This window comes from Rattus norvegicus, chromosome 4, assembly GCF_021556685.1.
Source record: "Rattus norvegicus strain SHRSP/BbbUtx chromosome 4, alternate assembly SHRSP_T2T, whole genome shotgun sequence".
Taxonomy (NCBI): domain Eukaryota; kingdom Metazoa; phylum Chordata; class Mammalia; order Rodentia; family Muridae; genus Rattus; species Rattus norvegicus.
In genome coordinates this window covers 72,809,142-72,881,230 of record NC_141537.1, presented here as the reverse complement: position 1 = coordinate 72,881,230, position 72,089 = coordinate 72,809,142, and the positions used below count along the sequence as shown (strand labels likewise).

The window sequence follows — 72,089 nt, the reverse complement described above, 5'->3', positions numbered from 1 at the left end:
CCCAGGTTAGTTGATTCTAGGTTTTATTGTGCTGTCCAATCCTTCCAGTGAAAGGATTACCTGGTTAGAGGGGATGGCTGGCTCAGGTTTCATGTCTTCCACTACTAGGAATCTTAGCTAGCATCACCCTCATAGACTTCCCATTGTCCTAGGTTTCTAGCTCAGCTCAGAGATGCCCCATGCCCACACCGACACCCCCTCACCCCCCCCAATACAACAGTTCCTAGAATTTTCTCCCTCAGTTCTTCCTGGACTTTATTACTCCTGTTCCACCCTTTCTCCTCCCCAGTTCTGTCCTTTCCCTCTCCTTCCTTGTTTTAATAAAACAGCTTCAGGAAGAGGAAGTGGCCAAATAAGGGAATAAACTCTATAATCTATAGCAAGGCATGAGGGAGAAGGGAAAGGCCTGTCAGAGATGTGCTTGCCATGCCTGCCTGCCTGAGCTGGCGCTGGGGGGCAGGGACCCAGATTTTTTTTTTTTTAAGATTTCTTTATTTTATGTCAGAAGAAGGCATCAGACCCCATTACAGATGGTTGTGAGCCACCATGCGGCTTTTGGGAATTAAACTCAGGACCTCTGGAAGAGCAGTCAGTGTTGAGCCATCTCTCCAGAAAGCCCTCAGCAAACAACTGATAGGTCAGCTGATACTCAGGTCTCCAGCTACAAATCTCTGATGCTTGTTCCCTGGGCAGCCCCTGTAGCTTCTTGGTAGCCAGGGGAGCCCTAATGGAGAACATGGCGGATACTCTGAGCATAGCTTGATTATCTCAGAGTGTTATCTTCTCTCCTACCTCCAGGGGAGCTTCCTTTCCTAGCCACCTACCCCTGGTAAGAAATAACAGTTCTTTCCTTTTGCCTGGTGGTTTAGTCATCTCTCCCAGCACCACAGCCACATGTAGCATCTGCTATGAATAAAACTCCCGTTTGGAGAGTCTGCTAGAAGATATGGGAATTACAAGTTCCATTCTCTGTTTTGATGAGTTATAGGAAGACTTTTGATGAATACCTTTCAGTTAGCAAATTAACAGTTTAAACTCCAATACCAGTATCTCTAATGCTTCCTGTCATTCAGGAAAGTCTTACACACAACTTTTGTTTCTATCTCATCCTTATTTCTGCCTACTAATTGAAAATCAGGCTGGGTTCTTTAGCAATTCTGTGTTTCTTTCTTTCTAGAGTCCAGGAGACATCTTTGCTTAGAGGTTAAAAAAAATACCCTTCCATCTCCTCTCCCTTTTCTTCTGACACATTATTCCCTCCCCCACCGTCTCATTTTCATGATCAAAATTAACATGGTTTGTAACATTATATTATTAATATAATATTGAATTGTAATTCAACATTTCCTTATTTATTTATAGATGGAGTGTATATACATATACATATACACATACATATACATATATATACCAAATAAAAATAATAATTATTATGGTATTAAAATACTCTTGATGGCCCAAATCAAAGTTTCTTTCTGCTAAATTTTTTTTGAAGAACTCTAGTACTGCTTTGGGGGCTCTTGGGCTAGGAGGATGACCCCAAAGTGGAAAGTACTTACAGCTCTAGCAGAGGACCCCAGTTCAGAACCTAGCACCCACATTAGCATGTGCACAAACACAGACACACAATTAAGGATAAAGTAAAATAACTTTAATAAAAAGAAGTTTAAGGGAGCACACACCTTTGATCCCAGCACTTGGGAGGCAGAGACAGGGAGATCTCTGAGTTTAAGGCCAGCCTGGTTTACAGAGGGCATTTCAGGACAGCCAGGGCTACATAAAGAAAGGCTATCTTGAAAAACATCCCAGGTCCAATTGTGCACTGGTTACATAGTTTCTTTTCTTGTTTTAGCACCTAAATTTGATCTTTGACTAGGTCAATTAGCTAGATGTGTTATCGACATTGTCTCCTCTCTGTTTGCCTATTCCCTTATACAGAAGTGACTAACGTTAGTCCCTAAGTTGGAAGGTTGTTATGAGGATTTGAAGAGCTAATATTGCCAAATACTTATAACAGTGGCTCACCAAACGCTCAGTAGAGGAGTGTGTGTGTGTGTGTGTGTGTGTGTGTGTGTGTGTGTGTGTGTGTGTGTGTTGTATATCTGAGCAGTGTACTTGAAAATAGATGTGTCTTAGTTCTGTGTCTTGTCATGATGCTCCATTTTAAGTAATCTCTACTGCCAGTGAAAACATCATTGATTTCTATGTTTTGAATGTTCTCTGCTTCTCCAAATCTCTGACTACCTTGTCAGCCCAAACTCAAGGACAAGTATAGGGAAGGAGCCTTCATCATAATCTCTGAGTCTTGGGCTCATCATGACTTATATTAAACTGAGAAGAAATCGATATTTCCATACGTTTTCTACAGCCAGTTAGGATAGACTTATTCTTAATTTGGTCACCCTGATAATAATGTACTACATTATCCTATTAAATAAAGAACACTTAAAATTAGATTAAATATGAGGGCAATGCTTACCATATTTCTAATTTTGCTTTCATAAAGGGAGATAGTAATAAGAAGTGAATTTGTTAGGATGATAAATGAAATTATCATAAATGACTTAGCAACCTATTGTATTTAATAATAATTCTATCAGTATTTTTCTTAAGACACTTTATTCATCTATTACCTCTGCTTGGGTCATCATCTTTATCAGATGTTACCAGACTTCTTTGGAGAAGTAAAAGCTGATTATAATATATATTATATATGTGTATATATATGTATATGTGTAAATGTGTATATATATAAATAAATAATAAGAAAGAATTTATTAGATTGACTGAGACAGTCAATTGTATCCCAATTACTCTTTGTGAGCTGGAGAGAGAATGTGATGAGTTGGTACCTACTCAGGTTGAGAAGCTAAAAGCCTCAAAACAAGACATGGATAAGGTAGACCTGGCCAAGCCAGTTGAAGGCCAAAGGCATAAATATTCTCTAGAGAGTGGCTGTTGACCCACTTCCTGCTTTCAAAGGCTGAAAATACCTGGATCCCAGGCCAATTGGTTGAGTGAAACATTTCCACTCAGGAATAGATGATTATCAACCAAAGAGGTAGTAGAAGAAAACATCCCTTGTATCAGTCATGTGAGTCTCATTTATATCTTGTCAGTTTTGGTTCTCTGTACCTTTCCTATTTAATTCTTTTCCAGCAAATGATATGGTCTTTTATCTCCCCATCACTTGTTTGATATTTTCCTTTTTTTTTTTTCCGGAGCTGGGGACCGAACCCAGGGCCTTGCGCTTGCTAGGCAAGCGCTCTACCACTGAGCTAAATCCCCAACCCGATATTTTCCAAAAGTGATCACTGAAACTAATTGGCTAACAAAGATGAATGTGCATTCAAACAGATGAGCAAACGTAATTCTGCTAGAGATCGATTGTCAGCGGGCTTGTAGAAGTCGCCAGTGAGCATGGGAACGTTAATGCAGTTGCTGTTCTGCAGACAGATATGCATGAGAGGATAGCGATGGAAACTATCCAGTCTCCATGAGGAAAGCGGCTGTGGTGAAATGGATGGGTGAATGGCAGAAAATGTGATGGTAAAACCAAGCAAATGAACCCTCTAAAGAATATTCACTGTAAGAAAAGAAATATTTCACAACATTGACATGGTCAAAAGTACGTCATTACATAGATATCAGTTGCGTTGGGCCATGCATGGACTGAGTCTGGAATCACTCTGTTGCTTACACCTTGCCTGCTACAATTGCACCAAATCTGAGTCATTCTTCTCAAATGACAAGGAACAGACTTTCTGAAGTTCCAAAGAAGTAATGATAGAGAACTCCAAGGAAGCATTTAACCATTGAACATTTGAAAGACAATTGCTTTTCACCCCTTTTTATTTCATTTTACACGATGCCCAAACTATCTTACCTGACTGCAAATGAACCAAGTTTGCCAAGGAATGGACAGAAATGAAAAAGAGAAAAGAGAAACTAAAAAATAAATGCAAAAGTAGTTCCAGAATGCAGCATGCAGACCTTCTTTTATACTTGAAATCCTATACATTATGTATATATGCTCAAGTCTAATGTTTAAGACCCTGGGCACCTGATGAGTGATAGGTGAGGCAGGGCCTCCACGGTTCCTAACAAATTAGCTGAGACTGGAACACATTTTTTTATGCTTGAACAAACTTATCAGTACAAGACTAAGCCTGTTTTAAGAAGCAAAACTTGAGTGTGATGGGCTGATAAGCTCAGATTTAACATTTGGGGAGTGAGTCATTCACTGTTACTAGAGTAACATCTATTTTTAAATCTTTTGTCTTGCTGACGTATGGAATGGTTCACTTCCACAGAGTAACAAATGTTTGTTACAACTAGTACAGTAGGTCAAGGCCCCTCTGTCTCTCCAATGTCTGTTTCCTGTCCCTGATTCACTTGCCCCCCCTCCCCCATATCTCTGTCTTTATCTAGAGCAGTGGTTCTCAACCTTCTTAATGCTGTCACCCTTTAATACACGTTTCTTGTGTGATGATCCCCAACAATAAAATTATTTTTGTTGGTGCTTCATAACTGTAATTTTGCTACTGTCATGAATCATAATGTAAGTAGTTTTGGAGATAAAGGTTTGCCTTCAACCCATACGTTGAGAACCACTGATCTAGATGTAACTTGTTTTTCTTTGAATTTCTCCCTCTCCTTCTCTCTCTCCCTTTCCCTCTCCTTGTCCTCATCCACTGTGTGTCTGTCTGTCTGACCTTCCCAATTCCCATTTTCTCATGTCTTTCTCTTACAATATCTCATTCTCAAACAGTCTTTCTTTCCTTCCCCAGAATGCATCTACACAGTATATCTAAAAACTTTCAATTCTACATTATTTATGTGGTGGTCACATAGAGGACTTCCATTACTTAGGAAGAATACATACAGATTAACTGTCTTAAACAATCTAAAAAACACTATCTTATAATTTGTAAAGCCAATACTCCTACTTGTCTGGAATATTGATGTCTTTCTCAATTGATTATAATAATGTAAGAACTATATGTACCTCAAAATTAATTTCTTCAGAATTTGTACTTAAAAGATGTCTTTAAGGGCTCTGGATAATTTCGTTGTTAAGAGAGCTTGCTGCTTGTTGTGCAGGAGATCTGGATTTGTTCCCTAGCACCCACATGGCAGCTCAAAAACAGACCTAACTCCTGTTTCAAAGGATCCACTGCCCTCTTCTGGCTACCTGGGGCACTACATACATACATGCCCTTTAAGCACAGGCAAAACATATATATTATACATATTTACAACACATTAATCACATTGTCATGATATCTAGTGATTATTTTAAATATATGGGAGAATATGCAGAGGTTAAGTACAACCATTTTTTTTAAAGCTGAGGACCGAACCCAGGGCCTTGCGCTTGCTAGGCAAGGGCTCTACCACTGAGCTAAATCCCCAACCCCAAGTACAACCATTTTATATAGAGTACTAGAGCATTCATGGATTTGGTAATTTCAGAGTGTTCTGGAATCAAACAATATGCATTTCAAGATATGAAGTGTGCATTGCTGGGTAGCAGTGGCACTCACTTTAATACCAGCACTTGGGAGGCAGAGGCAGGTGGATCTCTGAGCTCTATGTCATCCTGGACTACCAAGCTAGTCCCGGGACAGTCAGGGCAATATAGAAAAATCCTCTCAAATAAAACAAAACAGAACAAAAACAACCCAAAAATTTAAAAAAAGAAAGAAAACGTGAAGCAAACACTTAGATTGCTGAGAACTGTATGTTTAAACAAGTCAACATTAACTTTCCCCATATATTACAGCATATGTGATGTAAGTACATTAACAAAGACTAAAAGCTACAAGTTGACTGGGAGGGATTCATGGTAAACTAAAACTAAAACTTGTTGCTTTACATATTAGGATAGAAACACCTCATTGGGAAGAACCCTGGATGCTGACACAGGTCTTGTCTCCTTTTAGTTGCTGTGGTTTTGCAGAATTGTGGTATTTGCTCCCGAGTGACATGCATCATCATCCTCAAAAAAGGAGGCTGTATTTTCTAAGAGCTCAGCACAGTTGGCAGCTACTGAGGGCTTAATGGAAGGGCTGTATTATGGGATACTATGCATGCCTACTTTTGTAGGGAAGAGAAAAATAATGATTATTTATTTCCATTTCTGTTCTCACCCCCACTAGGAGACACATCTAGTAAGCACAGACAGCATGTTATATTTCAAGGTATAGCAAAACTATAGGTGTTTGGCTTAGGCTGCGTAGGAAGGATTTGGGAAGCACAAGGAGGGGCCAGAACATTCCAGAGGTTTTTGGAGAAATATCTTGTCTAGGAACGTATCTTCTAGGGCCAAAACCACCCATGTAGGTCATCTGTTAGAAACGCTCTCTAGTTTTCACTCTGGAAGGTGATGGCTGCTGAACACAGAGATCATTCTTTTCTAGGAGGATGGGAGCATCTGCAAGGTGGCTCCCATTACAGTTACTTTCCCTTTAAGGAAGGAGGAGACATCTGCTGTTAAACATATTCTCATTTTTCAATTGTACTTGTTTTTTATATTAAGCATGAGAGAGTTAGAAAATCTACATTCTAGACACAGTAAGATTTATAAACTATTGTCTTTCTTACACAGTAATTCTAATCTTCTGGGATCATCAGGAAAATTGGAGAGAAACTCTGAAATTCACACCAGGTTTGAAGAACATATTCATCTCTGTATTCATAACAAGAAACATATTATTTTAGAGAAGCCAAAATAGTCTTAATCATATCAAAGCATAGTGTATAGAAGTTAGATAACAAACACTTCATCTCTTTTCGAGATCAGATGCTTTGCTACCAGTGGAAGTAAAAATCTTGTGAAATTATATGGAAGTTGAAATATGGGGGCAGCAAGTTTTTCACCACATATCTATCTGTCTCTCTGTGTGTACGTGTATGTGTGTGTGTGTGGGGGTGTATGTATGTAATGTTTTTATGGTAAACAGAGACTTTTGGATCAAATCAAGATATGAGTCTAAAATATCACAATAAATAAATTAAAATGTAGGAAATGTATCATCTAAATTTTAAGTTTCTATTTCATAAGCAAGATGAAACAATATCAGTTTATAAAAGTTATCAGAGGGAAACATTAGATGCTGAGAAAGCATTTGACAAAATTCAACACCCCTTCATGTTAAATGTCCTGGAAAGATCAGGAATTCAAGGCCCATATATAAACATAGTAAAAGTAATATACAGCAAACCAGTAGCTAACATCAAACCAAATGGAGAGAAACTTGAAGCAATCCCAATAAAATCAGGGACTAGACAAGGCTGCCCACTCTCTCCCTACTTATTCAATATAGTACTTGAATTGCTAGCCAGAGCAATCAGAGAACAAAAGATACAAATTGTATCAAAGGGATACAAATTGGAAGGGAAGAAGTCAAAATATCACTATTTGCAGATGATATGATAGTATATTTAAGTGACCCCAGTAGTTCCACCAGAGAACTACTTAACCTGATAAACAACTTCAGCAAAGTGGCTGGGTATAAAATTAACTGGAACAAATCAGTAGCCTTCCTCTATTCAAAGGATAAACAGACTGAGAAAGAAATTAGGGAAATGACACCCTTCACAATAGTCACAAATAACATAAAACATCCTGGTGTGACTTTAACCAAGTATGTGAAAGAATCTGTATGATAAGAACTTGAAGTCTCTGAAGAAAGAAATTGAGGAAGATCTCAGAAGATGGAAAGATCTCCCATGCTCATGGATTGGCAGGATTAATATAGTAAAAATGGCCATTTTGCCAAAAACAATCTACAGATTCAATGCAATCCTCATCAAAATTCCTACTCAATTCTTTAAAGAGATAGAAAGAGCAATTTGTAAATTCATTTGGATAACAAAAACCCAGGATAGTGAAAACTATACTCAACAATAAAAGAACTTCTGGGGGAATCACCATCCCTGACTTCAAGCACTATTACAGAACAATAGTCATAAAAACTGTATGGTATTGGTACAGAGACAGGCAAATAGATCAGTGGAACAGACTTGAAGATCCAGAAATGAACCCATACATGTATGGTCACTTGATCTTTGACAAAGGAGCTAAAACCATGCAATGGAAGAAAGATAGCATTTTCAACAAATAGTGCTGGTTCAACTGGAGATCAGCATGCAGAAGAATGCAAATGGATCCATTCTTATCACCCTGTACAAAGCTTAAGTCCAAGTGGATCAAGGACCTCCACATCAAACCAGATACACTCAAACTAATAGAAGAAAAAGTGGGGAAGAGTCTCAAACACATGGGCACTGGAGAAAATTTCCTGAACAGAACACCAATGGCTTATGTTCTAAGATCAAGAATCGACAAATGGGATCTCGTAAAGCTGCAAAACTTCTGTAAGGCAAAGGACACTGTCATTAGGACAAAACGGCAACCAACAGATTGGGAAAAGATGTTTACCAATTCTACATCTGACAGAGAGCTAATATCCAAAATGTACAATGAATTCAAGAAGTTAGACTCCAGAGAGCCAAATAACTCTATTAAAAATGGGGGTACAGAGCTAAACAAAACATTCTCAGCTGAGGAATATTGAATGGCCAAAAAGCACCTAAAAAATGTCCAACATCCTTAGTCATCAGGGAAATGCAAATCAAAACAACCCTGAGATTCCACCTCACACCAGTCAGAATGGTTAAGATAAAAAATTCAGGTGACAGCAGATGCTGGCAAGGATGTGGAGAAAGAGGAACACTCCTCCATTGTTGGTGGGATTCCAAACTGGTATTTTCTCAGAAAATTGGGTATTCCACTACCTGAGGACCCAGCTATACCTCTCCTGGGCATATACCGAAAAGATGTTCCAACATACAACAAAGACACGTGCTCCACTATGTTCATAGCAGCCTTATTTATAATAGTCAGAAACTGGAAAGAACCCAGATGTCCTTCAACAGAGGAATGGATACAGAAAATGTGGTACATCTACACAATGGAGTACTACTCAGTTACCAAAAACAATGACTTTATGAAATTCATAGGCAAATGGAATGAACTAGAAAATATCATCCTGAGTGAGGTAACCGAATCACAGAAAAACACACTTGGTGTGCACTCATTCATAAGTGGATATTAGCCCAAAAGCCAGAATTACCCAAGATGCAATCCACAGACCACAGGAAGCTCAAGAAGAAGGATGACCAAAATGCAGATGTTACCTACCACCCCTTAAAAGAGGAAAAAATATTCATAGGAGGGGATATGGAGGCAAAGTTTAGAGCAGCAACTGAAGGAATGGCCATTCAGAGCCTGCTCCTCCACATGTGAGATATATATATATATATATATATATATATATATATATATATATATATATATATATATATATATCTACACACACACACAGCCACCAAAACTAGATAAGATTGATGAAGCTAAAAGTGCATGCTGAAAGGGAGTGGATATAGATGTCTCCTGAGAGACACATCCAGAGCATGTCCAATACAGCGCTAGCAGCAAACCACCGAACTGAGAACAGGATCCCCTTGAGGGGAATTAGAGGAAGGATAAAAAGAGCTGAAGTGGCTTGCAACTCCATAAGAACAACAATGCCAACCAACCAGAACTTCCAGAATCTAAACCACTACTGAAAGACTATACTGACCCAGGGCTCCCACTGCATATGTAACAGAGAATAGCCTTGTTGGGGCACCAGCGGAAGAGGAAGCCCTTGGTCCTGCCAAGGTTGGACCTGCAGTGTAGGGCATTGCAGGCGGCAGTAAGGGGAGTGGATTGGTGAGGAACACCCATATGGGGGAGGTGATGGGGATAGGGGATTTTGGGCAGGAAACCGGGAAAGGGAATAACATTTGAAATGTAAATAAAGAAATATATCTATTTAAAAAAGAAAAGAAAAGAAAGCACAAATGTATAAAAAGGAATAAAATAGAAAACAAACACATCTTAACTCAAATTAGCATATTTCCAAATGATTACAAGTCAACATGTGTTCGTGTACATCTGTCTGTATTTGGGGATGTGCACCTGAGTTGCAGGTACACACTGAAGCCAACATGAAGCTATTTTCTGTCCTATATTATTTAACAGATGTCACATTTTCACCAGGGAGGTATGAAGTGAAAAAAGATGAGCGGCACAGGAGAATAAATTACACATGGATAATAGATTAGAATCTTGAATTATAGCTACTATCTGAGATGCCCAGGTCACAACAGATGCTTGTCATAATATACTGAAGTTGGACTATCCTGTGAACTGATCCTTGAACACATGAGGTCAGATTCTATCTCCCAGTGGAAGGTGTTAGAATTGACCAAATGACATCTATCTGATGTCCACTGAAGATCAAATTGCTTGGTTTATGGGAGAAATCATCACAGAATCAGCAGCCATGATTAAGTGCCGAGTATAAGAATATAAGATTATTAAATTCACCTTGGTTTTCTCCAGTCCACAATGGCATAATCTGCAATAGCAAACAGAGCATGCATATAGAAACAACAGGAAGAACCAAATAAATGAATGGCTGAATGAATGAATGAATGAATGAACGAATGAAATGGTCACCAACAAGCTACAGTGAATCATAAAGCGAATTGTGCCATTGGTACAAGAATTTATTAAGAAGGCAAAGCAAACGAGCCTTTCCCATGGTCTGATATGACAAAATGTCTTCCAGGTCCTGTGATAACCCATGTTAACTCTCACTTGTCTTCTATTTTCCCCGTGAACTACAGTGTTTGCTATCCTACATTTAACAGTGTTTCCTATAGCATGGTCCATGGGCTATCCAGTCAACAAGTGATGAGAAATAATGAAAAATTTAAGTGCCTGTCCATCCCTTTCAGATCTGCCAAATCAGAACATATACTTTTGCAGGTTCGCCAGGTGATCTGAAGGCACAAAACGTCATTCAGTTGGAAACACTGGACTCTACAGTTCCTAGCAAAGAGTAAACAAGCATCCTACACATCAGTAATGAAGTCTCCATTCCACATGCCAGAGATACTTTGGGGCCACTGTCAGATGGCTCAAGAACGACTTCACCCACAGAATGCCATGCCTGTCATTTTTAGTAATTATAGCCTCTGATATCACACCCTATTGCAAGAGATGGGAGAATCCACACTACCACATGGCCACCTTGTGAGCAGGAACACCATTACAGCATCTTGCAGCTGTACTTCTATCAAAGACTAAGTATTCTTTTCCCAATATGTGTGAAGTTGCTCTGCAGTTAATCTAAGTGAGATGCAATTAAACACAATATTCATGTCAGAAGAAACTTTTACAAGAACTAAGTAAATTTAGATGTAGAAGTGAGTAACATTCAATACAGTGTTTAGGTGCTGCCATGTTTAAATTGAATGGAAGCCACTAATCTTTCATGTTTTATTATGCAATTATCAGCTGGCTGGTTAAAACAATGTTGAATATGCAATAAAATGTGAATGTCCTTGGCTTGGTAGTGGACTGCATTTCCAATGATTTTATAAGATACCCATTTTCATTCCACTCAGAGGTGACTCACCACTGAGCTTTCTCCTCAGTCTCCGTTTCTGCTGTCTGCCCACTGTTTCTGTGCTCTGCCACTGCTTCCTGTATTATTCCTGGGGTATAATTATTAGCACATTATTTTTCACATTTTTGGTAGAGACAAAATACTTTTACTAGCTAATGAAGATCTATTCAGTTTAGGAGGAGGAGATTAGTCAGGAGTGTGTTAATTATTAGATATTGGTTACACATAAGTAGCCATGTTCAATGAGAATCATCTTTATTTTTTACTTTGTGATGTTCATATTCCTATAAAATTCCTGAGCTTTTTCTTTTAAATGTTTTTTTGTTTTTTTTCCTTATTTTTTATTAACTTGAGTATTTCTTATATACATTTCGAGTGTTATTCCCTTTCCCGGCTTCCGGGCAAACATCCCCCTCCCCTCTCCCTTCCTTTATGGGTATTCCCCTCCCCATCCTCCCCCCCTTGTCGCCCTCCCCACAGCAATCTAGTTCACTGGGGGTTCAGTCTTAGCAGGACCCAGGGCTTCCCCTTCCACTGGTGCTCTTACTAGGATATTCATTGCTACCTATGAGGTCAGAGTCCAGGGTCAGTCCATGTATAGTCTTTAGGTAGTGGCTTAGTCCCTGGGAGCTCTGGTTGCTTGGCATTGTTGTACATATGGGATCTCGAGCCCCTTCAAGCTCTTCCAGTTCTTTCTCTGATTCCTTCAACGGGAGTCCTATTCTCAATTCAGTGGTTTGCTGCTGGCATACGCCTCTGTGTTTGCTGTATTCTGGCTGTGTCTCTCGGGAGTGATCTGTCGGCCTGTCGGCCTGCACTTCTTTGCTTCATCCATCTTGTCTAATTGGGTGGCTGTATATGTATGGGCCACATGTGGGGCAGGCTCTGAATGGGTGTTCCCTCTGTCTCTGTTTTAATCTTTGCCTCTCTATTCCCTGCCAAGGGTATTCTTGTTCCCCTTTTAAAGAAGGAGTGAAGCATTCATATTTTGATCATCCGTCTTGAGTTTCATTTGTTCTAGGCATCTAGGGTAATTCAAGCATTTGGGCTAATAGCCACTTATCAATGAGTGCATACCATGTATGTCTTTCTGTGATTCGGTTAGCTCACTCAGGATGATATTTTCCAGTTCCGACCATTTGCCTATGAATTTCATAAAGTCATTGTTTTTGATAGCTGAGTAATATTCCATTGTGTAGATGTACCACATTTTCTGTATCCATTCCTCTGTTGAAGGGCATTTGGGTTCTTTCCAGCTTCTAGCTATTATAAATAAGGCTGCGATGAACATAGTGGAGCACGTGACTTTTTTATATGTTGGGGCATCTTTTGTGTATATGCCCAAGAGAGGTATAGCTGGATCCTCAGGCAGTTCAATGTCCAATTTTCTGAGGAACCTCCAGACTGATTTCCAGAATGGTTTTACCAGTCTGAAATCCCACCAACAATGGAGGAGTGTTCCTCTTTCTCCGCATCCTCACCAGCATCTACTGTCATCTGAGTTTTTGATCCTAGCCATTCTCACTGGTGTGAGGTGAAATCTCAGGGTTGTTTTGATTTGCATTTCCCTTATGACTAAAGATGTTGAACATTTCTTTAGGTGTTTCTCAGCCATTCGGCATTCCTCAGCTGTGAATTCTTTGTGTAGCTCTGAACCCCATTTTTTAATAGGGTTATTTGTCTCCCTGCGGTCTAACTTCTTGAGTTCTTTGTATATTTTGGATATAAGGCCTCTATCTGTTGTAGGATTGGTAAAGATCTTTTCCCAATCTGTTGGTTGCTGTTTTGTCCTAACCACAGTGTCCTTTGCCTTACAGAAGCTTTGCAGTTTTATGAGATCCCATTTGTCGATTCTTGATCTTAGAGCATAAGCCATTGGTGTTTTGTTCAGGAAATTTTTTCCAGTGCCCATGTGTTCCAGATGCTTCCTTAGCTTTTCTTCTACTAGTTTGAGTGTATCTGGTTTGATGTGGAGGTCCTTGATCCACTTGGCCTTAAGCTTTGTACAGGGTGAGAAGCATGGATCAATCTGCATTCTTCTACATGTTGACCTCCAGTTGAATCAGCACCATTTGCTGAAAATGCTATCTTTTTTCCATTGGATGGTTTTGGCTCCTTTGTCAAAAATCAAGTGCCCATAGGTATGTGGGTTCATTTCTGGGTCTTCAATTCTATTCCATTGGTCTATCTGTCTGTCTCTGTACCAATACCATGCAGTTTTTATCACTATTGCTCTGTAATATTGCTTGAGTTCAGGGATAGTGACTCCCCCTGAAGTCCTTTTATTGTTGAGGATAGTTTTAGCTATCCTGGGTTTTTCGTTATTCCAGATGAATTTGCAAATTGTTCTGTCTAACTCTTTGAAGAATTGGATTGGTATTTTGATGGGGATTGCATTGAATCTGTAGATCGCTTTTGGTAAAATGGCCATTTTTACTATATTAATCCTGCCAATCCATGAGCATGGGAGATCTTTCCATCTTCTGAGGTCTTCTTCAATTTCTTTCCTCAGTGTCTTGAAGTTCTTATTGTACAGATCTTTTTCTTGCTTGGTTAAAGTCACACCGAGGTACTTTATATTATTTGGGTCTATTATGAAGGGTGTCGTTTCCCTAATTTCTTTCTCTGCTTGTTTCTCTTTTGTGTAGAGGAAGGCTACTGATTTATTTGAGTTAATTTTATACCCAGCCACTTTGCTGAAGTTGTTTATCAGCTTTAGTAGTTCTCTGGTGGAACTTTTGGGATCACTTAAATAAACTATCATATCATCTGCAAATACTGATATTTTGACTTCTTCTTTTCTGATCGGTATCCCCTTGACCTCCTTTGGTTGTCTGATTGCTCTGGCTAGAACTTCAAGAACTATATTGAATAAATAGGGAGAGAGTGGGCAGCCTTGTCTAGTCCCTGATTTTAGTGGGATTGCTTCAAGTTTCTCTCCATTTAGTTTAATGTTAGCAACTGGTTTGTTGTATATGGCTTTTACTATGTTTAGGTATGGATCTTGAATTCCTATTCTTTCCAGGACTTTTATCATGAAGGGGTGTTGAATTTTGTCAAATGCTTTCTCAGCATCTAATGAAATGATCATGTGGTTTTGTTCTTTCAGTTTGTTTATATAATGGATCACGTTGATGGTTTTCCGTATATTAAACCATCCCTGCATGCCTGGGATGAAGCCTACTTGATCATGGTGGATGATTGTTTTGATGTGCTCTTGGATTCGGTTTGCCAGAATTTTATTGAGTATTTTTGCGTCGATATTCATAAGGGAAATTGGTCTGAAGTTCTCTTTCTTTGTTGGGTCTTTGTGTGGTTTAGGTATAAGAGTAATTGTGGCTTCATAGAAGGAATTCGGGAGTGATCCATCTGTTTCAATTTTGTTGAATAGTTTGGATAATATTGGTATAAGGTCTTCTATGAAGGTTTGATAGAATTCTGCACTATACCCGTCTGGACCTGGGCTCTTTTTGGTTGGGAGACCTTTAATGACTGCTTCTATTTCCTTAGGAGTTATGGGGTTGTTTAACTGGTTTATCTGTTCCTGATTTAACTTCAGTACCTGGTATTTGTCTAGGAAATTGTCCATTTCCTGCAGATTTTCAAGTTTTGTTGAATATAGGCTTTTATAGTAAGATCTGATGATTTTTTGAATTTCCTCTGAATCTGTAGTTATGTCTCCCTTTTCATTTCTGATTTTGTTAATTTGGATGCACTCTCTGTGTCCTCTCGTTAGTCTGGCTAAGGGTTTATCTATCTTGTTGATTTTCTCAAAGCACCAACTTTTGGTTCTGTTGATTCTTTCTATGGTCCTTTTTGTTTCTACTTGGTTGATTTCAGCTCTGAGTTTGATTATTTCCTGCCTTCTACTCCTCCTGGGTGTATTTGCTTCTTTTTGTTCTAGAGCTTTTAGGTGTGCTGTCAAGCTGCTGACATATGCTCTTTCCTGTTTCTTTCTGCAGGCACACAGCGCTATGAGTTTTCCTCTTAGCACAGCTTTCATTGTGTCCCATAAGTTTGGGTATGTTGTACCTTCATTTTCATTAAATTCCAAAAAGTTTTTAATTTCTTTCTTTATTTCTTCCTTGACCAGGTTATCACTGAATAGAGCATTGTTCAATTTCCAGGTATATGTGGGCATTCTTCCCTTATTGTTATTGAAGACCAGTTTTAGGCCATGGTGGTCTGATAGCACGCATGGGATTATTTCTATCTTTCCGTACCTGTTGAGGCCCGTTTTTTGACCAATTATATGGTCAATTTTGGAGAAAGTACCATGAGGAGCTGAGAAGAAGGTATATCCTTTTGCTTTAGGATAGAATGTTCTATAAATATCCGTTAAGTCCATTTGGCTCATGACTTCTCTTAGTCTGTCTACATCTCTGTTTAATTTCAGTTTCCATGATCTGTCCATTGATGAGAGTGGGGTGTTGAAATCTCCTACTATTATTGTGTGAGGTGCAATGTGTGTTTTGAGCTTTAGTAAGGTTTCTTTTACGTATGTAGGTGCCCCTGTATTGGGGCATAGATATTTAGGATTGAGAGTTCATCTTGGTGGATTTTTCCTTTGATGAATATGAAGTGTCCTTCCTTATCTTTTTTGATGACTTTTAGTTGGAAATTGATTTTATTTGATATTAGAATGGCTACTCCAGCTTGCTTTTTCCGACCATTTGCTTGGAAAGTGGTTTTCCAGCCTTTCACTCTGAGGTAGTGTCTGTCTTTGTCTCTGAGGTGTGTTTCCTGTAGGCAGCAGAATGCAGGGTCCTCGTTGCGTATCCAGTTTGTTAATCTATGTCTTTTTATTGGGGAGTTGAGGCCATTGATGTTGAGAGATATTAAGGAATAGTGATTATTGCTTCCTGTTATATTCATATTTGGATGTGAGGTTATGTTTGTGTGCTTTTCTTCTCTTTGTTTTGTTGCCAAGACGATTAGTTTCTTGCTTCTTCTAGGGTATAGCTTGCCTCCTTATGTTGGGCTTTACCATTTATTATCCTTTGTAGTGCTGTATTTGTAGAAAGATATTGTGTAAATTTGGTTTTGTCATGGAATATCTTGGTTTCTCCATCTATGTTAATTGAGAGTTTTGCAGGATACAGTAACCCAGGCTGGCATTTGTGTTCTCTTAGGGTCTGTATGACATCTGTCCAGGATCTTCTGGCCTTCATAGTTTCTGGCGAAAAGTCTGGTGTGATTCTGATAGGTCTGCCTTTATATGTTACTTGAGCTTTTTCCCTTACTGCTTTTAATATTCTTTCTTCATTTTGTGCGTTTGGTGTTTTGACTATTATGTGATGGGAGGTGTTTCTTTTCTGGTCCAATCTATTTGGATTTCTGTAGGCTTCTTGTATGCTTATGGGTATCTCTTTTTTTAGGTTAGGAAAGTTTTCTTCTATGATTTTGTTGAAGATATTTACTGGTCCTTTGAGCTGGGAGTCTTCACTCTCTTCTATACCTATTATACTTAGGTTTGATCTTCTCACTGAGTCCTGGATTTTCTGTATGTTTTGGACCAGTAGCTTTTTCCGCTTTACATTATCTTTGACAGTTGAGTCAATGATTTCTATGGAATCTTCTGCTCCTGAGATTCTCTCTTCCATCTCTTGTATTCTGTTGGTGAAGCTTGTATCTACCGCTCCCTGTCTCTTCTTTTGGTTTTCTATATCCAGGGTTGTTTCCATGTGTTCTTTCTTGATTGCTTCTATTTCCATTTTTAATTCCTTCAACTGTTTGATTGTGTTTTCCTGGAATTCTTTCAAGGATTTTTGTGATTCCTCTCTGTAGGCTTCTACTTGTTTATTAATGTTTTCCTGTGTTTCTCTAAGGGAGTTCTTCACGTCTTTCTTGAAGTCCTCCAGCATCATGATCAAATATGATTTTGAAACTAGATCTTGCTTTTCTGGTGTGTTTGGATATTCCGTGTTTGCTTTGGTGGGAGAATTGGGCTCCGATGATGCCATGTAGTCTTGGTTTCTGTTGCTTGGGTTCCTGCGCTTGCCTTCGCCATCAGATTATCTCTAGTGTTACTTTGTTCTGCTATTTCTGACAGTGGCTAGACTGTCCTATAAGCCTGTGTGTCGGGAGTGCTGTAGACCTGTTTTACTGTTTTCCTTCAGCCAGTTATGGGGACAGAGTGTTCTGCTTTCGGGCGTGTAGTTTTTCCTATCTACAGGTCTTCAGCTGTTCTTGTGGGCCTGTGTCTGGTGTTCACCAGGCAGGTCACTTGCAGCAGAAAAGTTGGTCTTACCTGTGGTCTCGAGGCTCAAGTTCGCTCGCGGGGTGCTGCCCATGAGCTCTCTGTCGCGGCAGCAACCAGGAAGATCTGAGCTGCTGTTTCTGGGAGCTTCTGTGCACCAGGGTTCCAGATGGAGTGTGGTGTTTTCCTCTGGCGTCAGAGATGTGTGCAAAGTGCAGTCTCTTCTGGTTTCCCAGGCGTGTCTGCCTCTCTGTAGGTTTTGCTCTCCCTCCCACGGGATTTGGGTGAAGAGAACTGTTTATCCGGTCTGTCCCTTCAGGTTCAGGCGGTGTCTCAGGCACAGGGGTCCTGCCGCTCCTGGGTCCTCCCCCACGGGAACCCAGAGGCCGTATACAATTTCCTCTTGGGCCAGGGATGTGGGCAGGGCTGGGCAGTGTTGGTGGTCTCTTCTGCTCTGTAGCTTCAGGAGTGCCCACCTGACCAGGCGGTGACATCTCTCTCCCACGGGGTCTGGGAGCAGAGAGCTGCTGAGGGCCGGGATCCGAGGGTTTGGGACTCCTGGTAAACACCTCAAAATGTTTGAAGCAAAGCCAGTTTCTGAGTTAACGATCAGTTTCCTAAGCCTTTCTATACAGATCCAGATTGTTCTCTGGCCATTTTGGAAACTGAAGCTGTAGCAAGATTCACCAGCACATAAATGGGTCTTCAGTGACCCATTTATCTCAGTACACAGGACTCCAAGACACTGTTGATATTGTTGATGTAGTCCTCCAGCTTAACTACAGGAGCAGTTCGGTCATGAACGATGTAATAGTGGTTCTGCAGACGCCTAACTTCCCACTCCTACAGCACGCCATGAATCAGCAGCAGCTGGAGGAAGTGCTCGTGCACCTCCCTCCAAATTCCTGAGCTTTTAAAAATACTTTGTGCATAGGAGTCATCATTAAGGGAAAACATCCCCTGAAGTGAGACCTCCTTTTCCATCAGGCCTTGTACAACCAGTTCACTCATCATCCTACACACTAAATCACAAAGGCACTGTCCTTCACTTAGCATGCTCTTGCTTTGGATATCTAGTCAGTTTATTTGATATCAATGATACTGATATAGCACTATGACATTATACGACTATGGTTATACTATTATGGTTAAGATAAGAGGGCTTTGTAGACAAATTGTCTGAGGAAGTCAAGAATGTACTGCTTTCTAGAGTGTACATTTCCAACAAAGACCAATAGGATGGCCCTCGTGTTTTTGTTTTTGTTTTTTTTTATAATGACCAAGCCACATGATCCATATGCAGTTCTACCAATATGTAGCAAAGGCCACTTACTAAGCAATTAAATAAAATTGTCACTTATTTTGTGTCTATGTCTCCATTTATACACAGTAATTGTTATCTGTTAATGTCAAAAGGGAGAACATCCATTGTTCTGAATGAGTCTGATGTTCACCAACACGGTGGCATTGAGCAATCACCTAAGCATGAGAATCTACTTTACCAGTTGACAGAATAAAAAATACATATAGCTCATCATTCTAGATCTTTCTAAAGGATTTTCAAACAGCCCATGTTATTTTATCTGATGCTCATTTTCAGCTTATTTAAGGGACCAGAGCTGTATTATACTCTAGCTACAAAATAATCAGGTGAAACCCTTAATTTGGAAATGATGCTATAACATTTTCTGTGTCTGTGTATTTGTTTGTTTGGTTGGTTGATTTCTTTTGAGACAGGGTCTCTCTGTGAAACTCTGGCTGTCCTGGAACTCTATAAAAACCAGGTTGACCTTGAACTCATAGAGATTCTCTTGTCTCTGCCTTCCAAGTTCTGGGAGCAAAGGCATGTCCCAGTTTTCTTAGGGGTTTTAACATCCTCCTTGCTTCTTATTCTTAAACCTCTTATTTTAAATCTGCTTCACTCAGTCCAACAAATTAATTCCATAACATGTCAGTAATTTTCATTTGAAAATAATCATGGCTAGAAACCTCCAAATAATTCTTGGACTGTTCAAGTGTAATTGTGGGAAGGGGTGGGATTCGGGGCAGGCCACAGTATTTGGATATGGCTTGTTCTTCTGGATATTATGCTGTCAGGTCATTTAATTCAATCAAAGAAATTTAACATATTCAACTAAAAAGAGATAGAGAATGATTAAAGTATTATTTAATTTCATAGCAAATTACTTCAACTGGAAAGAAAAATTATGTCAGACAAAACTTCATCTCCTAGGAAGCTAAGGAATACAAAGTTATTAGTCCTGCAGATGAGGAGGAGATTATGATCTTATAACATTAGACATAATAACAAAAAACAGTCAGTGACCATTCCTGGATTTCAGAAATAACTGGAGAGCAAGATTGGAGGAAACTATCAAGCCTTGTGGTGTGAACACCACACCAAACAAGAATGACTTTCTTTGCACAGTACCCTCCAGAGGGCACCTTTGACCTCAGCATTCCTCAGGCTGTAGATCAGGGGGTTCAGCATGGGGTTGAAAAAACTGTAAAACAAGAAAAGGATCTTCTGCTGTTCCTCAGGGTGCTCTGACTTGGGGGCCATGTACATGACAATGGCACTGCCAAAGAAGAGCCCTACCACACAGAGGTGGGAGGAACAGGTGGAGAAGGCCTTTCTGCGGCCCTCCCCTGACTGGATCCTAAGGATGGCCACCAGGATGCGCATATAGGAGACTAGAACAAAGCACAGGGGCCCCACTAAGGTGAACACACAGGCTGTAAAGATGACAACTTGATTGAGTGTTGTGTCAGCACAGGCCAGCTTGAGGACAGACAGGATTTCACAGAAGAAGTGATTGATTTCATGAGGTCCACAGAAGGGCAGCCTTAGGATAAGAAGTAAGTGGACCAAAGAAAGGAGAAAGCTAACTATCCAGGAAACAGCAGCCAGGATACTACACGCTCTCCAGTTCATGATGACAGAGTAGTGTAGCGGGTGGCAGATAGCAACATACCGATCATAGGACATCACCACAAGGAGAAGACATTCGGTGATAGCAAATGTCAAAAATAGATAAGTCTGTGTCATGCATCCAGTGAAGGAGATGGGCTTGGTCTCATCCAAGAGGTTTACCAGTGTTTGTGGCACTGTGTTGCAGGCATAGGCCATATCGACAATGGCCAGGTGGGACAGGAAGAAGTACATGGGAGTGTGGAGTCTGGAGTCCAGGCAGATCATTGCAAGGATAGTCCCATTGCCCAGTATGGTGAACATATAGAAGAGAGAGAAAAGTAGAAAAAGAACTAGGTGAATCCTTGGGCCAAGACAGAATCCCAGCAGGATGAACTCTGTGACCACAGTCTGATTTTCTTCCATTTCACTATGAAAGAGAATGCAGAGAACTGAAACTCAATTCTTATAAAATGTAGTTTTATCATTTATCTCAGGTTTTAACAACAGGAAATAACTATTAATAAATATCAATGAATATATTCAATCACTAATAAGTTAATGATGTATTATTAAACAGCTGTGCACAAACTATAGTTTTAAATGACATCCAACTTTTGGAAGAGTTTCACATTGCCAGTGCTTGCATACTTAGAATAACTGGCACTGGAGCAATTACGAAGTAGCAAACCCTATACACAAAACAATTGTGAAACATAGTTTGTCTCAGAGTTTTACACATACAGGGATATAAAGGGATCACTGAGGTCTCTGAATCAAACATCACAGCAACTTGGATGAACATACATCAAATAATGAAGAAACTTTTAAAATGAGAATAATACCAGAAAAGAAAAATAATTAATTTGATAGGATTTACATTTACTACCTTAAGTGTCTAACTCATAGCTAAAATCTAGAGTATGCTTACATAACTTCACTCAAAGAAAGTCATAAAAGAACTTTTCTTTTTTGCGATTACATTGTATGCTCAACAACTTGATGGGTAAGAAAATTTAGGGCTTTTGTGATTTACAAGATGATGTACAGATGCATGCATAGAATTTGAAACATTGTTGGTGATGAGGAAGGAGGTGATGGAAATTGTATATACTGACAATAATACATGATGTTGTCTGTTCATGTGTATCCATCCAAAATATGTATCATTGCCTTGGCATTTAGATAATAACTAATGTTTGGTTATTCTGTGGCTAATAAAGTGGGGCATTCACAGAATTATCAATACATTCCAGGAAAATGGGGCAACTTTTTGTTTCACCAAATGTATTACTACCCAGACTCAGTGTATGGGAATCCCTATGAACATTTAAGGATTTGGAAGGGTGCTTGATAAGTGGCTATATAAATACTCTTGCAGGCAAATGTCCCATATAGTATTCATCCAAGACCTCTCTTTCCGTGTTTTCTTGGAAGAAAATAAGCATAGAATAAAAATAAGAAAGAAGTGCTCTGGTTTTGTTGTTAATCTATTTCCTTATATTTGTAATACACACTGTATTTGAAATCCAAAGCATGAGGATTTGCAATTTCAGGTGGAAAAATGTTGGCTGATCTTGGCATCAATAACTATAAATGTTTCAACTTTCCATAAACAGTTAGAGGAATGACATTGCTTTGGGCCAATCTCTAGTTTAATTAACATCAGTACTAAAGGAGATTTTAAAGAGTGTTTCTCAAGAAAATTGGCATGACAGAATTTTATGAAAGACACTCATAAAATAGAATTGCAACTGATGAGAATAACAAGGTGGAGGTAGAAATAAGACTACATCAGTCAAAACAGGACTGGAGTTCAGACGGCCATCTGAAAGCTTGACGTTAAATGTTTACTCCTAGATGTGTGGAGGGTGGATTTAAACAAGAACTCATCTATAGTCAGTTTCATGAGATATTGTGTGGAGACACAGTATAAAATGAAGGTAGGAGATGTGGTTAGAGTGTAGAATTCGAGTGCAAGAAATGTGGTATTTGGCAGTCATGAGAAATAACATCTGGGGAAGGGACAAGAGAACCAGTTGGAAGAAAGATCCTATTACCTGATGGATGTCTGTAGTCCACACTGATGGTTTTGAGTGATTGCTTATCAATAACATTACTGAAAATGATCTTTGACTAGCTCTTCTTACTCTCATTTCAGGGTTCTCTACAACTGTCCGGTTATATTTTCTTCTCCTGAGCAGATATCTCTGTAAAGATGTAATGTACAATTATCAAAATTCTCTGCAAACAACTTCAGTTACACTTGAAACTTCAAATAAATAAGATTTCAACATTGTGGCTTATGGCTTATTCTCTTGTGACATGGCATAGATGATGCTGTTGTTGAAGGAAATTTCCTCAGTTTGGTCTAATATCTGGGGATCAGACACTAGATCATAAGAGTCCTTTTAGTAAGAACTTGGAAAAGACATGCTGCTGTTGAGGGCAACAGATAAAACATCTGTTTTTTTAAATAAGAAAATGGCCAAATAAATTTGATAGAAAAGTTATCTAAATATATATCTAGAACTGCATATAATGATTTAATATTAGGGTAATAATACATTTATCTGTGGTTGACAAACTATGTGGATTAAATTTTAACACATAAACTAAAACACACTAGGTTGTAAAGTTTTCACATAAAAGTTAGAGATAAAATGTTTGGTCCATTAGGACCCATTTGGTGTGGTTGTCTATTGTTTATGGTAAAGCTGGGGAGCAGGTTTGCTTGCTTCTATATCTGGCAATTGATATATATGTGATAAATACCAAGGAAATGAATAAATGCCCAGGAGTGGTGTAGCTGGGTCCTCAAGTAGAACTATGTCCAATTTTCTGAGGAACCGCCAGACTGATTACCAGACCGATTTTTTGAGGATGTTTGCAGCTAACCACCAGACTGAGCACAGGGACCCCAATGGAGGAGTTAGAGAAAGGACTGAATGAGCCAAAGGGGTTTGCAACCCCATAGGAAAAAAAAAAACGATATCGACCAATCAGACTCTCCAGAGCTCCTACTAAACCGCCAACCAAAGAGCACACATGGAGGGACCAATGGCTCCAGCTGCATATGTAGCAGAGCATGGCATTGTCTGGCATCAATAGGAGAAGATGCCCTTGGTCCTGTGAAGGCTCATTTCCTCAGTGTAGGGGAAGGCCAGGGTGGTGAGGTAGGAGTGGGAGAATCCTCATAGAAGCAGGGGGAGGGGCGATGGGCAAGGAGGGAAAGGGGATAACATTTGAAATATAAATACAGAAAATATCTAATAAAAATAAATAAATAAATGAATAAATGCAAACAAATGAATAGGCTACTATCTATTGTTAGCGTAAGAAGTCAGTTCCTTTTACAATAAAGTCTCCCCTAATTATCCTAAGTTCAGTCCTAAGTCATTGCTGTGTTTCATATTAATATAAGCTCTTTAAAACAGGTCAAGATTCCTTGAAGGGTTCACAAAATGTTAAGTTCTTGAATTTAGAATATGTTAATCTTTATAATCCTTTCCATTTTAATTCAGTGCTATGTATCTAAAGTTAATTAAAACAATCAATTAGAACCAAAAACATTACCTTTCCAGGGGCTGCAGGGACTTCACTTTGAAGTATGTCGTAGCTTCAAGTATAAACTTAAAGAATTAGTGTGATGATATACATTAATCTATGTATTTATGGCTTCAGAAATTAAAAGTTGTCCAACTGGTATGGTTAATAAATAATCTGGCTGCTCTAAACACTAAAGGAAGTATCTCAGAAGAAAGGCATTTCTTTATGTATAAGCAAAATATAATCACTTAGAATGTTTCATATTTTAGAAAGTAAATCTCAAGTTTGAAGAACTATTCATTTCTTTCCTATGGAAGCAGGCATGGGCAAAGCAACATTCATGCAGCCATCCTATTCTTTCTCAGTCGCTCATCTCAACTGCTTACTTTTAACTATGAAGAAGACACAGTTACTTTTCTTTTTCACATATTGATGAGATACTTTGCCAAGTTATTGTGTGAAGTGAGGACTGATAAAATTCCTGATTTTATTATAGGCCAGGAAGAACTGAAGGTCAATCTTACAGGGTCATCTCTTCACTAATTTTGATTGCGAGTTAATCATCTGATTCATGCTCTGTGTGTACTCAGCACTGTACTATATAGGGTATAAGAGACTGAGAATTGTAATGTTATAAGGATCTTGCTGTAAACATGTGTTTCAGAGCCAAGAGAAGACACAATAATGGAAAATTAAATATAAAGGTTTACTAAACAGACTTCAATAATTATTGAGAACATCATTCTTTTTCCATTTTCCTACACCCACTGACACCTCAGTTTCATCCTCTTGCCAAAATTCATCCTCTAGATTCCAGAAAATATAACATACATGCTTACTTATTGACTATATTCTAGGTACCAGGATGTCTTGAAAGTTATATGACAGATAAATATAAGAAATAAACTTAACATGCTTTTGGCTTTTACAGTTTAATGCAATAAACAAATGCATTTTTACATTCCTACAGGAATGAAATGGAACCTTCATAAGACAATATGTGTTAATCTCAAAAAAAGGAAACATCATCCCATAACATATTCTACTATAGTTTTTGTTAAGTAGTAAAGTTATTTTACATATTTCATCTAAAGCTAAGATATGGAAATTACTATTTGTATAGAATATGAATAAGCATGTATATTAGCATTCATAGAGAGAATTTCTCATCATGATATAGAAAGAAAGAGTGGCAGTAACAGAGGAAGTTAAGCAAAGACAAGATGCTTCAAGCTGTCTGGGAGGAATTTATGGTGAACTAAATTTATACAACCTTGTTGACTCACACATTAACACCTCAGAATATCAGAAGAGGAAACAGCTAGAGGCTGGCACAGCATCCTAATCCTGCAGAGTTACTGGGGAACATAGAACCCTCAGGTCTGCTCCCACTTGAAATGCAGCAGAATCCTCAGGAAAGGAGATTTTATTCTCTGAGGGCTCAGCCTAGTTGGCTGCTCTTGAGTCTCCTTGGAGGGGCAGGGCCATGAGACATCATGCAAGACTACCTCTGTGGGAAGCAAAGACAAAGAAATTATCTCTTTCTATTGCTGTTGCCATCCCCAACAGGACAAGTGGTTAAGAATCACAGATAAAGAGACATTCTGAAACAACACCCATCAGAATTAGTGAATATTGATTAACATTTTAAGTCATAATTCCTATTTCATTATCTTCCTTCTTAGATGCTTCTAAATAACTAATCAAGAAGCAGAACCAATGAGTGAACTTTTAGAATCTGCTCTTAAACTCAGCCTCTCCTGGATGGAATCTGGATCTGCTGGTCTGTAGTAGAAATGGGAAGTTTCGATCTTAAAAACTTTTATGATTGAAAGTCACACTCCAAATTGCAGATACTGTGGGAGCTGCATAGGAAGGCAGAAAGAGGACTGGGGAGTTCAAGGCCATGGTATCCCAGAATGGCCTTTTGGGACCTATCTCAAGCAGTGCATTTTAGGGTATGAACCACACGAATTTAGGTCATTGATTAGAAGACGTACTCTCACAGCCAAGTGGTGGTGGTGTATGCCTTTAACCTCAGGATGTGGGAGGCGAGGCAGGAGGATTTCTGAGTTTAAGGGCAGTTTGTTCTACAGAGTGAGTTCCAGGACAGCCAGGGCACACAGTGGTTCAGAACTTCCTGGGAAGACTGCAGTCTCCACCATGTGGCTTCCTCATGAGTTGTTATCTAAAACCATTCTCACTTTCATTTCTTTTTCTTTTGATATTAGACATTGGGGGAGAGAGAGAGGGAGAAGGAGAGATAGAGAAAGAGATAGAGAAAGAGAGGGAGGGGAAGGGGAGGGGAGAGAAAGACAGGGAGAGTGGGAGAGGCAGGGAGGGAGAGAAGGATATGGATATATATATGAGAGAGAGAGAGAGAGAGAGAGAGAGAGAGAGAGAGAGAGAGAGAGAGAGAGAGAGAGAGAGAGACATTCCATTGAAGCCACTCTAAAATTTATAAATCAATGTATTCATTGCATTGTAATTCTGGATGTCTGTAGTTAGAGCATAAACGAAAGGGAGAATGTGGTTTCTACATTTGCAGGGTATATTCACATCTGCTATGCATGTATGTGTGATAAAAAATACTCATTTTTCTCTATTTTTCAAGACATGATTCTCTGTGTAGCCTTGGCTCTCTTGGATCTCATTCTGTAGACCGGGCTAACCTTAAACTGAGTGATCTGCCTGTCTCTCCCTCCCGAGAGCTGGAATTAAAGGCATTTGTTACCACTGCTTGGATGAAAATAAACACATTTAAAAAAGGAAGTCCAAAAAATACTGTTCCTTCTATGAAATAAATGGTATGTAGGATACAGTCTGTACAACGTTTATTCCTTTTGTGCCCATATGAGCTATCATTAATGTTATTAAAATTCTGAATATTATAAAATTTTAGGGCACTATAATTTGGAAATCAGTGTGGCAGTTCCTCAGGAAGCCAGAAATAAATCTACTTCAATATGCAGGTATTGCATTCCTGGGGATATAGCCAAAGGGTGCTCCATTATACTGCTCAACCATATGGATTGCTGCTCTATCCATATAATCCAGGAGTTTAAAGCAACCTAGATAACCCTCAACAGGATACTGGATTAAGAAAATGTGTACATTTATTACACAATGGAATATTACTCATCTGTTTAAAAAACTGAAATCAGTAAATTCACAGGTAAAGAAATGAAACTAGAAAAAAATCTTCCTAAGTGAGGTAACCTCTTAGAAGTTCCAGAAAGATCAATGCTAGCAGAATATACTTACATGTGGATAGTACCTGTTGTATGTATAAATGTGGCAATAAAATGACTCCTAGTGACATCCTGCTATACTCATAGATCAGTGCCTTGCTCAACAATCATCAGAGAAGCTTTCTTCTGATGTATACCAAAACAGACACCCATAGGCGGACATTATGCAGAAAGCAAGAAACCTTGAAACACTCAGCCCTAAAAGACATCCATCAAATCTCTCCTCACAGGGCTCAGGGAACCCTGTGAAAGTTTAGTTGGAATGAGTATAAGAGCCAGAAGGGGTAGAGGACACCAAGAAACCAAGGTCTTTTAAACACATAGGAGAGAAGCATGTGTGAACTCAGAGGCTGTGGAGCCTGCACAAATTCTGCAGGGGTCTGCAACAGACAGGGTCCTAGAGTTGAAAGGAAAAGCTTCCAACTTAGAAAGAAAACTGACAAAGACTTGCTAATTAAAATTTAGGTTTCTCCTAAGGAGTCTCACTGGGGAAACAAACTATATGCCCAGCTGTAGTTGCCAACATAAAATGAATCCATTGGAATATTTGGAAGGTCCTTGTTTCATAATATCATATTAGGGCTTTCTTCATTTTGAAATTTTGTCTTTTGGTTATTTATTCATTGATTTATAGATAGATTGATTGATTTATATTTTTATTTCTGTTTTTTTCTTCCTCCTTTAAACCATTCAGGTTCTGATGGTTTCCAGTTTTGCATTTTAATGGGATTCCTGACTGTGTGGGTGAGTGGTTCTTTCTGACTATATCTGTTTCTTGTGTCACTTCTTAGCCTCTTTTACTTCTGTTTGTTTGTTTTGTTCTATTCTGATATGTCAGTTTTTGTTTTATGTTACTATATTTTGTTATCTCTTAGAAGCCTGTATGATTTCTTTTTTTTTCTTTTTTCTTTTCTTTTTTTCGGAGCTGGGGACCGAACCCAGGTCCTTGTGCTTGCTAGGCAAGCGCTCTACCACTGAGCTAAATCCCCAACCCCTCCTGTATGGTTTCTAATGAAAGACAGAAAGGGGGTGGATTCAGATGAGAGTGGAGATGGGGAGAAACTAGGAGTAGAGTGAGAGAAAACAATAGTCATAATATAGTATAGAAAAAAACCTATTTTTAATAAAATAAAAATCCTCATTTTATACATATTACATGTATGTATCATATGTATACATCTATCTATCTATCTATCTATCTATCTATCTATCTATCTATCTACCTATCTATCTATCTACTTACCTACCTCTATCTATATGTCTGCCTGCCTGCCTGCCTGTCTGTCTGTCTGTCTGTCTGTCTATCTATCTGTCAGAAGAGAGTTATTTTGTCCAGAAAAACAAAAAGGGTTGAAGCTAAGCAGGATAAATTAAAAATTTCATGATTCTAACAGAGTTTCAAGAAATGAAAAACTTCAACTACTTCTTTTCCAGTACACAAGCAACTAATTACAAGACTCATACTTACTGTAGCAACCATGTGTCCCATCTTGCCCAGCTGTCTTTGAACTGTTGGCTACTAGCCAGGTGCCATTGTGCTCTGTGACTTTTCCTGAGGGAAATGAAAAAACATTGCGGTACCCCACACAAGGCATCTAAGTCTATCTCAGAGAAGCAATGAATTATTGGGTTGCTTACATGAATCAAGGTAAGGGTTACTCACAGGCACAGGAGTTATTCAAATACAACTGCATTCCTAAAAACCCACATCAGCCTGAGTGAAAACTCATGTTGTTTCCCTAAGTTCTTTGTACAATTTCCTGGAAGCTTAGAACTTTGGAATGTATCCACAGCAATTGTTACTACCTAGAAGATCTCAGAAAAGGCCCCGTGAATCTCATAAATCTCATGAGTTTCCTGAGACTTGTTTGTTTTATGTACTTCCTGAATCTCTTTTAGTTTCATCTATTTTCTGAGCCTCACTCTAGAAGGAAACATTTCAATTCTGAGAATGTAGCTACACACATCTTGATGGTGTTGACTATCTGGAGAGAGAAAAGAAGGCACATAAATACTTGAATATACAAAGCCAACAGTGCACTTGGCATTAATTTAAGTAAAAATATTTATTTACTTGACAACACTGATTATTTGATTTCAATGAACATTTAAGACTTTTATGCATAAAGTACATCTAGAAGTTAACTACTATTTAATTGAAAGTAACAATATTCATACAACTATAATAAAAAGTATTAACATATAATATAAAAACATAAAATGGGAGGGTGTGACAACTGCTCAAAATGAATTATTGTTGAGATTTTTTTGGAAATAATTTTGAGAACTTTGTTCAATATATTTTAATAATATTCTTTCTCAACTGCTCCCTTAAGGATAACAGACCTTTCCTTATCTCTATCCACCTATCTTTATGTTTTTTCTCTCAATCAGGGACATTTGTAAAGGAATCTCCTCCCCCACCACTGTGGGAGGAACACTTAAGGTGCTGTTGGTGTTTCTTCAGGGTAGCGTGAGAATGGTGGCACAATTCTTCACTATGTATCTGAGTGATTTTGATTTCAAAGGGAAGATGTTTATTAGAAATGTATAGAATCAGGAAACAAAGAAGGAAGTGTTTTTGATGGTTTTTTTTGTTTTTTTTTTTGTTTTTTTGTTTTTTTTTGCTATTAGTGTTGTCTTAATCAAGGCACAGGGCAAGATAGCCTCTTCTATTAGTGCTGAATATGAACACAGTTCTTATGAGATGCCTTGCCTAGTCTAGCCTACTTATTTTTACCAAGGCTCATGTTTTTACCTAGGGGTACAAGCAGAAGAAATATGGGCAATGTATTAAGGCTGTGGATATGAGATTAGAATCCGGGATTATAGTTATTCAGTATGTGGTGTGGGTCTCACGATGAGAATTTAGGATTGTCCCATGAAGTGGAGGCATCTTCTGGGACTGAGCATTCACCTCATGCAATCAGATACTCCCAGCATATAATGTCAGAATTAAGTCATACAACATCCTTTTGGTATTCAACAGAGAACAGATTGCTTAATTTCTGGGGATCCCCACAACAACTCCCCATGTCTCAATATGAGGTACTGAGTATATGAACATAAAAGTAGAAAAAAATCACCTCGATTGTTCTACAGGATGTCAGTATCTGGCTCTCAGACGGTTCTGAGACCCTAATAGATTGTGGTCATCAGTGTTCTTCTGTTGTGAGTGATGCCAGTACACAGACACAACAGACAAAACAAATAATTCTCCTATGAAATGAAACAACCATATAAAACAAAGAAAAGGGGTTGGGGATTTAGCTCAGCGGTAGAGCGCTTGCCTAGCGAGCACAAGGCCCTGGGTTCGGTCCCCAGCTCCGAGAAAAAAAAATAAAACAAAGAAAATGGTAAATTAAAAAGGGCTGTTGTTATCATAGAGAAGCAAGAAAACAAAGCCTCCCTGTGGTCTGGTGATATAGCTCAGCTGTCAGGTCCTGTGAGAACACAGGCAAACTTATGTCCCTCCTAGTTTTTCTAAGAGTAATAGCAAGTTATGTAAATAGTCTACAGTAGAAATAGTTGAAGTGTAGTCCACGAGTCACCCATCAACAGAACAGGAGTGTCTGTTGAACTTGAGTCTCAGCCTCAATCCTATTTAGATCCACCAAATCCAAATCTATATTTTTGTCCTTTCTTCAAGTGATCTGAAGGTACAAAACATCATGTAATGAAAAATATTGGACTATAGTACCTAGCAAAGAACAAGCAGTAGTCTTACAGGTCAGCAACATAGTTACAAGTCCACATGCTAGTGCCAACTTGGAGATAAATGGATAGACTTCATTCTCTCATTTTGAGATATGAGAACTGATATTTCAACATTATTCATGCTATTCTATAGTACAGGGCCTTGTAATTAGGGACATTCCATTAGAAGGACTCATAATTTCTATATTCCATATGAGTAAGAGTAATATATATCATAACTTGTAATAATTAATTTTAATAAGTATCTACTTCCCCAATAGTTTTGCAATTTCTGTGTAACCACTCTGGTAGATGTGATTCATTAGTGATATTTACTGTATGAGAAATGTTTCAAGGACTGTGTAAATCTAGAGTGGGATGTGACTAAGGAATAGGAAGATGTCTAAGTACTGCCATGCTTAGGCCAGATGGAGGCCACCCATCTTTCAAGTGATCTTAGTTCTGCAAAAAACACCTTGATGATTATGGTTTTGAATACAAAAGTTAATTCCTTTGCCTTGATGGAGGGCTACTGTAAGGAAAACTCTAAGCAACTTCCATCTCATTCTACTCAGCTGTGAGGTTTGGTAGGAAATGGCATCATCTCTCCTGTCTTCCACTGAATAGCTCACTGCTTCTGTACTCTGGTAGTGCCTCCTTGATCTTAGTGTGCCAGGTCCTGCTTGGCCATGGAAGGGATGGGGTGACATGGTTCTCAGCCCTGGAACAGAGCTAGCAGGGCATGGGCTTGGACAAGTGTTTATGGTTGTTGTGGCTATAAGGCTTGTTTGTATAATAATGTATATATTTTCATATTCCTCCTTTGAGGAATGTGCTCTCTGTCAGTTAATGACTCCATAATAGTCAGAAACAGCATGGGAGGTGAGGGTGTGGCTAATGTCTCAGCAAAACGGTAAACGAAGAGAACTTCAGGACAGCCCTTAAGGCTGTGGGAAACATAAGTTCAATAATATATAATTTCTCAACTATGAAAAAATGTAAGGATGCAATATGAATTAGATAAGAAGTTTTGCAGACCTAAAAGAACACAGTTCTTGGGACTGTGAGCTGTGAGCACTGTGAGCCAGCTTGTCAGAAAGATAAAAAGACAGCCATATTCCTGAGTTCAAGGTCAGTCAGGGACAGAGCTTGGTTAGGGTCAGGCATGTTAGAAATGGCAAGCTCAGTGTGAGATTCCATTCAGCTAGCTTTTTCTCTGTGCTTACAAAGGTAGGCAGATCTCTGTATTAATTTTCAATGTTTTTTTTTTTTTTTTTTTTTTAAAGGGCTTGCGGTCTAATTCTAAGAATCAGGAAGCTGTGGTTATGGAATGTTAAATTCTTGGGATAATCAAAGGGGAACCTGGAGTAAATGACTGAATTGATATGTAAATGAAAGAATGGGCCTTGGTCTGTTAGAGCTGAGCTATCTGGAGATCTCCAGAGAAAGTTGTCTTTAGCAGAGCACAGGTTGAGAGCTTGGACCCATGATTTGACTTCAAGTTATTCTTTTTGCTGTTCCCAAGCACCCCTTCTACAGGACCCCTGACCAAGCCAAGATGGTCCTTGGCATTAGAGTAATTCTTTTTTTATTGGCATTATTAATGTTATCCCCTTTCCTGGATTTCCCATCCATAAGCCCCCTATTAATTCTTAATATGCCCACTTCTTTTCACATTTCAGTGTAGAGTTAAAATGCTTTCATCACAAATTTAAGTCAAAAAGAGAGGAGAAAGAGGGAGGGAAGGTACTGTCAAAAGGAAGAACATCCGTTCTTTTGAACAAGTCTGATTTTCACCAACATGGTGACATTGAGCCATGCTCTAAACATGAGAATCTATTTTACTTGTAGACAGGATAAAAAATATGTATAGCTCATCATTCCAGATCTTTCTTTTTTGTTGTTGTTGTTTTATTTTTGTTTTTTTTAAATTGGATATTTTTAAATTTACATTTCAAATGTTTTTCCCTTTCCTGGTTTCCCATGCATAGTCTATAAGCCCTCTATCCCATCCCCTTCCCAATTCTTCTATGAGGGTCTTCCCCCACTCAACCACCTCTCCTTCCTGCCCTGAAATTCCTCTACACTAGGGGTCCAGCCTTGGCAGGACCACTACCATTGGTGCTCAATAAGGCCATCCTCTGCTACGTATGCAGCTGGAGCCATGAGTCTGTCCATGTGCACTCTTTGGGGAGTGGTTTAGTCCCTGGGAGCTCTGGTTGGTTGATATTGTTGTTCTAATGGGGTTGCAAGTCCCTTCAGCTCTTTCAAACCTTTGTCTTATCTCCTCCAATGGGGACCCGGTTCTCAGTTTAATGGTTTGCTGCTAGCATTTGCCTCTGTATTTGTCATGCTCATTCCAGATCTTTCTAAAGAATCTTCAAACAGCCCAAATTATTTTATCTGATGCTCCTTTTCAGCTTATTTAAGGGACCAATGCTCTATTATACTCTAGCTACAAAAATAATTAGGTGAGGGCTAGAGAGATGGCTTAGAAGTTAAGAGCATTGACTGCTCTTCCCAGAGGTCATGAGTTCAATTCCCAGCAACCACAGGTGGCTCACAGCCATCTGCAATGGAACTTGATGCTCTCTTCTGGTGTATCTGAAGATAGTTATAGTGTACTCCATATACATAAAATAAATAAATTAAAAAATAATCAGGTAAAACCATTAATTTGGAAATGATACTATAACATTTTCTGTGTCTATGTCTGTTTGTTTGATTTCTTTTGAGACCGGGTCCCTCTGTGAAACTCTGGATGTCCTGGAACTCTTTATAAAATCTAGGTTGGTCTCAAACTCAATAGAGTTTCTCCTGCCTCTGCCTTCCAAGTTCTGGGATGAAAGGCATATCCCAGCTTTCTTTGGGGGTTTTAACATTCTCCCCCTTCCTATTCCTAAACCTCTTGTTTTAAATCTGTTCCTTCACTCAGTCCAACAAACTAACTCCATAAGATGTCAGTAACTTCTTTTGAAAGTAATAATGGCTAGAAATCTCCAAATAATTCCTGGATTGTTCAAGTGTATTTGTGGGAAATGTTGGGATTAGGCACAGGTGACAGTGTTTGGATGTGGCTTGTTCTTCTTCGGAATCTTATGCTATCAGGTCATATAATTCGATCAAAGAAATTTAACAGATTAAAATAAAAAGACTCAGAGAATTATTAAAGTATTATTTAATTTCACAGCAAATCAATTCAACTGGAAAGAAAAATCATGTCAGACAAAATTTCATCTCCTAGGAAGCTAAGGAATACAAAGTTATTAGTCCTGCAGATGAGGAGGAGATTATGATCTTATAACATTAGACATAATAACAAAAAACAGTCAGTGACCATTCCTGGATTTCAGAAATAACTGGAGAGCAAGATTGGAGGAAACTATCAAGCCTTGTGGTGTGAACACCACACCAAACAAGAATGACTTTCTTTGCACAGTACCCTCCAGAGGGCACCTTTGACCTCAGCATTCCTCAGGCTGTAGATCAGGGGGTTCAGCATGGGGTTGAAAAAACTATAAAATAGGAAAAGGATCTTCTGCTGTTCCTCAGGGTGCTCTGACTTGGGGGCCATGTACATGACAATGGCACTGCCAAAGAAGAGCCCTACCACACAGAGGTGGGAGGAACAGGTGGAGAAGGCCTTTCTGCGGCCCTCCCCTGACTGGATCTTTAGGATGGCCATCAAGATGCATGTATAGGAGACTAGAACAAAGCACAGGGGCCCCACTAAGATCAATACACAGGCTGCAAAGATGACAACTTGATTGAGTGTTGTGTCAGCACAGGCCAGCTTGAGGACAGACAGGATTTCACAGAAGAAGTGATTGATTTCATGAGGTCCACAGAAGGGAAGCCTCAGGATGAGGATTATATGGACCAGAGCCAAGAGGAAGCTAAATATCCAGGAAATAGCAACCAAGATGGTACACACTCTCCAATTCATAATGACAGTGTAGTGTAGTGGATGGCAGATAGCTACATACCGGTCATAGGACATCACGACAAGGAGCACACATTCTGTGTGTGCAAAAGCCAAGAAGAGAAAGGTCTGTGTTATGCATCCAGTGAAGGAGATGGGCTTGGTCTCATCCAAGAGGTTTACCAGTGTTTGTGGCACTGTGTTGCAGGCATAGGCCATATCGACAATGGCCAGGTGGGACAGGAAGAAGTACATGGGAGTGTGGAGTCTGGAGTCTAGGCAGATCAGTGCAAGGATAGTCCCATTGCCCAGTATGGTAAACGTATAGAAGAGAGAGAAAAGTAGAAAAAGAACTAGGTGAATCCTAGGGCCAAGACAGAATCCCAGCAGGATGAACTCTGTGACCATGGTCTGATTTTCTTCCATTTCACTATGAAAGAAGATATAGAGAACTGAGACTCAATTCTTGCAAAATACGGATTTATCATTTATCTCAGATTTTTAGCAACATGAGAAAACTATTAGTAAACATCAAGAGAATGTATTCAATTCATTAATAAGTTAATGATATATTATTAAAAAGTTGTGTGCAAACTATAGTTTTAACTGACACCAAATTTTTGAAAGAGTAATACATTTCCAGTGAATAATTGTCTTGGGAGAACTTATAGTGTAGCAAACCCTATACACAAAACAATTGTGAAACATAATTTATCTCAGAGTTTTATGCATACAAGGAGTTACTGAGGTCTCTGATTCTAACATCACAGCAACACAGAATGAACACAAATCAAGTAGTGAAAAGACTTTTCAGATCAGAATAATATCAAAATAGAAAAAAGTGATAGAATTTGCATTTGTTACTTTACGTGTGTAAGTCATAGCTAAAACATAGCATAGAGGATGCCTACATAATTTCACTGAAAGAAAAATCCTAAAACAACTTTTCTTTTTTATGATTGGGTTGTATGCTCAGCAAGTGGACATTTGATCAGTAAGAAAGTTCAGGGCCTTTGTGGAGCACAAGGTAATGTAGAGATGTATGCATAGAATTTGAAACATTGTTAGTAATGAGGAAGGAGGTTGTGGAAATTAGGTCTAATGACAATAATATATGATGTTGTGTGTCTTCTTATTTGTGTATATTCATCCAGGATATGTATCATTGCCTTGAAACCTTGACAATAACCACTGTTTGGTTATTTTCTGGCTAGTCAAGTGGGACATTCACAGAATTATTAATATGTTCTAGGAAAATGGGGTAATTTTTTGTTTCACCAATGTATTACCACCCAAACTCAGTGCATGGGTGTTCTTATAAACATTCAAAGATTTGGAAGGGTGCTTGATAAGCCCCTATATAAATACTCTTGCAGGCAAATATATACTATTTATGTAGACCTCTCTATGTTTTCTCTGAAGATTATTAGCATAGAATAAAAATAAGGAAGAAATGGGCTGGTTTTGTTGTTAATCCATTTCCTCATATTTGCAATACACACTATATATTTCCAAAGCATTAGAATTTGCAATTTACAGTGGAAAAACATTGGCTGATCTTGACCTTAATAATTAAACATGTTTCTAGTTTTTCATAAATAGCATTGCTTTGGAACAATTTCTAGTTTAATTAACATTAGTACCAAGGGAGAGGTTAAAGAGTTTCCCAAGGAAATTGCCATTACGGGCAGATTTTTATTTTGATAAAGACACTCATAAAATAGACATACAACTGATGACAATAACAAGGTAGAAGTGGAAATAAGACTACATCAGCAAAAGTAGAACTGGAGAGTTCAGGGCTATCTGAAAGCTTGATGTTACGTGTTTTCTCCTCCATGTGTGGAAGGTGGATTTAAACAACTCAGGAACTCATGTATAGTCAGTTTCATGAAATACGTGTGGAGACACAGTATAAAATCAAGAAGGAGATGCGTTTGGAGTGTAGAACTTGGACAAGGAAGGCAGTATTTGGCAGTGCATAAGAAATGACATATTGGGAAGGGACAAGAGAACCAGTTGTAAGAAAGATCCTAGCACCTGATGGATGTCGATAATCTTCACGGATGGCTTTGAGTGATCGCTTATCAGTAACATAACTGAAAATGATCTCTGACTAGCTCTTCTTACTCTCATTCATGTTCTTCAGCAACTGTCAGGTTATAATTCCTTTTCTTGAGCAGATACCTCTGTAGAGACAGAACGTACAATTAGCAAAATTCTCTGCAAACATTTCAGTTACATTTTAAATTTCAAATAAATAAGATTTCAATATTATGGTATATGCCTTGTCCTCCTGTGACTTGACATAGCATGATACTGTTGTTGAAGGAAATTTTCAGTTTGGTCTAATATCGGGGTACCAGACTATGTAAATGGGGCATAAAGTTTAATTTTACACATGATGCATGGGAAAAAACCCTAGGTTAAAAATTTTTTTCAGAGCAAAAAAGAAATACAGATAACATGCTTGGTACATTAGAAATCATTTGGTACACTTGCCCATTGTTTATTATAAAGCTGGGAAGCAGATTTGCTTGCTTTCTAAATGTGGCAATTGAACTATGTTTATTAAATGGCAAATAAATGAATAAATGTAAACAAATGAATACTACTAGCTATTGTTGTCATAAGAGGTCTTATTTCTTTTACAATAAAATCTACTCTAATTATTCTAAGTTCAGTCCTTCTCCCCACAGGGAATGAGTCTTTCAATAAAGAAAAAAAATCATTGCTGTGATCCATATCAAAGTAACATCTTTTAGATGGGATAAGATCACTTGAAGGGTTCACAAAATATTAAGCACTTGAATTTAGAATATATTAATCTTTATAATCCTTTTCATTTGATTTCAAAGCAATGTATCTAAAGTTAATTAAAATAATCAATTAAAAACCAAACAGCACATTTCCAGGGGCTGCAGGTACTTCACTTCAAAGTATGTTTCAGTTACAAGTGTAAATTTAAAGAGTTATGATTACATACATTAAGTTATGTATGCATGACTTCAGAAATTAAAAGTTGTCCAACTGGTATGGTTAATAGATGATCTGGTTACTCTAAAGGACTAAAGGAAGAATCTCAGAAGGAAGGCATTTCTTCATACATGAGCAAAATATCATCACTTGCAATGTATCATTTTAAAAAGTCAGTCTCAAGTTTGATGAATTATCCGTTTCTATGGTAGGAGGCATGGGCAAAGCAAATTCCTACAGCCATCCTCACACCATTCCTCAGTTTCTCATCTCAACTGAAGGCTGCTTACTTGCACCTAACAAAGAAGTTGTTACTTCTCTTTCTTACATATTGATGAGGTAGAGACTTTGCCAAGTTATCATATGGAGTAAGGATTGACAAATTAAATGATTTTTTTCATAGGCCAGGAAGAACTGAAGGTGACATCTTACTGGATTATCTCTTCAATAATCTTTGAATGTGAGTTAATCATCTAGTTCATGTACTGTGTGTACCCAGCACTGAAGTAGTACTTGGTATAACAGACTGAGATTGTAATGCTATAAGGATATTGTTGTAAACATGTGCTTCAGAGCAGAGAGAAGACATGAGAATGTAAATATTAAATATAAAAGTTTACTAAATAAAAGACTTAAATAATTGTTGAGAACATCATTCTTTTTCCACTTTCCTGATACCTCACTTCCCTCCCCTCACCAAAATTCATTCTCTAGATTCCAGAAAATATAACAGACATGCTTACTTATTGACTATATTCTAGGACCCAGATATGTCTTGAAAGTTATATGACAGATAAATATAAGACATAAACTTAATATGCATTTGACCTTTACAGTCCAATGCAATAAACAAATGCATTTTTACAGTACTGACAGGAATGAAATGGAACCTTCATAAGACAATATGTGTTAATATCAATAAGAGGAAACATCACCCTGTAACATATTCTACTATAATTTTTGTTAAGTAGGAAAGTTATTCTACATATTTCATCTAAAGTCATGATATAGAAATTACTATTTGTACAGAATATGAATAAGCATGTATATTTAGCATTCATAGAATTTCTCATCATGATATAGAAAGAAAGAGTGGCAATAACAGAGGAAGTTAAGCAAAGACAAGATGCTTCAAGCTGTCTGGGAGGAATTTATGGTGAACTAAATTTATACAACCTTGTTGACTCACACATTAACACCCAAGAATATCAGAAGAGGAAACAGCTGGAGGCTGGCACAGCATCCTAATCCTGCAGAGTTACTGGGGAACATAGAACCCTCAGGTCTGCTCCCACTTGAAATGCAGCAGAATCCTCAGGAAAGGAGATTTTATTCTCTGAGGGCTCAGCCTAGTTGGCTGCTCTTGAGTCTCCTTGGAGGGGCAGGGCCATGAGACATCATGCCCCTCTGTGGGAAGCAAAGACAAAGAAATTATCTCTTTCTATCCCCAACAGGACAAGCAGCTAAGAATCACAGATAAGAAGACAACTCTGGAACAGCACCCATCAGAATTTGTCAATACTGATTGTCATTTTTAAGTCATAATCCCCATTTCATTATTTTCATTCTAAGATGCTTCTAAGGAACTTCTCAAGAAGCAGAACCAATGAGTGAACTTTTAGAACCTTCTCTGAAGCTCAGCCTCTCCTGGATGGAATCTAGATCTGCTGGTCTGTAGTAGAAATGAGAAGTTAGGATCTTAAAAACTTTTATGATTGAAAGTAATACTCCAAATTGCAGATACTGTGGGAGCTGCATAGGAAGGCAGAGGAGGATTGGGGAATTCAAAGAGAGGCCATGGTATCCCAGAATGGCCTTTTGAGACCTATCTTAAGCAGTGTATGAACCACCAATTTAGATCATTGATTAGAAGACGTACTCTCACAGCCAAGTGGTGGTGGTGTATGCCTTTAACCTCAGGATGTGGGAGGCGAGGCAGGAGGATTTCTGAGTTTAAGGGGCAGTTTGTTCTACAGAGTGAGTTCCAGGACAGCCAGGGCACACAGTGGTTCAGAACTTCCCGGGAAGACTGCAGTCTCCACCATGTGGCTTCCCTCATGAGTTGTTATCTAAAACCATTCTCACTTTCATTTCTTTTTCTTTTGATATTAGACATTGAAGAGAGAGGGAGAGGGAGAGAAATTTCATTGAAGCCACTCTAAAATTTATAAATCAATGTATTCATTGCATTGTAATTCTGGATGTCTGGAGTTAGAGCATAAACAAAAGGGAGAATGTGGTTTCTACATTTGCAGGGCATGTTCACATCTGCTACGAATGTATGTGTGATAAAAATAATCATTTTTCTTTCTTTTTCTTTTTTTTTTGGTTCTTTTTTTTTTTTTCGGAGCTGGGGACTGAACCCAGGGCCTTGCGCTTCCTAGGCAAGCTCTCTACCACTGAGCTAAATCCCCAACCCCTTCTTTATTTTTCAAAATATGATTCTCTGTGTAGCCTTGGCTCTCTTGGAACTCATTCCGTAGACCAAGCTGGCCTTAAACTTAGAGATCTGCCTGTCTCTGCCACCTGAGTGCTGGAATTAAAGGCATGTACTACCACTGGCTGGATGAAAATGAACACATTTAAAAAAGGAAGCCCCAAAATACTGTCCCCTCTATGAAACAAACTGTATGTAGGATACAGTCTCCACAATTTTCATCTCCTTTTGTGCCCATATGAATTATCATTAATGTAATTAAATTCTGAATATTATAAAATTTTAGGATACTAAAATTTGGAAATCAGTATGGCAGTTCCTTAGGAAACCAGAAATAGATCTACTTCAATATGCAGGTATTGCATTCCTGGGGATATAGCCAAAGGATGCTCCATTATACTGCTCAACCATATGGATTGCTGCTCTATCCGTATAATCCAGGAATTTAAAGGAACCTAGATAACCCTCAACAGGATACTGGATTAAGAAAATGTGTACATTTATTACACAATGGAATATTACTCGGCTGTTTAAAAAACTGAAATCAGTAAATTCACAGGTAAAGAAATGAAACTAGAAAAAGATCTTCCTAAGTGAGGTAACCTCTTAGAAGACCCAGAAAGACCAATGTTACCAGAATATACTTACATGTGGATAGTACCTGTTGTACATGTAAATGTGGCAATAAAATGACTCCTCGTGACATCCTGCTATACTCATAGATTAGTGCCTTGCTCAGCAATCATCAGAGAAGCTTTCTCCTGCAATAGATGTAAACCAAAACAGACACCCATAGGCGGACATGCAGAAAGCAAGAGACCTTGAAACACTCAGCCCTAAAAGACATCCATCAAACCTCTCCCCTCAGGTCTCAGGGAACCCTGTGAAAGTCTAGATGAGCCAAAACAGATGGAGGACAGTAAGAAACCAAGGCCTTTTAAACACATAGGAGAGAAGCATGTGTGAACTCAGAGGCTGTGGAGCCTGCACAAATTCTGCAGGGGTCTGCAACAGATGGGGTCCTAGAGTTGAGAGGAGAAGCTTCTAACTTAGAAAGAAAACTGACAAAGACTCGCAAATTAAAATTTAGTTTCTCCTAAGGAGTCTCACTGGGGAAACAAACTATTCCTATGGGTAAAGCACATGCCCAGCTGTAGATGCCAGCATAAAATGAATCCCCTGGAATATTTGGAGGTTCCTTGTCTCATAACATGTTAGGGCTTTCTTCGTCTTGAAATTTTGTCTTTTGATTATTTATTTATTTATAATTTTGTTTCTTTTTTCTTCCTCCTTTAAACCATTCAGGTTCTGATGGTTTCTAGTTTTGTATTTTAATGGGATTTCTGACTGTGTGAATGAGTGGTCCTTTCTGACTATTTCTCTTCCTTGTGTCATTTCTTAGCCTTAGCCTCTTTTACTTCTGTTTGTTTGTTTTAGTCTATTCTGATGTGTAAGTTTTTGTTTTATGCTATTATATTTTATTATTATCTCTTAGAAGCCTGTATGATTTCTAATGAAAGACAGAAAGGGGGTGGATCCAGATGAAAGTGGAGATGGGTCAAAACTGTAAGTAGAGGGGGAGAAAATTTTAATCATTATACAGTATATAAAAATCTATTTTTATAAAATAAAAATCCTCATTTTATACACATATACATCTGTCTGTGTGTCTCTCTGTCAGAAGAACAAAAAGGCTTGAAGCTAAGCAAGGCAAACTAAAAATTTCATAATTCTAACAGAGTTTCAAGAAATGAAAAACTTCAACTACTTCTTTTCTAGTACACAAGCAACTAATTACAAGACCATACTCACTGTAGCAAACATGTGTCCTAGCCAGGTGCCATTGTGCTCTGTGACTTTTCCTGAGGAGAAATGAACAACGTTGCTCTACCCCACACAGGGCATCTAAGTCTATCTTAGAGAACCAGTGAATTATTGGGGTTGCTTACATGAATCAAGGTAAATGAGGCATATGAGTTGTTATTCAAATGCAACTGCATTCCCAAAAGCCTACATATTGTTTCCCTAAGTTCTTTGTACAATTTCTTGGAAGTTAGGTCTTTGGAGTGTATCCACAGCAATTGTTACTACCTAGAAAATCTCAGAAAAGACCCCATAAATCTCCTAAATTCCATGAACTTTCTGAGACTTGTTTTATGTACTTTCTAAGTCTTTTAAGTTTCATTTACTTTCTAAGCCTCACTCTAGAATGATACATTTCAATTCTGAGAATGTAGCTACACACATCTTTATGGTGTTGACTATCTGGAGAGAGAAAAGGAGGCACATAAATATTTGAATATACAAAGCCAACAGTGCACTCAGTTTTAATTTAAGTAAAAATATTTATAATATTTAACAACACTGATAATTTTATTTCCACGGACATTTAAAACTTTTGTGCATAAAGTACATCTAGAAGTTAACTACTATTTAATTGAAAGTAGCAATACTCATAAAACTATAATATAAAATATTAACCTATAATACAAAACATAAATTCAGAGAGTGTGACAACTGATTAAAATAAATTATTGTTGAGATTTTTTGAAATATTTTTGAGAATATTGTTTAATATATTTTAATAATATTCTTTTCTTTCTCAATTGCTCCCTTCAGGATAAGAGACCTTTCCTTATATCTATCTACCAATCTTTAGATTCTTTCTCTCAACCAGGGAAATTTGTAAAGGAATCTCCCCCCCACTGTGGGAAGAACACCAAAGATGTTGGGGGTGTTTCTTCAGGATAGCATGAGAGAAGTATTCTGGGTGGAGAATGGTGGTACAGTTCTTCACTATGTATCTGAGTGGTTTTGATTTCAAAAGGAAGATGTTTATTAGAAATGTATAGAATCAGGAAGCAAAGAAGGGAGTGTTTTTGATGTTTTTTTTTTTAGCTATTAGTGTTGTCTTAATCAAGGCACAGGGCAAAGATAGCCTCTTGTATTAGTGCTGAATATGAACAGTTGTTATGAGATGCCTTGCTTAGCCTAACCTAAGAGTCATGTTTTTACCTAGGGGTACAAGCAGAAGAAATATGGGCAATGTATTAAGGCTGTGGGTATGAGATTAAAATATAGGATTATAGTTATTCAGTATGTGGTGTGGGTCTCACAATGAAGAATTAGGATTGTCCCATGAAGTGGAGGCATCTTCTGGGACTGAGCATTCAGCTCATGCAACCAGATACTCCTAGTAAATAGTGTCAGAATTAAGTCATACAACATCCTTTTGGTATTCACCAGAGAACAGATTGCTTAATTTCTGAGGATCCCCTCAACAACTCCCCTGTCTCAGCATGAAGTACTGAGCATATTAACATAAAAGTAGAAAAAAATCACCTTGATTTTTCTCCATTGTTCTACAGGATGTCAGTATCTGGCTCTCAGACGGTTCTGAGACCCTAATAGATTGTGGTCATCAGTGTTCTTATGTTGTGAGTGATGTCAGTACACAGACACAACAGACAAAACAAATAATTCTCCTATGAAATGAAACAACCACATAAAACAAAGAAAATGGTAAATTAAAAAGAGCTGTTGTTATCATAGAGAAGCAAGAAAACAAAGCCTCCCTGTGGTCTGGTGATATAGCTCAGCTGTCAGGCCCTGTGAGAACACAGACAAACTTATGTCCCTCCTAGTTTTTCTAAGAGTAATAGCAAGTTATATGTAAATAGTCTACAGTAGAAATAGTTGAAGTGTAGTCCATGAGTCACCCATCAACAGAACAGGAGTGTCTGTTGAACTTGAGCATCTACCCCAATCCTATTTAGACCCACCAAATCCAAATCTATATTTTTGTCCTTTCTTCAAGTGATCTGAAGGTACAAAACATCATGTAATGAAAAATATTGGACTATAGTCCTCAGCAAAGAACAAGCAACAATCTTACAGGTCAGCAACATAGTTGCAGGTCCCCATGACACCTTGGAGATAAATGGATAGACTCCGTTCTCTCATTTTGGGATATGAGAACTGATATCTCAACATTATTCATGCTATTCTATAGTACATGGACTTGTAATTAGGGACATTCAATTTGAAGGACTCATAATTTCTGCATTTTATATGAGTAAGGGTAATATATATATAATAACTTGCAATAATTAATTTTAATAATTAATAACCTTAAAGTAACTACTTTCCCAATAGTTTCGCAATTTCTCTGTAACCACTCTGGTAGATGTGATTCATTAGTGATATTTACCGTGTAAGAAAATTTCAAGAAGTGTGTAAATCTAGAGTGGGATGTGACTAATGAATAGGAAGATGTCTAAGTACTGCCATGCTTAGGCTAGATGGAGGCCACCAATCTTTCAAGTGATCTTAGATCTGCAACAACCACCTTGATGATTATGGTTTTGAATACAACAATTAAGTCTGATTAAATTTTTGAATACAAAAACTAATTCCTTTGTCTTGATGGAGGGCCAGTGTAAGGAAAACTCTAAGAAGCATCCATCTCATTCTACTCAGCTGTGAGGTTTGGTAGGAAATGGCATCTCTCCTCTCTTCCACTGTATAACTTGCTGCTTCTGTCTTTTCGTAGTGCTTCCTTGATCTTAGTGTGCCAGGTCCTGCTTGGCCATGTACAGGATGGGGGTGACATGGTTCTCAGCCCTGGAACAGAGCTAGTAGTGTATGGGCCTGCAAAAGTGTTTATGGTTGTTGTGGGTACAAGGCTTGTTTGAATAATAATGTAAATATTTTCATATTCTTCCTTTGAAGAATGTCCTCTCTGTTAGTTAATGACTCCCTAATTATCAGAAACAGCATGGGAGGTGAGGGTGTGACTAATGTCTCAGCAAAATGGCAAATGATGGGAACTTCAAGACAGCTCTTAAGGCCGTGAGAAAGATCTCTGAAAGCATGAGTTCAATAATATATAATTTCTCAACTATGCAAAATATAAGGATGCAATATGAATTGGATAAGAAACTTTGCAGATCTAAAAGAACACAGACAGTTCTGGGGGGCTGTGATCTGTGATCTGTGACTGAATTGATAAGTAAATGAAAGAATGCACCTTGGTCTGTAGAGCTGTGCTATCTGAGATCTCCAGAGAAAGCTCTCTTGAACAGAAACAAGAGAGCTTGGCCCCAGGATTTGACTTCAAGTTGTTCTTTTTGCTGTTCCCAAACACCCCTTCTACAGGACCCCCTGACCAAGCCAAGGCTGGTCCTTGGCATTACAGTAATTCTTTTTTTAATTGGATACATTTTATTTACATTATTAATATTAGTCCCTTTCCCAGTTTCCCATCCATAACCCCCCTATTAATTCTTAATATGCCCACTTCTTTTCACATTTCAGTGTAGAGTTAAAATGCTTTCTTTTTTGAACAAATTTATGTCAAAAAGAGAGGAGAAAGAGGGAGAGAAGGAAGAAGAGAGGGGAAGGGGAGAGAGAGAGAGAAAGAGAGAGAGAGAGAGAGAGAGAGAGAGAGAGAGAGAGAGAGAGAGAGAGAGAGAGAGACTGGGAGAGGGAAGATAGAGTGAGAATGACTCTGAATCAAGATATTGTGGTTCCAAGTCATACATAGCTGGCCTAAATCTCCATGCTCAATGAAAGTCATCTATATTCTCAACTTCTTTGTGTTACATTATTCTCTAGAAGTATAGTGATTCTATGACTATCAGTATCATTATGCAGGAAAACTAGCCCCTTCTGCCTGACTCAGTTAAGCTTACCATGAAACATATTCAGCTGTGAAAAATCTGCCTTTATTCACAATGTTCTATTTTTGGATATCTAGCTTTGTATATTTGAAAGACTGATATACTGGTAGACATATGTATCTAAGTAGAGAGGTCCAGGAAGTCAGACTGTTTAAAAAAGAGTCCAATCCACACTACTGTGTGGAATGCATCCACCCAAGAATGATTATATTATCTTTCTCATGTTTTTTATATGAGTCAATGAAATGAACCATTTAAAATTCTATCAATATGTAATATTTGCCACTCAGTAAGTGATAAACTCTGTGTGACTTCACTTAAACACCTTTATTAAAAGTGGATGAAGTATTAATTACCAATAAATAAAGAACACATAGTCTTTTCAACACATTAGACATTTATCATCATGATGACATTGGGCAAGACTGAACAAGAAAAGTTCATTCCATTTCAAGAAAAAAAATCATAAAGCTCCTTGAGAATTCACCTGAAATTTCTGGGGATGTATTTCTACTCAAGTATTGGTTAACTAGGTCAAATAAACAAAATTCAATCTACTACCAGACTGGAGATTCAATTAGATACTGGCATCTATCTGTAAAGCTTACTATCTAGGTGAGAGATGCACTAGGAGGACAGTGACCCTCGTAGGTAGGTCCCAAGCTTCTGGACTAACAGACGTAGAGGTGCTGATGGAGATATGCTAGGAAACCATGCATAGAGAAAGTCTGTACACGTGTGTAAATCATAGTTCATCATCTGCAGAATCCCTAAACTACCCAAAATTGTCGTAATCTGATTTTCACTTTCAGCTTATTTAAAGAGATAATATTCATGCTTACCCCTTTATTAGTTACTAATGAACCATGGACTACCTGATCTATAAATGATATTAAAGCTCTTTCAATATCTGTGGGTTTTGAAAAAAAAACCCCTCTGTGTAATTTGTAGAATGGACAAGTACAACTGTAGGAGACTGGGAGAGTTCTACATTAGGGCTTTAAGAATCACAGTCTTGGGCTGGAGAGATGGCTCAGCGGTTAAGAGCACTGACTGCTCGTCTAGAGGTCATGAGTTCAAATCCCAGCAACCACATGGTGGCTCACAACCATCTGTAACAAGATCCGATGCCCTCTTCTGGTGTATCTGAAGTCAGTGACAGTGTACTCATCATATATAAAATGAATAAATAAAATCTTAAAAAAAAAGAGTTTTTTTAAAAAAAGAATCACAGTCTTTGGATGTAGCTTGTTTTCTTCTTGGGGGGGGGTGCATCAAACTTTATTGATGGTATTCAAGAGAGTAGGGAGGACTCCTTAGGCTCCTCTTTTTTTTTATATTCTCTCTTTTTTTTTTATTAACTCGAGTATTTCTTATATACATTTCGAGTGTTATTCCCTTTCCCGCTTTCCGGGCAAACATCCCCCTCCCCCCTCCCTTCCTTATGGGTGTTCCCCTCCCAACCCTCCCCCCATTGCCGCCCTCCCCCCATAGACTAGTTCACTGGGGGTTCAGTCTTAGCAGGACCCAGGGCTTCCCCTTCCACTGGTGCTCTTACTAGGATATTCATTGCTACCTATGGGGTCAGAGTCCAGGGTCAGTCCATGTATAGTCTTTAGGTAGTGGCTTAGTCCCTGGAAGCTCTGGATGCTTGACATTGTTGTACTTTTGGGGTCTCGAGCCCCTTCAAGCTCTTCCAGTTCTTTCTCTGATTCCTTCAATAGGGGACCTATTCTCAGTTCAGAGGTTTGCTGCTGGCATTCGCCTCTGTATTTGCTGTATTCTGGCTGTGTCTCTCAGGAGCGATCTACATCCGGCTCCTGTCGGTCTGCACTCCTTTGCTTCATCCATCTTGTCTAATTGGGTGGCTGTATATGTATGGGCCACATGTGGGGCAGGCTCTGAATGGGTGTTCCTTCAGTCTCTGTTTTAATCTTTGCCTCTCCCTTCCCTGCCAAGGGTATTCTTTTTCCTCATTTAAAGAAGGAGTGAAGCATTCACATTTTGATCATCCGTCTTGAGTTTTGTTTGTTCTAGGGATCTAGGGTAATTCAAGCATTTGGGCTAATAGCCACTTATCAATGAGTGCATACCATGTATGTCTTTCTGTGATTGGGTTAGCTCACTCAGGATGATATTTTCCAGTTCCAACCATTTGCCTACGAATTTCATAAACTCGTTGTTTTTGATAGCTGAGTAATATTCCATTGTGTAGATGTACCACATTTTCTGTATCCATTCCTCTGTTGAAGGGCATCTGGGTTCTTTCCATTTTCTGGCTATTATAAATAAGGCTGCGATGAACATAGTGGAGCACGTGTCTCTTTTATATGTTGAGGCATCTTTTGGGTATATGCCCAAGAGAGGTATAGCTGGATCCTCAGGCAGTTCAATGTCCAATTTTCTGAGGAACCTCCAGACTGATTTCCAGAATGGTTTTACCAGTCTGCAATCCCACCAACAATGGAGGAGTGTTCCTCTTTCTCCACATCCTCGCCAGCATCTGCTGTCACCTGAGTTTTTGATCTTAGCCAATCGCACTGGTGTGAGGTGAAATCTCAGGGTTGTTTTGATTTGCATTTCCCTTATGACTAAAGATGTTGAACATTTCTTTAGGTGTTTCTCAGCCATTCGGCATTCCTCAGCTGTGAATTCTTTGTTTAGCTCTGAACCCCATTTTCCTCTTTTTTTAATGGGGGTCTGGACTGGAAATTGTGAGGAAGATGTTCAGTATTGGGGGCCGAGTTGGGACAGGGACTGCTTAGGAACTGAGGGTCTCTCTCTTGCTCTCAGTGTCCTTGATGGGGTGGGTGGCCAGGGCTTCTTACTCCTTGGAGACCATGTAGGCCATAAGATCCACCACCCTGTTATTGTAGCCATATTCATTGTCACACCAGGAAATGAGCTTTATAAAGTTGTCATTGAGAGCAATGCCAGCCACAGCATCAAAGGTGGAAGAATGGAAGTTTCTCTTGAAGTCACAAGAGACAACCTGGTCCTCAGTGTATCCCTGGATGCCCTTTAGTGAGCCATCAGATGCCTGTATCACCACTTTCTTGATGTCATCATATTTGGCAGTTTTCTCCAGGTGGTATGTCAGATCCACAACAGATACATTGGGGGTAGGAACACAGAAGGCCATGCCAATGAGCTTCCTGTTAAACTCTGGGATAACCTTGCCCATAGCCTTGGCAGCACCAGTGGATACAGGGATGATGTTCTGGGGTGCCCCATGGCCATCACAGCACAGCTTGCCAGAGGGGCCATCCACAGTCTTCTGAGTGGCAGTGGTGGCATGGACTGTGGTCATGAGTCCTTCTATGAAACCAAAGTTATCATGGATGACCTTAGCCAGGGGTGATAAGCAGTTGGTGCAGGATTCATTGTTGACAATCTTGAGTGAATTGTCATATTTCTCATGGTTCACATCCATCACAAACATGGGGGCATCAGCTGAAGGGGCAGAGATGATGACCCTTTTGGTCTTACCCTTCAAGTGGGCCCTGGCCTTCTCCATGGTGGTGAAGGTGCCAGTAGACTCCACGACATACTCAGCACCAGCATTACCCCATTTGATATTAGCGGAATCCCGCTCCTGGAAGATGGTGATGGGCTTCCCACTGATGACAAGCTTCCCATTCTAGCCTTGACTGTGCCATTGAATTTACCATGGATAGAGTCATACTGGAACACGTAGACATGAAGGTGAGGTCAATGAAAGGGCCATTGGTGGCAACAATCTCCACTTTGCCCGATGTAGAGAAGGCAGCCTTGGTAACCAGGTAGCCAATACAGCCAAATCTGTTTAGACCGACCTTCACCATCTTGTCTACAGGATAAAGCTGGCACTGCATGAAAAGATATCTCTGGAACATGGAGGAGCAGAGAGCTGCTTGTTTTCTTCTTAATCGTATGATACATGTAATATGTGAGGTTGTATAATTAGAATTTTGATAAAATGTATTCAAATTTTGGGCCCCAGAAAATGAATTAAAATATCATTTAATTTCATAGCTAGTAAGTTCAACAAAAGAAAAACAATTATTTTGATAAAATGTCATTTAGCAGAAAACCAATGGATGCACCATATATATGTAGTATTTTTTCCTCCAAATTAAGAGACAGCATGTGGTATTATGCAATAAACAAAGATAAGAAGAAAATAGTGATTTTTCTGTATTTAGGAAATAATTGGGGATTGAAATTATAGAAAGCTGCCAAGACTTGTCCAAATATCACACCAATTGGGAATGATTTTTGTTGCACAGCGACCTCCTAAGGGCACTCTTGACCTCAGCATTCCTCAGGCTGTATATCAGGGGATTCAGCATGGGGTTGAAAAAACTGTAAAACAAGAAAAGGATCTTCTGCTGCTCTTCTGGGTGCTGGGACTTGGGTGCCATGTACATGACAATGGCACTGCCAAAGAAGAGCCCTACCACACAGAGGTGGGAAGAACAGGTAGAGAAGGCCTTTCTGCGGCCCTCCCCTGACTGGATCCTAAGGATGGCCACCAGGATGCATGTATAGGAGACTAGTACAAAGCATAGGGGCCCCACTAAGGCAAATACACAGGCTGCAAAGATGATGACTTGATTGAGTGTTGTGTCAGCACAGGCCAGCTTGAGGACAGACAGGATTTCACAGAAGAAGTGATTGATTACATGAGGTCCACAGAAGGGCAGCTTCAGAATGAGGACTAAATGAACCAGAGCCAAGAGAAAGCTTACTATCCAGGAAACAGCAGCCAAGATGGTACATACTTTCCAGTTCATGATGACAGTGTAGTGTAGGGGGTGACGGATGGCCACAAATCTATCATAGGACATCACCACAAGGAGGACACATTCTGTGTTTGCAAATGTCAAAAAGAGATAAGTTTGCATCATGCAGCCAGCAAAGGAGATGGACTTGGTTTCATCCAAGAGGTTTACCAGTGTTTGTGGCACTGTATTGCAAGCATAGGCAATATCAACGGTGGCCAGGTTGGAGAGGAAGAAGTACATAGGAGAATGTAGCCTGGGCTCTACGCAGATTAATCCAAGGGTAAACCCATTCCCCAACAAAGTAAAGATGTAGCAGAGAGAGAACAATGCAAAAAGAGCTATGTGAATCCTCGGGCCAAGACAGAATCCCAGCAGGATGAACTCTGTGACCATGGTCTGATTTTCTTCCATTTTTTCTATGAAGGAGAGATAGAACGTTCTAGGAGATGAAATTATATTAAAACATCTTTTTTCAAGTTTTTTCAAGTGCAAAATACTTTTAAAATATACTCTTATAAACTTATTCAAGTAAATCAATGAATTAAATATTAGTTATCAAATAGTAAAATTGCCTGTCCATCTACTCACATTTCAAGGTTGGCGTCCAATTTTCAGAGGATGAAATATGTCAGTAGTTACTGACCTGGAACCACTGGCACTGATGTAATTAAGGACTACCAAACCTATATGAACAAAAGTATCATGAAATAGTGTTTAGGTTCATGTTTGTTAATCTTTTAGAGAATTACTAAGTCTTCAAAATTATATTGGAGCTTTAGTAGACTAATGTCAAAGAGAAAACAGAGAATGTATATTGCTTTGGCAGAAATCAAATGGTTGTTATAGATTTTCATATAGTTATTTATAAAAATTTAAATCATAACTAGAGTATAAAGGCAGTTCTTGATGGACAAAAATAATTGGTACCTTATGGCAGAAGAAGTTTAACACATGCATATGACTTGCGATGCTATGAGAAGGAAGTAGCTAGAAATAATATTTAGTTATAGTTCTATATGGAATAATATTTTCATTTTAAGACATAGATTATACCTATGCATACATGAATCAAAATGTGTATTCTTGTTTTGATAAATGAGCACACATCAATGTTTGATAATTTGGCAACTAGATCACCGAAAGAGTTATTGATTCACTATGCTCATATTTCTACACAGAAAAAGTAGGGCAGTTTGTGTTGGGTTGAACCATGTTTCAAGCCTAGCACTATGTAAAGTGGGCAACTTTTTGTGTTCCTATAGACTCTCATGGATTTGATGGGTGTCCACGACTTGGAATTTTTCTTGCACTGTTTGTTTTGACTTCCCTTTCTTGATTTTATCAGGATAAAATTAGTCTAAAGTGAAAATAAAGCAGAATGATATTCACCTTATTTTTTTCAAACCTTACAAAAAGGTTGCATTTTGTTAATTTATTCTGAAACATGTTTGTGTGCAGAGGCCAAAAGACAGCTTTCAGAAGCTGGCTCTACCCTTTCACCTTGTGGGTTCCAGGGAATGAACCTGGGTTGACAGTCTTGGTACCAAGCACCTTACCTGCAACATCATCTTGCTCTCCTACTTATTTTACTTTAATTCAGTCCTTTCTATTGTGAAATCTTAAATAAAAGAATTTACTACTTAGAGGCACAACAACAACAAAAGAACTTTGCCAGCACCATTTCCTGGGCAAAAATAATGTGAAGCTTAGCTTCTTTCTCCAATAATCAGTACTAGGAATGAACTGAGTTAGGATAGTCCCTGGTTTCACTGTCTTCTGAAGCAAGGGATGTTAAGTGCTTGCTGAAGAATTGTTATCAGAGACAGAATTGAGTTCTTAAAGAAATAATTGTAAAATCACGTAATCAATGACCTATAAATGGAAAGTTCATTCCAGTTGTTGAATGTCATCTCCCAGAGGCAGGGCTTGAGGATTTGACCAAGCAGTAAGCTCAAATATAGCTACTTTCATGAAATACCTATCTGGGGAAAGGGTAAAGAGATGGAAAGAGATGGCTGTGGAGTGGAGACCCCATGCCTATGAAGTAGCATTTGACAGTTTGCAGAAAATGACCTTTGGAAGAGGGGACAAGGGACCCAGGTGAAGCAAAAGTACAAGATGTCTGCAGAGCACATGGATGGATTGGTGACTAGTTCTTCTAGTTGTCATTTCACATTATTTTCAGCGCTTGGTAACGATCTCTTTTCTTGAACAGGTGACCCTACATAATTGACCAAGAAGGAACATGATGAACAGGAGTCTCCGCTTGTGTTCCAGTTACATCTTGAATTTGAAAGAAAACGTATTTAGATATTATAGCTTATGCCCTATGCACTTGTGCTTTGATGCAGGATGTTTTGTTTTTCTTGAGGAAAATTTCCAAAGCTAGGACTAGAAATCAGGGAACAGACTCAAGACCAATACAACTCCTTTAGTACTATACTATGCAAGGAAATAATTCCCTAAATGACAACAGATGTTGTACCTACTTCATAGATGCATTATTGATACATGACCAATTTATATTTACTGAAAATAAGCTAAATATATTTAAAATTCTCTCTATAATTCTCTCTCTCTATATTTTAAAATTTCATGCATGACCGGCTAATTCAGCATAATGTTAATATTACAAATTTTAGAATGAAAGGCTTCTAAATTCAAGTACTTAGTATGTACATAAGGCATAGAAAACTACTGGATTGTAGCCTTCTCTCTCTCTCTTTCTCTTCTCTCTCTCTCTCTCTCTCTGTGTGTGTGTGTGTGTGTGTGTGTGTGTGTACATGTGTGTGCGTGTGTTTTAATAGCCTCAGACACAGAAAGATGGAGAAGTCAGATGTATTACCATCTTCTTAGCATTATTGTTTCAGTCTCGAAACACACATGTTACACACCAGTGGAAAATAATTGCTTATTTTTGTATTCCAAATGTTTGTTATGTGACAAGCATATAAATAAATGAGCAAATAACTAACTTTTGTTTTATGAGATCTAATTTACTTCAAGATATAGTCTCTAGTAATTTTTCTATATCAGTTCTTTCTTTCTGTAGGGAAAAAACCCTAAAAGTCCCAAAATGTCTTTCTTGTGATCTGTGTTAAAGTAAGATCCTTAACATTTGATAAGATCAACTAAAAGAGTTTACAATATGTTAAGGACTTGAGTTTGATATTTATTTCTCATTTTTTGTAAAATAAATTTTTGACATATCTAATACTAATTAAAACAATCAATGGAAGCTAATTACTAAGATGTCTACAAGGACTTCCTTCTCACTGATGCATATTTCAGCTGCAAATGTAAATTTCAGGTATGATGTATACATTAATGTATATTACATGAATGCATATATGTATGCATGTAATGAATGATTTTAAAAATTTGTAAGTTGACAAACTTTTATCCAGCTAAAATATCATCTGGCAGCTTAAATATTCCAGAGTAAATACTTAAGTAAGACACATGCTTTTTTTTCTGTATAGCAAAGCTTCAACACTTGAACACTTCATATTTAGAAAAGCAAATCTCAAAGTTTGATGGACATCTTTCTCTTCTCCGTAGTTCTACACATGGGCCAGACAGAATTTGTAATGACTTTCTGTTGTTTACCAATTGTGCAGCTCAAATAGAAACCTGGTTACTTGTATGTAATGAGAAAGAACAGGAAACGAGTTAGTTTTCTTGCTTGCACTATTATAAAGAGAGACTTTGCCAGACCATCTTATGGAGACTCTATTGAGTCATATCCTATGCACTAAGCACTATGGGAATACTATGCCCTAGCAGGTTGATGGAACCCATTTTGTGAAGACCTTATTGTAAAAATATCTTCAGGACAAAGAGATTCATATAAGGAAAACTTTAAACAGCAAAACCCTGTAAACAGAACACTTAGAGTTTCTTGACATCTTGTCCTTTTCTCACTTTGCCCCATGATCGGAGACCTCTGTCCATTTCCATACACACTCTACAAATGCATCCTCCAGGCTTCACATGATATAACATGTATTTATTTTTTTAGCACATTCTAGTTGACTGAATACATTCTTAAAGATGTGTTCAAAGAAAAGTATGTTAAGGACATAGACTTGAAATTCATTAGGCTTCATATTCCATTGGAATAAAATTATTTTCATAAGCTTAGCATGTATTTTGACAGTGGTGACAAGAATTAAGTGTAACCTTTCTGAAATCACCAACATATATTAATTGTTCTGAAATTGAGCATTATTCTGAAACATATCCCACTCTTCTACTATAATTGCTGTTGAGTAGGACAATTATTTACATATTTCATCCAAACTCATAATATTGAAATTACTTACTATTCATGTAGATTAATGACCATGTAAATGCAGCATCCATAGAGACAATCAATTTCTCTTCCTGATTAATAAAGAGTGGTAATAACTGAGGGAGAACAGACCAAAACATAGAAGCTTTAGCAAATCTGGGAGGATTTAAGTAGTAAAGTAAAGCCAGGCACCCCTCTTATCCAAACATTAAACCCAAGGGTTTCAAAAGAGGAAGCAGTTCAAGATTGGTACAGATCCTGTATCCTCAGATTGTTATGCAACTGCAGGAACCTCCCTGCCTGAAATGCAGATGCAGACTCAGGAAAGGAGGTAGCATTCTCTCAGGGCCCAGGCTAGATGGCAGTCATGAGGGAATCATAGAAAGGGCTATGCCATGAAATATCCTGCATGGCCACCTCTGCTAAAAGCAGTGAGGAAGCAATTGTGTTTTTCTATTTCTGTTCTTATCCCCAGCACACAATTAGGAAACATAACCAGTGAACATACCTCTGAGACTACAACTCTCATTAGAGTACCTGAGTACTTCTCATTATATGAGCTCAGAATTTTCAGAATAGCACTGCTTCCAGTCTCCAGAGGATTCTGTTAAGCCTGCCAATAAGCAAGGCCACTAGATGAGCTTATGGCATTCAGTCTGCAAGTCAGCTTGTTTTCGATAGAATTTAGTTGCCCTGGGCTGAAGCATAGATGGAGAAAAAAGTCTCTAAAACTAATCTGACTGTGAGTAGCATTCGAAGGTGCTGTGAGAAAGTCATACATTTTTGGGACCTTCTGGTTTCCATCTGCATCCCAGAGCTGAACCTGAACCACAGTTCTCTACACCCAAATCATAATTGAAGAGAGTTGGTCTTCCAGGAGTGCTGACACATGGACACATGTAAGATCAAAGGTTTACTGGCTAATAGGAGGCACAAGGTCTAGTCAGAGACCAACTAACACCAGAGATAAACAGATGACGAGAGGCAACCACAAGAACCTAAGCAACAGAAACCAAGGCTACAAGGCATCATCAGAACCCAATTCTCCCACCACAACAAACACTGGGATAGCCCAACACACCAAAAAAAAAAAACAAGATTCTGATTTAAAATCACATCTCATAATGATGATAGAGGACATTAAGAAGGACATAAATAACCCTTTTTAAAGAAATACAGGAAGACACGGGTAAACAGGTAGAAGCCCTTAAAGAGGAAACACTAAAATCCCTTAAAGAATTACAGGAAAACACAACCAGATAGATCAAGGAATTGAACAAAACAATCCAGGATCTAAAAATGGAAATAGAAACAATAAAGAAATCACAAAGGGAGACAATTGTGGAGAGAGAAAACCTAGGAAAGAGATCGGGGTCATAGATGCAAGCATTACAACAAAATACAAGAGACAGAAGAGAAAATCTCAGGCATAGAAGATACCATAGAAGATATTGACAAAACAGTCAGAGAAAATACAAAAAAGCAAAAAGCTCCTAACTCAAAACATTCAAGAAATCCAGGACACAATGAAAAGAACAAACCTAAGAATAATAGGTATAGAAGGGAGTGAAGATTCTCAACTCAAAGGGGCAGGAAACATCTTCAAAAAATTATAGAAGAAAACTTCCCTAACCTAAAGAAAAAGATGCCCATAAACATACAAGAAGCCTACAGAACACTGAACAGATGGGACCAGATAAGAATTTCCTCCTGTTACATAATAATTAAAACACCAAATGCCAGAGCAAAGAAGGAATACTGAAAGTGCTAAGGGAAACAGGTCAAATAATATTTAAAGGAGACCCATCAGAATTACACCAGACTTCCCAACAGAGACTCTAATACCAGAAGATATTGGACAGATGTCATACAGACCAGAGAACAATAATGCAACCCCAGGCTACTATACCCAGCAAAATGCTCAATTACCATGGAGGAAGAAACCAAGCTATTCCATGACAAAACAAAATTTAAACAATATCTTTCCATTAATCCAGCCCTACAGATGATAATAGAAGAAAACCTCCACCACAAGGAGGGAAACTGCACACAGGAAAAAGCAAAAAACTAATCTTCTCAAAACAAACCTAAAAGAAGAGATCCACACAAGCATAATTCTACCTCTAATAGCAAAAGTAACAAGAAGCAACAATCATTAGTCCATAATACCTCTGGCTATCAATGGACTCAATTCCTCAGACATAGACTAAATAGACTGGATATGTAAACAGAACTCAGCATGTTGATGCATACAGGAAACACATCTCAGTGACAAAGATAGACACTACGTCAAAATAGAACGCTGGAAAATTTTTTTCCCAGGCAAATGGTCCCAAGAAACAAGCTTGAGTAGCCATTCTACTATCCAATAAGATAGACTTTCAACCAAAACTTACCAAAAAGGAGGGCGGAGGGAGAGTACATACTCATCAAAGGAAAAATGCACCAAGAGAAACTCTCAATTCTGAACATTTATGCTCCAAATGCAAGGGCACCCACATCTGTAAAAGAAACGTTAATGATACTCAAAGCATACATTGAAACTCTCACAATAATAATAGGAGACTTTAACACTACACTCTTACCAGTTGACAGATTATGGAAAGGAAACTAAACTGAGGTAGAGTGAAACTAACAGAAGTTATGAACCAAATGGACTTGACAGATATTTACAGAACATTTCACCCTAAAACAAAAGAATATACATTCTTTTCAGCACCTCGTGGTACCTTCTCCAAAATAGACCATATAATCAGACACAAAACAAACATCAACCAATACAAGAAGATTGAAATAATCCCATGCATCCTATCAGATCACCACAGACTAAGGCTGGTCTTTCACAACAACAAAAACAACAGAAAGCCCACATACACATGGAAGCTGAACAACTATTTACTCAATGATAACTTGGTCAGGGAAGAAATAAAGAAATTAAAAAACTTTTTAGAATTTAATGAAAATGAAGGCACAACATATCCAAACTTATGGGACACAATGAAAGGAGTATTAAGAGGAGAACTCCTAGCTCTGAGTGCTTCCATAAGGAAATTGGAAAGGGCATACACTAGCAGCTTAACCTCTAGAATGAAAATAGGCAAATACACCCAAGAGGAGTAGATGGCAGGAAATAATCAAACTCACGGCTGAAATCAATCAAGTAGAAACAAAGAGAACTATACAAAGAACCAACAGAACCAGGAGCTGGTTCTTAGAGAAAGCCACCAAGATGGATAAACACTTAGCTAGACTAACCAGAGGACACAGAGATGGTATTCAAATCAACAAAATCAGAAATGAAAATGGAGACATGGTACCCCAATCACCTGTGGGAGACAGCTGGACTCTCAGAAGTGCATACGATCCTGAGATCTCAGGGGAGACCACTACTTCTGCTCAAATTCCTAGCCCAAGAGGAATCCCTCTCACCCAAGTGCCCTCTGAACAGAGGAACCTAGGAGTAGTCAGGGAAAGGACCCTTCAAGTTTCTGCCTGCACCCAGACCTGACCCGGTCCCACAGCTCTCCGTACCCAAATCCCACAGAGAGAAAACAGGTCTACAGTAGTGCTGACAAACAGGCTTATAGGAGGGTCAAACCACTGTTAGAGACAGCAAGATCAGCTGACACCAGAGTTAACCAGATGGTGAGAGGCAAGTCCAGCAACTTAAGCAACAGAAACCAAGACTACTTGGCATCATCAAAGCCCAGTTCTCACACCAAAATACTGGATATCCAAACACACCGGAAAAGCAAGATTTGGATTTAAAAATCACATTTCTTGATGATGATAGAGGACTTTAAGAAGGACATAAATAACTCTCTTAAAGAAGTGAAGGACAGCACAGGTAAACAAACAAGCAGAAGCCCTTAGAGAGGAAACACTAAGATCCCTTAAAGAATTAGAGGAAAACACACCCAAACAGGTGAAGGAATTGAACAAAACCATCCAGGGTCTAAAAATGGAAATAAAAATAGTAAAGAATTCACAAAGGGAGACAACCCTGGAGATAGAAAACCTAGGAAAGAGATCAGGAGACATAAACATGAGCATCACCAACAGAATACAAGAGATGGAAGAAAGAATTTCAGGGGCAGAAGATACTATAGAAAACATTGACCCAATGGTCAAAGATAATGTAAAATGCAAAAGCCTCCTAACACAAAACATCCAGGAAATCTAGGACACAATGAGAAGATCAAATCTAAGGATAATAGGTATAGAAGAGAGCAAAGACTCCTAACTTAAAGGACCAATAAATATCTTCAACAAAATTATAGAAGAAAACTTTCCTAACCTAAATTAAGAGATGCCCATAAATATACAAGAAACCTACAGGACTCCAAATAGATTGGACCAGAAAAGAAGTTCCATCATATAATAGTCAAAACACCAAATGCACAAAACAAAGAATGAATATTAAAAGCAGTAAGGGAAACAGCTCAAGTAACATATAAAGGCAGACTTATCAGAATCACACCATATTTCTCACCAGAGATTATGAAAGTCAGAAGATCCTGGGCTGATAGCATACAGACCCTAAGAGAACACAAAAGCCAGCCCAGGCTACTATATCCAACAAAACTCTCAATTAACATAGATGGAGAAACCAAGATATTCCATGACAAAACCAAATTTACACAATATCTTTCCACAAATCCAGCATTACAAAGGATACTAGATGGAAATCTCCAATGCAAGGAGGAAAATCATACCCTAGAAAAAGCAATAAGTAATGTCCCTACAACGAAACCAAAAGAACAGAGCCACACAAACATAACTCGACTTCTAACAATGAAAATAACAGGTAGCAACAATCACTATTCCTTAATATCTCTTAATATCAATGGACTCAATTCCCTAATAAAGACATAGACCAACAGACTGGATATATAAAGTTATGAACCCCCAAAAATGGACCTAGCATCTTGCTGCATACAGGAAACACACCTCCGTGACAAAAAGCAGACACTACCTCAGAATTAAAGATTGGGAAATAATTTTCCAATCAAATTGTCTGAAGAAACAAGTTGGAGTAGTCATTCTAATACCAAATAAAATCAACTTTCATCCAAAAGTCATCAGAAAAGGATTCATCAAAGGAAAAATCCACCAAGATGGATGAACTCTCAGTCCTGAGTATCTATGCTCCAAATGTAAGGGCACCTACATTCATGAAAGAAACCTTACTAAAGCTCAAAGCATACATTATAACTCACACAATAATAGTGGGAGACTTCTTTTTTTTGGTCTTTTAAGTTTATTTACTTACATAAGATATTTATTTTTGCAGGGGAGCAGGAATTTTTTTCTTCCATTTTTATTAAATTGGGTATTTCTTATTTACGTTTCAAATATTATTCCCTTTCTCAGTTACCAGGCCATCATTCCCCTAACCCCTCCTCCTTTCCTTCTGTATGGGTGTTACCTTCCCCATCCACCCCCATTATCGACCACCAACAATCCCGTACATTGGGATTCCAGCCTTGGCATAACCAAGGGCTTCCCCTTCCACTGGTGCCCCTACTAGGCTATTCATTCCTACCTATGAATTTGGAGTCCATGGTCAGTCCATGTATAGTCTTTGGATAGTGGCTTAGTCCCTGGAAGCTCTGGCTGGTTGGTATAGTTGTTCTTATGGGATCTCAAGCCCCTTAATAGTGGGAGACTTCAACACCCCACTCTCAGGAAGGCACGGATCATGGAAACAGAAACAAAACAGTGACACAGAGAAACTAATAGAAGTTATGAACCAAGTGGATTTAACAGATATTTATAGAACATTTCATCCTAAAACAAAAGAATATACCTTCTTCTCAGCACCTCATGGTATCTTCTCCAAAACTGAGCAATATACGGTAAGTGAGTAGTCAACGTAAAACTAAATTGAGAGAAACTTCAAACAATCCCACTCAAATCCTGAGACCATGATAGCAAAGAAATCTGACTTTGCTCAGCGATGCCCTGCAGTCAGACCGAGACATAGTACTGAGTGGGTGAAAGCCCGGGGAGGACGCAGACTCCCCGGGGTCTTCTCTATGTAGCTCTTGCTTCTCTATGTAGCTCATGCGCTTGCCTGCTCTCACTGCTCTTCCTAGCCTTATAAGTAATAAGTTATTTTTAAAAAAGTATTACAGAAAAGTCACCGGGTATTCTGGATTTTCTCAGAAAGATCAGAAAACACTAAAGAATGTCATGGGTGTCATTTCCAGCCAGCTGTAAAATTGTTAAACAGGAGAGAACAAAACCTCAATTTGGTATCCTGGGGTTTATGACATTCTTCGTACCCTGGGTTTTATCCTTTCCAGAATAAAGCTTGTGACTTTTAGAGAGCTGAGACTCCATTAGTCCCAAGGGAGATGGTCAGACAGAGCTGTCTATCCTTCACCTCTAGATGTTTGGCATGGAGTAGAAACTCATAGCCATGTGTGTGAACCACAGCAAAGTGCCCCTTAACTTCAGATGACTCTTTCCATTGAGACCATGTAGCTGCATGTCTGCAGGTGCTCCAAGTCTCTTCAGGCTGCATTGTGCACACCCTGCCTGAGGCTGCATCATGCAGGGCATATTCTTCAGCTGCCAATTCCAGTGTTGGAAGGAGGCTCTTTTGGTGATGGGGTTTTGTTGATTCCTATGAAGATGTTCACTTACAGGATTTAGCCTCAGATGTTTCCCCTCATTATTCCTTTATTTTAATGTTCTTGTTATTGTGCTTTGGGAAAAGCTCAACTGCCATCCTGTACTCTTAAGCCTTTGCAATTTTCAACAGTTAGAAGCTGTTTTGGTTGCACTTTCTTTCTTTTTTTTTTTTTCTTTCTTTCCGGAGCTGGGGACCGAACCCAGGGCCTTGCACTTGCTAGGCAAGCGCTCTACCACTGAGCTAAATCCCCAACCCCAGAAGCTGTTTTGGTATCCAGGCTTTTTGAAAATGTTCGTTAACTTTGTGGTTTTAATGACCCTGCTAACTTTTGAGAGCCCTGTCCTTCATCTTTGAAAACCATTACAATAAAGTACAATTATACCTAAATAAAAAGAAAAGAAAATATCATCCTGAGTATGGTAACTCAGTCACAAAAGAACACACATGGCATGTACTTGCTGATAAGTGGATATTAGCCCCCCCCCCAAAAAAGCTCAGAATACCTAGATAGGACTCACAGATCATATGAAACCCAAGAAGAAGGAAGACCACACCGAAGTGTGGATGCTACAGTCCTACTCAGAAGGGGGAAGAAAATAATCTCAGGGACTAAAGGGAGAGAGGGATCTGTGAGGGAGAGAGGATTAGGAGGGAAAATGGGGGGGCAGTTCAGATATGGGAGGAGATGGAGGAGAAGTAAGGGTGTGTGTGTGTGTGTGTGTGTGTGTGTGTGTGTGTGTGTGTGTGTGTGTGTGACTTGAAGTAGCCACTAGAGAGTCCCAGATGCCAGGGACTCAAGAGGTTCCTGGGACCCAAGAGGGAGGACATAGTTGAAATACCAAACAAAGGGGAAATAGAACCCATAGAGACCATATCTACTAGATAGGAATGGCCCCTGGTTGAGGGATGGGGCCACCTACTCATCTCAAAAATATTAATCCATAATTCCCCCTGTTAAAAGGAAATGCAGGGACAAAGAGTGAAGCAGAGACTGAAAGAAAGGCCATCAAAAGACTGCCCCACCTAGGGATCCATCCCATCTGCTGACACCAAATGCCGATATTATTGCTGATGCCAAGAAGTGCTTGCTTACAGGAGCCTGGTATAGCTGTCCCCTGAGAGGCTTTGCCAGAACCTGACCAATACAGATGCAGATGTACACAGCCAACCATCAGACTGAGAGTGGGTCCCCAATGGAGGAGTTAGGGCAAGGACTGAGGGAGCTGAAGGGGTTTGCAACCCTATAGGAAGAACAACAATATCAACCAACCAGACCCCCCCAAAGCTCCTAGGGACTAAACTTATACACAGAGGGGGTCCATGGCTCCAGCTGGGTATGTAGCAGAGGATTGTCTTATCAGGCATCGCCCCATTGAGTTCCCCGCCCTTGTACATTTGGTCAGGAAATTATAAGTTGCCTCTGTGTGAGGAACTGCAGAGGTTAGGGAAGTGAAGGGTGTAAACTATGTTCTTTTTTTTAAATTTATTTAATACTTAATAATAATTCTTTGGTTTCCGGGCAAACATCCCCCTCCCCCCTCCCCTTCCTTATGGGTGTTCCCCTTCCAACCCTCCCCCCATTGCCGCCCTCCCCCCAACAGTCTAGTTCACTGGGGGTTCAGTCTTAGCAGGACCCAGGGCTTCCCTTTCCACTGGTGCTCTTACTAGGATATTCATTGCTACCTATGAGGTCAGAGTCCAGGGTCAGTCCATGTATAGTCTTTAGGTAGTGGCTTAGTCCCTGGAAGCTCTGGTTGCTTGGCATTGTTGTACCTATGGGGTCCCAAACCCCTTCAAGCTCTTATAGTTCTTTCTCTGATTCCTTCAACGGGGGACCTATTCTCAGTTCAGTGGTTTGCTGCTGACATTCGCCTCTGTATTTGCTGTATTCTGGCTGTGTCTCTCAGGAGCGATCTACATCCGGCTCCTGTCGGTCTGCACTTCTTTGCTTCATCCATCTTGTCTAATTGGGTGGCTGTATATGAATGGGCCACATGTGGGGCAGGCTGTGAATGGGTGTTCCTTCAGTCTCTGTTTTAATCTTTGCCTCTCTATTCCCTGCCAAGGGTATTCTTGTTCCCCTTTTAGAGAAGGAGTGAAGCATTCACATTTTGATCATCAGTCTTGAGTTTCAATTGTTCTAGGCATCTAGGGTAATTCAAGCATTTGGGCTAATAGCCACTTATCAGTGAGTGCATACCATGTATGTCTTTCTGTGATTGGGTTAGCTCACTCAGGATGATATTTTCCAGTTCCAACCATTTGCCTAGTAAACCACGTTCTTACATCTCACTAGTTCTTTTGCTTTACAGAATCTGAAAGAAAATACGAAGGATTCTGAGAATCGCATGGCACACTTGGTACTTCTTCCCGGTTGCTACCCACTGAGACAGAAGCAATCTGTGGTGGGGGGCAATCCAGGCGCCACTGTGTTTGCATAGAATTTAATAGTAAAGGCACTTTCCTTGGGTTGGTCAGACTTTATTTTTATTGTTAATTCAGACTTTATTTCCAGTAGGTTCCCAAGTCTCTGCTGACCAGGCACTTGATATTTGTTTAATATTCACAATGAACTCCCCCCCCTTTTTTTTTTGCAGAAGAGAATCTTTGTTTATTAGTGTGAATTTTTTTTAAATTGGGTATTTCTAATTTACATTTCTGTTATTCCCTTTCCTGGTTTCCTGTCTATAAGCCCCCTAACCCCACTACCCTTCTATAGGGGTGTTCCCCTCCCCATCCACTCCCCCCAATCCCCTATACTGGGGGTCCAACCTCGGCAGGACCAAGTGTTTCCCCTTCCACTGGCGCCCCAACAAAGCTATTCTCTGTTACATATGCAGTTGGAGCCCTGGGTCAGTCCATGTATAGTTTTTGGGTAGTGGTTTAGTCCCTGTAAGCTCTGGTTGGTTGGCATTGTTGTTTTTATGGGGTCCAAGCCCCTTCAGCCCTTCCAATCCTTTAATTCTTTCAACAGGGGTCCTGTTCTCAGTTCAGTGGTTTGCTGCTAGCATTTGCCTCTGTATTTGACATGTTCTGGATGTGTCTCTCAGGAGATATATATCTATATATATATATATATAATCTATATATATATATTCCACATGTGGGGCAGGTTCTGAATGACCGTTCCTTCAGTCTCTGCTCTAGACTTTGCCTCCCTATCCTGTCCTTTGGATATTTAGATGATGTTTTCTAGTTCTATCCATTTCATGCCAAATTCATGATGTCCTTGTTTTTAATAGCTGAATAGTAGAATAGTATCCCATTGAGTAAATTAATCACATTTTCTGTATCCATTCTTTGGTTGGGGACATTTGCATTGTTTCCAGTTTCTGGTTATTATAAATCAAACTGCTATGAACATAGTGGAGAACAAGTTCTTGTGGCACGGTGGAGTATCTTTGGGTATCTGCCCAGGAGGTATAGCTGAGTCTTCAGCAGTACTATATCCAATTTTCTGAGAAATTGGCAGATTGATTTCCAGAGTGGCTGTACAAGTTTGCAATCGCACCAGCAATGGATGACTGTTCCTCTTTTTCCACATCCTCACCAACATGTGCTGTCACTTGAGTTTTTGATCTTAGCCATTCTGATTGGGGTAAGGTGAAATCTCAGGGTCATTTTGATTTGCATTTCTTTGATGACAAAGGATGTTGAACATTTCTTCTCAGCCATTCACGATTCCTGTGGTGAGAATTCTCTGTTCAGCTCTGTAATCCATTTTTTAATAAGACAGGCATGATAGGTACTCACTGATAAGTTGACATTAGCCATAAAGTACAGGATATCCACAATACACCCCATAGACCCAAAGAAGTTAAACAAGAAGGAAAGCCCAAGTGAGGGTGTCTGAATCTTGCTTAGAAGGGGGAATAAAATAGTCATAGGAGGGAAATTGAGGGAGGTAACTGGGTGGGAGAGGGGATGGGAAGGGAAAGGAGGGAGGTTAGGATAGGGGGTGAGGACAGATAGGAGAGAGGGCCTGAGGGTTAGAGGGCCAGGAGAATGAACAGAAATCTGCAGCTGCCAGGGGTAAGGGATTGGAGGAATCTCTAGCAAGTCTCAGAGACCAGGTTTGTTTGTTTTTGTTTTGTTTTTTTTCGGGGGTGGGGGTGCTTCCAACGCTCAATGTGGATGATCTTAGTTGAGATGTCTAACAGTGGGGATATGGAATATGTAGCAAGGCAGTAGTGGAGGGATAAGGACACCAACTCAGTCATGAAAACTTTGACCCAAAATGTGTTCTGCCTGCAAGATATGCAGGGGCAAAGATAAGCAGAGACAGAGGGAATGGTCAAACAATGACTGGCCTAAATTGAGATCCATCCCATGGGCAAGCACCAATCCCTGACATTAGTAATGGTACTCTGTTATACTTGTAGACAGGATCCTAGCATAACTGTCCACTGGAGGCTCTACCTAGCAGATGACTGAAACAGATGCAGATACCCACAGCTAAACATTGGTTGTAGCTTGGGGACTCTTATGGAAGAGTTGGGGGAAGGATCGAAAGGGATAGGAACTCCACAGGAAGACTAACAGAGTCAACAAACATGGACCCCTGGGAGCTTTCAGAGACTGAGTCACCAACCAAAGAACATACACCGGTTGGACCAAGATCTCTGGCACATATATAGTATATCTGCAGTTCAGTCTCCATGTGGGTACTCAACAACTGGAGAAGGTAGGCGCTGTCCTTAAAGCTGTAGCTTGACTGTGGAATCAGCTCTCCAATGGGGTGCTTTGTCTGCCCTAACTGGGAGTTGATGTGCTTAATCTGCAGAAACTTGATGTGTCAAGGTGAAGGGTTCCCAGAGATTCCTCAGCCCCTCAGAGGAGAAGTGAAGGCTGTATGTGGAGAAGGGATTCTGTGAGGGGCAGATGTGGGGAAGGGTAGCTTTTGGGACCTAAGGAAACAAACCAAGGAATAAGAAAGAACGAGGAGGCCAAGGAGAGACTAAAGTATTCTAAGAGGCTTTGGGGGACCTGTTTTAAGGTAGCACCTTCTAAGGCAGGAAGCTCAAAAGTAAATCATCACTTGTCAGTGCTCATCCAACTCCTTTTGAAGGGTGGGGCAGCAGTGACTTGCTTCAGTGACCGATCCCTCTTGGGAAGCCACTAGCATCTACAGGTGGTTTCTCTTATGAGTTACAGTCTCTTCAGGATGATGGAACACGTCATACTAGGAGCATTTTTATTTTTATTTTTTGTTTCTTTCTGATATTGGACTCTGGAGAAATAACAATTGTAGTTGAAGCCACACTGACCTTTATAAAGTAGTGAGTCTATTATATTGTGATTGCAATCTTCTGGAGATAAAGTATAAACTGAAGGGAGATTCTCACATTTCCCCATCATTGCAGGTCATGGCCACCTCTATTGTGAGTATATTTCCATAATGAGGAAAAAATACTGGTTTTAGGGAAACCCAACCTTTCTTACATGAAAAGCCTTATGCACAGACGCTGCTCCATAAACATTTTAGCTTCTATTTGCATCCAACTAATGTAAATACAACTCCCATGATAACCATAAGAAATCTTCACCATATAAACACCAGTCTTTCTACTCAACGAGACTGAAAGTTTAAGTCAGGTCAAGTTAAACATAAAATTTCATGATGCCAAACAAATTGAAATTCAGAAAACACATCACCCAAATCACTTTTACTGCATAAGCAAGATGGGGCAGCCTCTGTTTCAACAAGCTGTCACTGTGAAACATAAACACATGGGAAATGTAAACACAGGAAACACACTTTAACTGAAACAAATATGTTTATAAATGTTTGCATTATTTTTAACCACAGAAATAAGAAAATTGTCTCTAGGGAGTAGTAACCTGAAAATCTGTATGAACAGAGTCTAATAGAAAACATTTCTTTATGACCAACAAACATTTGAGGATAGAAACCTGAAAAAATTAGAGGATAGTAATTAAGTTTTACATTTGAAAAATACAACAAACCCCCCCCCAAACTTTACAATTCGTGAAGAAACATAACAGCAAGAACTATCACCATCACTCAAATGTTCTGTTCAAAGTAAATTGTGTTAGATTTTATCTTGAGTTGGTTTTCCGAGGAAGATGTAAACAGATATCCATTTGCCCCGTATAAGGCACAGATGATAGAGCAACAAAACAGACCCACCCAAGTCTAGCTTACTGAATCAGTGAGTTTTGGGGGGGGGTCCTTACAGGAATGTGGATGATTAAAAGGCAGCTTTCTGTTTGAAGAACCTACCCACCATGTGTGAGGACCTGCTCAATGAACGCTGCATTTCTGAAGCTGCCACACGACCTGCAGGCGGTGTGGGTGGATGGTAAGTCTCTTTCTATAACAGTTAATGCTTGTATGATTCTGAAGAGGGACTTCATGTATTTTCTAAGTTTCAGGACCATCTTGAGACTTGTGAGTTTTGTTTTCTTCCTGAACTTCATAAATTTAATTTACTTTCTATGTTGTAAGGTCACTCGTTTCCAGGAGGAAGTACTTCAATTTGAAGGAAGCAGTTACTCAACTTCAGGTTAGTACTTCCTGTTTTAAAGAAGAAAAATGTTAGACGAGTATTGGAATGGGCAAGACCAACAGTGCAGTCAGTATTAATTAAAATAAAAACATTTATATTATATTATATTATGGGCTAGCATTATTTGCTTTTTAGTGGGCATTCAAAGCTCTTATGCTTAAAGAATTTCTAGAATTTCAGAGCAATAGACATAAAACCTAACTAAAACAGGAGGATATGATCAGGACTCCACATCAAACATCATCAAAGAGATTTGTAAAGGAATCTTTCCTTATTGTGGGAGGAGCAGCTAAGATGTGGACGGGTGTATCTTCACGGTAACACCAGGGTAGTGTACTGGGTAGAGAGTACTGCTGCAGTTCTGAACTGTGTGTCCTGAGTGATTTCGCTTTCAAATGATAAGTGTTTATTTGGAATGCATAGATCCTGTGAATAAAGGGGACAGTGTTTGTGATAGGGTTTTTTTTTTTTTGACTGCCAGTGTTAATTTAACTGGGACACAGGGCAAAGATAAGTGTTCCTCTTTACATCATGTGGTCATAACTACCAACATGAGGCTATATCATCCTGCCTTTTACATTTTGTGTGGATTATGTTTTCCTAACAGGGATATAATAAGAATAACCTGAGGCTGTGGTAGATATGAAATTAGAGTTATATCAAATCAATCAGAAGCATAGGTCAGAACTGGAGCATGTTATTGCCAACTGAAGTGGGGTAGCCTTGTGAGAAAGAGCCATTACCTAATGAGATATGTTATCTGGTATCAGATAGCTGTTAGAGTTCAGTTGGAGGACATGGAGCTGAAGGTAACTGGAGAGCAGATTATTTGGTTGTAGGGGAAGTCCTCGCATGTTCAGTATCAATGTTGAAAGTGTGAGCACAAGAATGGGAAAATAATCTAATCTTTGATAGAAACTAAATATTCACATGAAAAACACACATTTAAAAAATACATCTAATATTTGCTTTAATGGCAACATTGAGAAAGAATGAAACATTAGAGTACATTATATCTCACATCAGACTGATTGGTAAAGATCTTTTCCCAATCTGTTGGTTGCTGCTTTGTCCTTTGTCAGTGTCCTTTGCTTTACAGAAGCTTTGTAATTTTATGAGGATCCATTTGTCAATTCTTGATCTTAGAGCCTAAGGCATTGGTGTTCTCTTCAGGAAATTTTCCCCCAGTGCCCATGTGTTCGAAACTCTTTCCAAATTTCTTGTCCATTAGTTTCAGTGTATCTGGTTTTATGTGGAAGTTCTTGATCCACTTGCACTTGACCTTTGTACAAGGAGATAAGCATGGATCGATCTGCATTCTTCTACATGCTGACCTCCAGTTGAACCAGCACCATTTGTTAAAAATGCTGTCTTTTTTCCATTGGATGGTTTTAGTTCCTTTGTTAAAGATCAAGAGATCATAGGTGTGTGGGTTCGTTTCTGGGTCTTCAATTCTGTCCCATTGATCTGTTTCTGTACCAATACCTTATAGCTTTTATCACTATTGCTCTGTTCAGCTGGAGGTTATGGATTGTCTCTGTACCCTCTACTTAGTGTGGTCTATCTTGTTGATCTTCTCAAAGAACCAGCTCCTGGTTTTGTTGATTGTTTGTATAGTTCTTTTTATTTCTACTTGATTGATTTTAGCTCTGAGTTTGATTGTTTCCTGCCATCTACTCCTCTTGGGTGTATTTGCTTCTTTTTGTTCTAGAACTTTTCCATGTGTTGTCAAGCTGTTAGTGTATGCTCTCTCCGGTTCCTTTTAGGAGGCACTCAGAGCTGTGAGTTTTCCTCTTAGCACTGCTTTCATTGTGTCCCATAAGTTTGTTTCATTTGTCCCATAAGGTAGGTTGTGCCTTCATTTTCATTAAGTCCTAAAATGTCTTTAACTTCTTTATTTCTTCCATGACCAAGTTATAACTGAGTAGAGCATTGTTCAACTTCCATGTGTACGTGGGCTTTCTGTTGTTTTTGTTGTTATGGAAGAGCAGCAATAGTCCATGGTGATCTGGTAGGATGCATGGGATTATTTCAATCTTCTTGTATCTGTTGAGGCCTGTTTTGTGACTGATTATATGGTCAGTTTTGGAAAAGGTACCATGAGGTGCTGAGAAGAAGGTATGTTCTTTGTTTTTAGAATGAAATATCCTATAGCTATCTGTTAAATACATTTGTTTCATAACTTCTGTTTCTTTCACTGTGTCTCTGTTTAGTGTCTGTTTTCATGAACTGTCCATTGATGAGAGTTTGGTGTTGAAGTCTCCCACTATTTTTGTTTGAGGTGCAATGTGTGCTTTGAGCTTTAGTAAGGTTTCTTTTATGAATGTGTGTGCCCTTGCCTTTGGAGCATAGATATAAAGAATTCCGAGTTCATCTTGCTGAATATTTCCTTGATGAGTATGAAGTGTTCTTTATCTTTTCTGATAACTTTTGGTCAAAAGTCAATTTTATTTGATATTAGAATGGCTACTCCAGCTTGTTTCTTTGGACCATTTGCTTGGGAAAATTTTTTTCAGCCTTTTATTCTGAAGAAGTGTCTGTCTTGTCATTGAGGTGTGTTTTCTATATGCAGCAAAATCCTGGGTCTGTTTATGTATCCAGTCTTTTGTCTATGTGTTTTTATTGGGGAATTGAGCCCATTGATGTTGAGAGATATTAGGGACCAATGATTGCTGTTTTCTATGATTTTTATTGTTAGACATGGAATTACGTTTACGTGGTTATCTTCTTTAGGTATCACTGAAAGAACATTACTTTGTTGCTTTTTCTAGGGTGTAGTTTCCCTCCTTGTGTTGGAGTTTTTCATCTATTATCCTGTGTAGGGCTGGATTTGTAGAAAGATATTGTGTAAATTTGGTTTTGTCATGGAATATCTTGGTTTCTCCATCTATGTTAATTGAGTGTTTTGCTGGATACAGTAGCCTGGGCTGGCATTTGTGTTCTCTTAGGTTCTGTATGACATCTGCCCAGGTTCTTCTAGCTTTCATAGTCTCTGTTGAGAGGTTTGGTGTAATTCTGATAGGTCTGCCTTTATATGTTTCTTGATCTTTTTCCCTCACTGCTTTTAATATTCTTTCTTTGTTTAATGCATTTGGTATTTTGACTATAATTTGATGGTAGGAATTTCTTTTCTCTTCCAATCTATTTGGAGTTCTGTAGGCTTCTTGTATGTTTATGGGCATATCTTTCTTTAGGTTAGGGAATTTTTCTTTTATAATCTTGTTGAAGATATTTTCTGGCTCTTTGAGTTGGAAGTCTTTACTCTCTTCTATATCTATTATCCACAGGTTAGATCTTCTCATTGTGTCCTGGATTTCCTAATTGTTTTGAATTTGGAGCTTTTTCCGTTTTTCATTTTCGTTGACTGTTGTGTCAAAGATTCTACAGTATCTTCTATTCCTGAGAGTCTCTCTTCTATCTCTTGCATTCTCTTGGTTATGCTTGCATCTATAACTCCTGATCTCTTTCCTAGGTTTTCTATCTCTAGTTTTGTTTCTTCTTGTGATTTCTTTATGTTTTTATTTCTATATTTAGATCCTGGATTATTTTGTTCAATTCTTTTACCTGTTTGTGAAACCAGGTTGTGTTTTCTTGTAATTCTTTAAGGAATTTTTGTGTTTCCTCTTTAAACGCATCTACCTGTTTACCTCTGTCAGCTTGTATTTATTTAAGGGAGTTACTTATGTCCTCCTTAAAATCCTCTAACATC

At 38.9% G+C, this 72,089-nt stretch overlaps 3 protein-coding genes and 1 pseudogene across 3 annotated transcripts; all 4 read right to left on the bottom strand.

Moving 5' to 3' along the window:
• Positions 1 to 20,101: 20,101 nt before the first annotated feature.
• Positions 20,102 to 21,064, bottom strand: Or2a57 (olfactory receptor family 2 subfamily A member 57). Its single transcript, NM_001000842.1, is given in 1 exon segment — positions 20,102 to 21,064. A coding segment is annotated over 1 exon segment (963 nt).
• A 13,455-nt stretch (positions 21,065 to 34,519) lies between these two features.
• Positions 34,520 to 35,482, bottom strand: Or2a20 (olfactory receptor family 2 subfamily A member 20). The gene is given in 1 exon segment (NM_001000974.1): positions 34,520 to 35,482. A coding segment is annotated over 1 exon segment (963 nt).
• Positions 35,483 to 48,974: 13,492 nt separating this feature from the next.
• LOC108350809 (glyceraldehyde-3-phosphate dehydrogenase pseudogene) lies at positions 48,975 to 49,974 on the bottom strand (annotated as a pseudogene).
• Positions 49,975 to 50,385: 411 nt separating this feature from the next.
• Positions 50,386 to 51,327, bottom strand: Or2a51 (olfactory receptor family 2 subfamily A member 51). The gene has a single exon (NM_001000843.1). It carries the CDS (start codon positions 51,325 to 51,327, stop codon positions 50,386 to 50,388), a length of 942 nt encoding a protein of 313 aa, NP_001000843.1.
• Between the last annotated feature and the right edge of the window lie 20,762 nt (positions 51,328 to 72,089).

What these genes read in the sequence shown, in the direction of transcription:
- Or2a51 (NM_001000843.1), bottom strand. Translation starts at nt 51,327, where the DNA reads ATGGAAGAAAATCAGACCATGGTCACAGAGTTCATCCTGCTGGGATTC.